General features: G+C 37.9%; 4 protein-coding genes across 11 annotated transcripts in view; 3 read left to right on the top strand and 1 right to left on the bottom strand.

Annotated features, from left to right (window-relative positions):
- Positions 1-1,324: 1,324 nt before the first annotated feature.
- LOC127439621 (keratin, type I cytoskeletal 18-like) lies at positions 1,325-15,406 on the top strand. Its single transcript, XM_051695824.1, has 9 exons — positions 1,325-1,720; positions 1,846-1,928; positions 2,051-2,207; positions 5,748-5,912; positions 6,090-6,215; positions 8,098-8,315; positions 8,448-8,473; positions 14,713-14,824; positions 15,157-15,406. Exons 1-9 carry the CDS (start codon positions 1,325-1,327, stop codon positions 15,197-15,199), a joined length of 1,326 nt encoding a protein of 441 aa, XP_051551784.1. The 3' UTR covers positions 15,200-15,406.
- A 1,942-nt stretch (positions 15,407-17,348) lies between these two features.
- LOC127439144 (zinc finger and BTB domain-containing protein 26-like) lies at positions 17,349-22,564 on the top strand. 7 transcript variants are annotated; one of them, XM_051695263.1, is made up of 3 exons: positions 17,354-17,448; positions 20,884-20,927; positions 21,015-22,564. In XM_051695263.1, exon 3 carries the CDS (start codon positions 21,021-21,023, stop codon positions 22,251-22,253), a length of 1,233 nt encoding a protein of 410 aa, XP_051551223.1. In that variant the 5' UTR covers positions 17,354-17,448; positions 20,884-20,927; positions 21,015-21,020; the 3' UTR covers positions 22,254-22,564. The 7 variants fall into 7 exon arrangements, with proteins under 7 accessions (XP_051551247.1, XP_051551223.1, XP_051551213.1 ...); XM_051695253.1 differs by having other exon boundaries at positions 17,355-17,475; XM_051695270.1 differs by having other exon boundaries at positions 17,356-17,437.
- Positions 22,565-34,633: 12,069 nt separating this feature from the next.
- On the bottom strand, positions 34,634-45,061 carry LOC127439126 (volume-regulated anion channel subunit LRRC8A-like). Of its 2 annotated transcripts, XR_007896855.1 has the most exons (6): positions 44,067-45,061; positions 43,767-43,891; positions 43,189-43,588; positions 39,038-41,159; positions 37,789-38,225; positions 34,634-35,384 (listed from the first exon to the last, which is right to left on the bottom strand). XR_007896855.1 is itself a non-coding variant. In XM_051695220.1 (4 exons), exons 3-4 carry the CDS (start codon positions 41,150-41,152, stop codon positions 37,950-37,952), a joined length of 2,391 nt encoding a protein of 796 aa, XP_051551180.1. In that variant the 5' UTR covers positions 41,153-41,159; positions 43,189-43,588; positions 43,767-45,061; the 3' UTR covers positions 34,634-37,949. The 2 variants fall into 2 exon arrangements, 1 of the variants encoding a protein (XP_051551180.1); XM_051695220.1 differs by having other exon boundaries at positions 34,634-38,225; positions 43,767-45,061.
- Positions 45,062-52,339: 7,278 nt separating this feature from the next.
- LOC127439175 (protein limb expression 1-like) overlaps positions 52,340-60,948 on the top strand; it is a 9,336-nt gene continuing 727 nt past the window's right edge. Inside the window, exons 1-6 of the mRNA XM_051695307.1 lie at positions 52,340-52,678; positions 55,031-55,194; positions 56,866-57,006; positions 58,169-58,264; positions 58,518-58,595; positions 60,421-60,948. The exon at positions 60,421-60,948 is cut by the window's right edge and continues 727 nt beyond it. Of these exons, the coding sequence (XP_051551267.1) occupies positions 52,636-52,678; positions 55,031-55,194; positions 56,866-57,006; positions 58,169-58,264; positions 58,518-58,595; positions 60,421-60,798 (900 nt within the window). The 5' untranslated portion in view covers positions 52,340-52,635 and the 3' untranslated portion in view covers positions 60,799-60,948. The remainder of the gene's footprint in view (positions 52,679-55,030; positions 55,195-56,865; positions 57,007-58,168; positions 58,265-58,517; positions 58,596-60,420) is intronic.

Here is a 60,948-nt window from a genome sequence, read left to right as displayed (position 1 = left end):
AATACAATATATTGATATCACATCAAGCTAAGACTTTTCTAAATCGAATTATTCATGGCTGTATAATATTACAGGTTGATAAATAGTTGTCTAGGCACATGCAAAATAATTGCAGAAATCCCATAACTGATACTTGGTAATTTATTGAGAGTATATTATCAGAATATTCAGGCCTTAAATCAGACTCTAACAATATGGACTTTCTATGGCACGTGAAATAAATATATATGTATATATATATATATATATATATATATATATATATATATATATATATATATACAGGGTTGGGAGGGTTACTTTTGAAATGTATTCCACTACAGATTACAGAATACATGCTGTAAAATGTAATTTGTAACGTATTCTGTTAGATTACTCAAGGTCAGTAACGTATTCTAAATACTTTGGATTACTTCTTCAGCACTGGTAGATTTTTTCACTTGTTTTGACTATAAAAACTCTGTCAGTACAGTAAGAAAAAATACACATGTTAAAAATACATTCTCTGAAAAACCTAAATATCTTATGCAGTGTTGTTTCTAAAACAAGATAAATCAAATTGATCTTGTTTTAAGGATTTTTAGATATTTTTACAGGAAAACAATTAAAAAAATTATAATCAAGTATAAGATTTGTGCCATAATATCAAAGGTCTTACTAGAAAAAAAGAAATTATGATCTAACCTGAATTTTCTTGATAAAAAAATATGATTGTTTCTGGTAACGTGCATGTAAAATGGCTAGAAATAGCATTTTATCTTAGCGTAAAGCTGACAATTTACACAAGGTTTATTTCTATTTCTTCTGCTCCAAAACTACTTCAAACTTACTTCTCTGTCTGCTCGTATGAATGTAACACATCATAAGAAAGTGTTTCACCGCTGTTCAAATGCACTTTGGATCGCATCATTTATATGAATAAATGTTTTCCATCTGAAAGGACAAAATATTAAATGAAACAAATGACAATAAAATGCAAAGTAATCTCTTTAGTAATCAAAATACTTTTTGAATGGAACTGTATTCTAATTACCAATTATTTAAATTGTAACTGTAGTGGAATACAGTTACTTATATTTTGTATTTTAAATACGTAATCCCGTTACATGTATTTCGTTACTCCCCAACACTGTATACACACACACACACACACACACACACACACACACACACACACACACACACACTATATATATATATATATATATTACATATATTCAGGTCTTTTTGTCTGTGTAACTACTTTGTACATTAAGCTACAAACTATGAACCTCTGTCAATATTTCTTCACCATCATTGCACACACAGAATCTCTGTCAGCATCATGACCTCCAGTTTCTCTACGCATAGCTACTCTCTGGGGCGGCAACCCTCATTTTCCAGCATGACCTTGCGTGACGGTGGGTTTCGGGGGCGCTCTAGAGTCCCAGTGTCCCTCTCCTCAGCCAATACTTTGTCCCTGTCTCGTTCCACCTCTCTTGGAAATGGCCTAAACATCCTGAGCAACCTCTCACTGAATGGTTTGGGAGTTGGTGTCAGTGAGAAAGAGACCATGCAAGGTCTAAATGACCGACTGGCCAGCTACCTGGAAAAGGTGCGTTCACTTGAGAAGTCCAGTGCTAACCTGGAGATGAAGATTAAGCAGCTGATGATTGAGCGTGCACCCAAGGGTCATGACATCGAGGGACTGATGGCTCAAGCACATGCAATTGGACAAGAGGTTTGTGATTTTACCTCAATGTCAGGTGATCTAGTGCAACTAAGAGTTCCATTCAGAGCTAAGTGATGTCATTACATAGGAGCATTTAGATTTTATACACTGTTGTCATCACTTCTGCTCTCTAGGTGAGGAAAAAGACCTTAGAGAACGCTCGTATAATGCTGGAGATTGACAATGCCAAGCTTGCGGCAGATGACTTTAGGGTCAAGTGAGTTTTGCGCTTTTTGTTACTTCTTTTTATAATCCCTGAGAAAGAACTACAATGAAATGTTTTGTCTTTTGTACTAATGTGTAAGTAAGTTTTGGTATATTTTATTTCTTTATGAACAGATGGGAGGCAGAAGCTACTCTTTGCCAGTCAGTTGAGAGAGATTGTCATGCCTTGAGAAGGGCTAAATCTGATCATGATCAGATCATCACAACCCTCCGAGGAGACCTGGACAGTCTGAAAGAGGAGCTCTACTTCCTGAAGAAGAATCATGATGAGGTTAAATTCTTAACCGGCACATAAAAATGCATTATAATACATATTTATTTAACAGGATATATCACGCATTTGTCCCCCAGGATAGTAGTTTGATCTTAGAAATGACTGTATAGTCATGTAAGAAACCATCCAATTTTTTTAAAATAATCAGTACAACATTTTCTAAATGTTTTTATTTATTTATTTATTTATTTTATTCTTTAGTGGGCAAAGATGTTACACTTTCCTTATCTCCCACAGTAGTCATTCTGACAGATGGAAAGCCTCTGTGCTGTAAACAGTAACACCCATTTCAAGCTACTTTTTTTTTAGACAGATATATAGAATAAACAGTGTTTAGGAACACACTCTTACATACCCACATCCACAAAAATATCAGTTCTGACCTATAGTGTTGGTGAACTAGTGTTTGGACAGACAGGTGTGTTTCCACTGAAATGTTGCATTTAACTCTAAACAGATTAATTACTAAGTAGTCACATAGGCAGGCATATATTCCTATATTCTACAGCAAAATATGTTTTCATGTAGAACAGAGCTGTAAGCCTTGATTCACCATTTAATCAATGTACTGCAACACAATATTTATGTGCCACATACTGTGCAGTACCTCCAAAAAAGTATTTGGACACTTAAGCTACACTTAAAACTGTATGAATGTCAATGCATTAAATAACAAGAATACCTAATTAGTATTTATTTTGAGGAAAGATAGTCCAAGCACACTATGTTTTAAATGAAAACAATAGATTTAATGTTCAAAATTAAGACAAAAGAATTTGGGACACTTTCTGATTGTTGAACATAGTGGAACATGTTCACAGATATTGTGATGAACTAAACCTGTGGTCAGGGGTGGATTTAGTGATCTGGGGGCCCTAGGCAAAGTACAAGAATGGGGCCCTCTTCGATGACACACATTTAGGTTGATTATCTCTTAAAGGTGCTGTAAGCCTTATTATTATTATTATTATTAAAATTTTTTATGGAATGGTATGGAGAAAACATTCCTACGCCCTGAAAGATATCACTGACTATGGTTACATGGACACCAGAAAGCGGCTTATTGCAAGAAAGCGTGTTACTGCGAGAAAACAGCGTTCCCATTTACATGCACTGTATAAGTGGCATACATTACTCCCGTATACACGTGACTCGGTCAGTAAGCAGCTTTTTCCACAGCAACGTAATTTTCCTGCAACGCTTGTGCAAACAACACACGTGGCATCCAAGGAAAACTTCACTATTTAACTCTCTGTTGATTCCCTTTATTTCCAGATATTCCAGAGTTGTTAATAATGTCTGACAACACATTATAAAAACACAATCTGGCTACTATGAACTACAATACAGTATATACCACTTCAATACCTTTTTTCTTTCTCACTCTCTCTCTTTCTTAATGCACTTTTCCTTGACCTTGAGTTAACTATATCCAGATTATTAGACTAAAAGTTGACTTTGCACGTTTCCAGGAGGCTTTGATCAACATTTAAATTTGAAAACATAAAAAAGTTTGTTAAATTTATGCTGCTAAATAGGGCGAAAACGTGTCAACAGTCAGATAAGTGTCAATGGCCAGATCATAATTATATTCAACACTGTGTATTGGTGACTATAGTGAGTGCTGTGCTTGTGGAAGCAGCAGCAGGTGGTGGTGCAGGCTGTGCAGCAAACTGATCTGTTTGGAAAGACAGTGTTACCTTAGGACAGGGCAGATTATCCAGGTGAACTAGTGGGGGCCAAAATATTGTTCAGTATTCATCTTATCTAACACTTTCATTGCAAGTAACATTTTACTTTCAAAAAAATACTGTGCATTTATTCATATTGAAATAGTCACAGGGTACACTGTATATTGAATTATACATTTTTAAGGTCTGGCCATAAATTCCTTCATAAGATCTGGCTGAAGAACAAACAGGCCTTATGGTCTTAAATAACAAATAATTTTTGATAAACTTTACTATAAAAAACAAGACATAATATAATTGTAACATTTTAGGGCTATTGTTTACAAATGATTAAAACTGAGGAGAAACATTTAGATCTGCTAAAGCCCTCTCACATTATCAACCCACATATGAAAACAATGGCCATATAGAAATGTCATGTTTACTTAAGAATGCATTTAAATTGAATTTACTTTTTGGAGAAAAAAAAAAGTGAGAAAATGTCTATACTTCCATTTTATCTATAAAGATAATTTTATTTATTTATTCCTGTTCAGTGAGGAAAAAATTTGTCCTACAAATATTGTGAATTTGCTAACAATAGCCAGTGCAGGAGCCAGATTTTTGTGTAGGTAATCATTGCCAAAAGAACAACAAACTGATGCTGTTCGTGATTGAGAGTGCTGACTCACAGCTGTATAGAACAAAATATAATCAGGATATTTGCAGGTTCAATTTCACATTATCATTTTTTTCCAAGCCCTACAGGCCCTGAACAGATGAGACACGATCATTAGGTACTTCAAGAATAGTGAATAAAAGCAAACTTTTCAGTGCATTTACTTTGAACAGTCGGTTTTCAAAACCAATTTCTCTTTTGTTGCCTAAGATGTGCATTTATGTTGACACCATTTCTATTACAACTGCGGTGATAATTTTTCCATCTGTAGATTTGACCGCACTCCACACAACAAAGCAATTTTATATAAATAAATTTGATTGAAAAAGACATGATCAAATGCTCACCTAAACAGTGCATTCCATCTTTAGCAAAGCAGTATAACTAAACTATCGCCAGAAAAGCTTAAACGCTTGCTCCGGTCCGCAAAACTGATCATAGCCGAGTGCTGTCGCATGCGCCATTGAGCGTTGTTAAACTCACTGCTGATTGCTGTGGCTCGCACCTATGAACGCTGAGTTTTGCACAGAGAGCGCTATGGTATTTCAGATCAGAGGGCCAGACAAAGATGATTGGGTGGCCACATTTTGCCCGCAGGCCGCCAGCTGACTAGCCCTGCCTTAGGAAGTCTCGATTCTGTTCAAATTTTCTCTCCACAAATTCATACCAAACTGAACTAGAAACAATGTAGTTTAACTAATAACTTGCAACAGAGTATACGGTGAAATCACACAAAACTGTCTGAGCATTTTAGCATTAATGATAATAACAAAGCAGATTATTTGTATTTTTAGGGGGCCCTTGGCTTCTGGGGGCCCTAGGCGGATGCCTACCTTTGCCTAATGATAAGTCCGCCACTGCCTGTGGTTAATGGGCTAGGACACCTGTTTGATCTTGATGGTAACTGACTTCATACATCCATTAACAATGGCCTTGACATTACCCTAACCATAACCTATCCCTAACCCATACACCACGGTTTAAAGTACTTGCTAAAATGGCAAATAATGGCTAAGTGAAGTTAGTTCTAAATTGGGTCTAGTATAATTTGCTTGCAGATGCCATTAAATTCATACATTTCAAGTATGGCTTAAGAGTCCAAATACTTTTCGGGGTACTTATTAAGAAAACAAACTTTTAAAACCACTGTATTAAATCAACGATTCCATCACCTCTGTCTCCATGAAGGAGATGAGCTCTCTGAAGACCCGTCTAGCCAATGAGCAAGTGAATGTGGAGGTGGATGCAGCCCAGGGCCCAGACCTAGGAGCCATTATGGCTGAGCTAAGGGCCCAGTACGAGGCGATTGCACAGAAGAACAAAGAGGACGCTGAGATGTGGTACCTGAAGAAGGTAATTATTAAATCCAGAATATAATCCACAACCTGCGCACCTGAATTATCTATTTTTAGATTCTTGATTTAAATGCAAACACAGGTGTTTGAATGAATATGTGTTCTGTAATACAATAAGCACACCTTGGGTGCGTGTGTGTGTGTGTGTGTGTGTGTGTGTGTGTGTGTGTGACAGCTGGAGACCGTGCAGTCAGAGGTGAAGGAGAGTAATGAGGCTTTGCGTTGCGCTCAAAGTGAGCTGAATGAAAGACGACGCTTCCTGCAAGCTTTAGAGGTGGAACTGGACAGTTTGCGCAAACAGGTGACATGAACGATGCTAAAATGATGAAACATTCTTTATCAGCAAAATCCTCATTCCAGACCTTCATTATTTTCTTATGAACACAAAAGGAAAAATTTTAATGAATATCCCAGTCTGTCTTTTCAATACAATGGCAGTTGATGGTGCCTCACTTTAATGTTTAAAAAAGGACCCAAAGTATCATAAAAGTAGTCCATGAGGCTCATGCATCATATTCCAAGTTTTCTAAAAGCATATGATAGGCTTTGATGAGAAATAAAGCACTATAAAAGAAGTTCGTTCACAGTAGCTATGTTTCCATCCAAGTTGCAAATTTAATTTATGCGAAAAACCATTATATCACAAAAACAATGTAAGAATAAAGCCGCGTTTCCATTCCATGTGTTCAAAACAACAAAATCGTCACTTCTGGAGAAATTGTAGCCACAGTGACTCTTTTATTACTAAAGTACTCAAGGTTTAGAGCACACAGACAAAAACCGTAAAGAACTTTGTCTCATGTCTGGGAGTGACAGCATGCCACACAGTTTTGGGAGCGCTATATCTGTGCGTTCCTCCATCCTTATGAATTTACTGTGCAGATCTCTAAGATATTTTTCAAAAGTGTTAATAAACCTGCTCCTCGGCACAGTTCAAGTTTGCATTCAACAAACAGTACAGCTTATTTGCTCTACAAACTCTATGCAGGCTTTGGATTTTCAGGACAGCAGTATTTCAGGATGACCAGAACAACATTTCAGATGCATTGATTGGTCCACTGGTTAGCCCAGATATGAACAAGTTATTCAGTCACATTAATTTTTTTAACGCACATCTTGTATTCCTAATAAATAGGGGATCATACAATAAATGTGTTTCCATCATAGTTTATGTGCATTTCTTCTTATTGAATAAAAGATTTATCTACCTCAAGCGAGCATATATATTTCTCATGCATATTTTGGAGATTTTATTCACGTTTTAGTGTTTACATCCAGCAGTTTTTAAGCAATATCTCAAAATGCGCATAAAAATATGTGGATATAAACCCAGCAAGTGGCACACTTGCTTTGTTGATAGGGCAAAAACAATTCAAGTTCTCAACCCGCTTGCCACTTTGAAATAGATTATCTTATAGTACTCATAAACGTACAACACATTTTAATTTTTGGGTGAACTACTCCTTTAAAGGCCACTGATTGTCTCAGTGAGCTCTTTGAGCCATCGTGTTCTTCTTTTGTGTTTTTTTGCATTGCTTTGCGACATGCAGTGGTTTGGCTTGGTTTGGAACTATTTTCATTAGCGGAGCAAAAATAGAAAAATAACTGGCCAAACTGTTTCTAAAAATAAATTACTGCAGAACTTTTGCATAAAAGCAACATCACTCTCTCAATCGTGCTGTTGTACTGAATATCAGCACAGCTGTGACTACCTGCAGCACTCGGGTGGGTTATATATAAGCACTAATATACAGTATTGCTTCAATTTCACAATTGTAATTGTGTATTCATTAGTTTTTCTACAAAATGGTCAGAGAACATGTCAAGGCTATCTCTTCAGCACAGGAAACCACAATCTGCTCCATCTGCTGCTCTTTCTGATACAAACAAACATCATATTTCAACACTTTTACACATGTATAATAAATCATTCTATAACGCATGTGATGCCTCAAGTGATGACAGTCTGAAACCACATCAGAAAACATATACTTCACATGGCCTGAACAGGTGATAAGGGCTTTTCAGCAGGCTTAATTGTTCACACATACCATTTATAGATCAGGCAATTCATTCTTGTTGACACTCATGTCTAATAATCTCAACCTTAAGCAATTCATCAATCATTTTTACCTTGCACATTTACTATCTCATTACTGACTGAACATTTTGGCTCACCTCAGGTTGGTGTTCTTGAGGGGAACCTTGGAGAGACGAATCAAAAGTACACTATTGAGATTGAACGACTTCAGGGTGCACTTACACAGTTGGAGGATGAACTTTCACAGCTGCATTTGGATATGCAAAGAATTAAAACTGATTATGAACAGTTGCTGCGAATCAAACAGAATTTGGAGCTGGAGATCGCCACATACAGGAGACTGCTGGATGGAGAGGAAGTGTAAGAAGATTCTTATTTTTTGTCAAGTTGAAAAATGCTGTCTTCTAGTGTCACAATACAGGCAATTCTAAGGGAAGATTGTCTCTTACATACCCAATAATTTGTGTCATTTGTTTCATTTCTGATTTTCAGGATAAAAGAACCACCTCCACCTAAAAGTAAGTCTGTTCTGAATGGACAATTGTAATACAATACTATTTACCTTTTTCCTGAATGCGGAATATTTCCACGATTAGCCTGTTTTCAATTTCCAGTCTCCAGTCAGTGTTTCACTCACATCGGCATATATTCTTAGTGGGTAATGTGATGTTTAAGGGACAACAGGGCTAAAGGCACACCTTAAGGAAATTAGCTTTTTTCTGTTCAAAAAGTGTATCAAGATTCAAGAAATAAATTTCCTTTTATCGAATATCAAAGTAATAATTTGTGTGAAAAGAAATAACAGCAGAAGGCTTTATATATATATATATATATATATATATATATATATATATATATATATATATATTCCTTTAAATAAAAAATAAAATAAAGCATTCGGAAGACCCCCGGGGGGTTTATATTAATAGGGCAATAGTTATAGGGCACAATTTATCAATATCAACTTGTGCAAATACTTTTGAGCCAACAAGACGCTTTTATTAGTAACAGATTAAGATCATGTTGATTCAAAATAACCACTTCAGAAAAGGGTGTGCAATTTCTTGTTTATTTCAATCACATTTGACATTCCATTACATCTTAAGTATTCTATAAACAAATTCATCTCTGTTGTTATTGGATCAGTCAATGTGAGCCCACTTTGAACATTCTTCATAACAAATATATTCGCCCCACTTAAGAAAAACAATGTGTTTAATAGGGGCCTTTAGCCCCTTTACCCCAAATACTATCCTTTCACTGATTGGACATTTATTGAATATAATGAATTATATATATATATATATATATATATATATATATATATATATATATATATATATATATATATAATTCAATAACTGCATAACGATGGGCTGCTGGCACTTGCAATGACAAAGATAATGAAGACGTGATAAAGATGAACCCAAGTGCAATTTATTTACATACGTGAAATCCAACATGAAGTGGCACAAAACAAAACAACAATAACATAAACATAAACTTGACTTGACTTGACTTTACTTGACATGGTATGATGATGAACCAACCTACATCAACATTCAATACTTGAAAAAGGACAATGGAAAACATGAGGGTATAAATACATGGACATGGGAGAACAAACCAATAAACAAACAGAACTCTAAACAAGACAATCAACCAATGAACATGGAGGGAAAACATGAAATCACATGACAAGGGAACACATGACATGAAACAGGAACAAACTTTTCAAAATAAAAGACGTGAAAAACATGAATCAACAAAATACACGACATATCCCCCCCCAATAAGGGGCGGCTCCCAACGCCCCAACACATGAACAAAAACACATAAAACATGACATAATATTCAAAGTTCAATAGGGAGATGGGGGATGGTCTTGAGGCATGGCTTGGCAGGTCATGGAGCATGGCATCAGGGCGGAGCCCATGGGGGGGTGGAGCCATGGAAAGCGGAGCTGTGAGAAGCTCGAGGGGCGGAGCCATGGAGAACTGTATACCCGGAGAGTAGCCGAAGACTCAAAGGGCCAGGGTGGAGCCGGAGGCAGGGAGGACCAAGGCGGCGCCGGAGGAGCTGGGGGATCGGAAGACTGAGGCAGAGCCGGTGGGACTGAGGACCAAGGCAGAGCCGTAGGGAAGGAGGTCCCCGGTGGAGCTGACGGATCAGAGGGACGAGGCGCAGCCAGAGGATTGGAGAGCCAAGGTGGAGCCAGGTGACCGACAGATCAAGGAGGAGCCGGAGGGACGAGGGACCCGGCAAAGCCAACAGGCTGAAGGACTGCAGTGGAGCTGAGGGAACGCAGAACTGAGGCAATGTTGAGGGACCGACAGGCCAAGGCGGAGTCCAGGGCTCGGAGGGTCCAGGGGGGGTCAGAGGGTTAATAGTTCCCCTTGCCTGCTCAGGAGAACTAAGGGTGGGTACAAGGGCGGGAACCATCTCCAGGTCCAACTGCTCAGATGTGGCCATGACAAGGCGTGGAACAGATTCAGGCGTGGCTGTGACGTGGCATGGAGCAGGCTCAGGCGTGGCTGTGACGTGGCATGGAGCAGGCTCAGGCGTGGCTGTGACGTGGCATGGAGCAGGCTCAGGCGTGGCTGTGACGTGGCATGGAGCAGGCTCAGGTGTGGCTGTGACGTGGCATGGAGCAGGCTCAGGCTTGGCTGTGACGTGGCATGGAGCAGCCTGAGGCGTTGCTGTGATGTGGCATGGAGCAGGCTGAGGCGTTGCTGTGATGTGGCATGGAGCAGGCTGAGGATCCGGGGCAAAAGATGGTGCTAGCTCAGCGGCCATGACGGGAAACTCTGGTTCGGCGGCCATGACGGGAAACTCTGGCTCAGCGGCTATGACGGGAAATTCTGGCTCGGCATCCGCCTCCCCCACAGTGAACGTGGAACCAATAATCTGCAGGTCGATGTCGATAAACAGAGCCAGGCTGAGGGAACTGCGACTGCTAGGCATTAAAGAGGAGATTGGCTCACTCAGTCCAAATCGGAAACAGTCTTTCAGGGCAACCTCACTGAAGTCCACCCGGCAGGCCAGAGTGCAGAAGTCCTCCACATAGTCCTCCAGGGGATGATTCCCCTGATGTAGGCGGAGGAGCTGAATTGCTGGGTTCATTTAGTCAGTCAAGTATTCTGTAAAGATGTGCTGCTGGCACTTGCAATGACGAAGACGATGAAGACTTGATAAAGATGAACCCAAGTGCAATTTATTTACATACGTGAAATCCAATGTGAAGTGGCACAAAACATAAACATAAACATAAACATTGACTTGACTTGACTTGACTTGACTTGACTTGACTTGACTTGACTTGACTTGGTACGACGATGAACCAACCTACGTCAACATTCAATACTTGACAAAGGACAATGGAAAACACGAGGGTATAAATACATGGACATGGGAGAACAAACCAATGAAAAAACAGAACTCTAAACAAGATAACAAGACAATGAACCAATGAAAACAAGACACATGAACATGGAGGGAAAACATGAAATCACATGACAAGGGAACACATGACATGAAACAGGAACTAAACTTTTCAAAATAAAAGACATGAAAAACATGAATCAACAAAATACACATGACAAACTGTCCAATAACTGTCCACCTTAAAACTGAAAATGAAAATAAGTATTTTGTCTCAAAATAAGGGTGATAATTTCCAGGATAATCATTAGCTACATAAATATGCAATATTTACAACAAAAAAATCAAACTGCATCAAAATCAACCTTTAGACATTGCATGCACTGATCTCATGGATCAGGAATATTTTGCAGTGTGTAGTGACAAATAGGTGTTTAGGAAAGTCCTGTGGAAGTTTTTGTTGCTATTTAGTGTTTTGGGAGGAAATAAAATCAAAGGAGACTTTTACCCCAGGAAGCCTTTACCCCCGTTGTTCCCTAAAGTATTACATTTGTAAAAATGGTCAAAACAACACATGTGGCGATACTTCCCAGAGTCAAGATGACCGTTTTTATTGATAGTGCCTCACCTGAGTGGGTAGGTAGGAAATGAGGACGCGATGGTCTGAGGTTAGTTACGTTGATATCATTAACTACTTTAAGTTGTTATGATGACAGCCAAAACCTGCACAAGTTGAGCCTGAAATAAATTTTGACTCCAAATAACACTTAAATGGTTGTTGTTCTCCGTATGGATCACTTGTTTCGGTAGTTTTTAAATTGTGTCTCGAGACCAGAAACAGAAAACAGGCAACTAGAATCATCATGTTACGCCCAGCGGTTGCTCAGGAAAACCGTGGATAACACTCAAGATAATGGCTGCATCTGAATCCTAAGGTAGCTGCCTTGTCGCCTCGCTGACCTATCAGTCAATGACTTTGTTTGCTTATGAAGGTACCTCCGGAAACTGGTTTCGGACAGGCTACTGAGGCAGCATAAAGTCACATCGTTGCAGGGGTGTAAAGTAATTGAGTAAAAATAATTAAGTATTGTACTTAAGTATATTTTTTGGGGATTTGAACTTTACTCGAGTGCAATTTAAACTAATACTTGTACTTTTACTTAATTACATTTCCAAAGAAAAAATAGTACTTTTAACTCCTTACAATTATTTAAACTTGAGAAGTCACTACATTTTTGCAGATCATTTTATTTTGTCTTACTGGATTGAAGCCACCTTTTCACTGCATCTGACAAACGACAGATGACAGACCAGAGGTCAGCCAATTCAAATGGAGTGTCGCACGTCGGCTGTGTGGAGTTCTGACCGTATGCAAAGGTGGAATTTTGGATCTGATTTGAGCTTCGGATATGTTGAAATATTAGTGCCACTAGACTGTATGTGACCGCCTGACTGAATGTGATGTATTCATTCAAAACTATGAGCACGAAGTGAGAAACACTGATGGTTTTTGAAATAAACTTTATTCTACGCCTGCTACTTCTACAGATTGGACAGTTATGAGCTCAAAAATGATCATTCATGTTGAAATATATATAAAAACAAAATGCCTTTGTAATTAAATGTGTACATGTCATTTATTTCTGCACTTGCCTTCATATTTAAATAACATCTATGAATTTCTACTCCCTATTTGCTGAATTATTATAGTTGATGTTATTGTTGTTGTTAGGCAACTATTAATTATAATAATAACTATAAAACCAGCAATGATAATGATAACAATACAAATAATGAAAACTGAGTAAATATTAATTATGAATTTTATTGAATTCATCCATCTGCTCAACAGCAAGGTTTGATAGCAAACTTCAGAAAACCATTCACAAAATCAACAACATTACTAACTTTCTTCAAAGCTTATTTTGAAAAAAAATTCATAAGGGGCTGGGTGCTCTGACATCGCATTTCATGAGTGCCTTCTCTCATGCAACAAATATTGCGTGACTGTGGCAATGTTTTTGCAAGTGGTTCATTACACGTCTCAGGGTAGTTCCAAAGTGAAATGTCCACTGAGTGAAATGGTCTCCTGAACAAAACCGATAGTGTCATAAAAAGCAAATTTTGTGGTGCTTCTATGACACTTTCGGCTCATGTTTCAACTCACGTGCTCTTCAGGACTCATACCCCGGTCCTTTGTATCGCACATGCACCGCTATCAGTTGAGCAACTGCACAATTTGATCACACTTAAACCAGCTTGAAACTGTAGATGGTTATGTAATGCAAATGTTAAAATGAGTCATGCTCTATAGTAAATGTGTTTATGTCATAAGATAGCTCTGTGTGAGGAACAGAGTGAAAAGTCATTGTTGTTTTAGTGCCTCTAGTGTTCATTCCACCAGGAAATTGGCGTGTTACATACAACAGGCCACATAAAAATCATTATGCAAAATTTTTTTAATTGTAACATGATTCTATGACCAGGTTGCAAATGCCACTGGGAGAGAAATATGACAGTCGTCAGAGAGAGTAATATGGCCACTTAACAAACCAGTCTAATTTAACAACATCCTCTCTCACACAATCTCCTCTCTTGATTTCATTCTAGCTAGGAAAAACTTTACTTTGTACTTTTTTAATACTTAAGTACAATTTATTGTAAATACTTTTTACTTTCACTCAAGTATGTTTTTGGCTAGATACTTGGACTTTTAATTGAGTAAAATTTCCACTCAGTATCCATACTTTCACTTAAGTATAATTGTATGTACTTTATTACACCCCGTGTTCTGAATTTTAAACAACATTCTGTAGTGTGTTTCACTCCAAACACTTCAACAATCCCAAATAACCATTTATTCAAACAGCTGCAAAAACAGCTTGTAACATTATAAGTGGACCACAAGGGAAATAAAATTAGAGACAGAAAAAAAGTATGATGTGATCCCATTAAGTTTAGTTATACCGTAATTGTCTCTTGACTCTTTGACCCTGTGACTCTAGTAGCAACTTTATAATAGTTACATTTGTTAACATGCATTAGGTATCATGAACTATCAATGAACAATATATTTTTAAGAAGTATTTATTCATCTTTGTCAATGTTACCTAATAAAAATTCAATTGTTCATTGTTAGTTCATAGTGCATTAACTTTTGATTTAAATAATATGTTAGTATATGTTCAACTTAACATTAGCCAAGAAGATTAATAAATGCTGTAGAAGTAGTCATTGTTAGTTCATGTTAACTAATGTTAACAAATGTAACCTTATTTTAAAGTGTTACAAAGTTAATCATATGGAAATGATTAGACCACGCTAATTGCCAAATAATTAAAAGACTTTAAAAGTGTTGTTTTTCTTGCCCTTGAAGAAGAGCCTGAAGTGAGAACCAGGAAGATTGTCAAGGTGGTCACCCAGACCATGGTAAATGGAAAGGTGGTGGATGAATCAAGTGAAGTGGAGCAGATAGAGGAACGAAAAAAGTGAGTCTGGCTCACAAGTGACACTGATCACAGTCCATGTTTGTGTACTTTGTAATCAGTGGTTAATTAGATAAATCACAAGAACAGTGTTCTGTTCATAATGTTTTGATAGAAACTAAATAAACATTCCCATTAATAAGTAAGTGATGTGTCAGTTGTCTTGATTTTTTACTATCAGTTAGTTTCCTTCAGGTATGCTACATAAAAATGTAAAGGGCTTTAGAAAATTAACAAACACTCTTTCATATATGTCTTTGTTCTTTTACACTTTTTACATTTACATTCACTATGGAACCTGTACACTGATATCTTTTTTTTCTTCACTTCTCTAGGTCTGATTCTATGCGGCGAGTTGCAATAGAGCGGGTCATTTAAGAGTAATACAAAATCAGACAGTGAAACAAAATACATGCGAAACTAGCTGATATCCTGAATGAGGTACTAACTGACTGGTAGAAAAATGATATGTATAGCTGTGGTTTGGGATTTAAACCTGTCTGGCTACAGTGATTGTGCATGGTACTGTGTGGGAAACTGAGCCAAAGGACTAAATGAAGAGAGACTCAGTTTGAGAACCACCAACCGAAAAAGCCCTGACACCAAAACTCTGTGGTTTCAAATATCATGCTTTTGTGAGGGTTTCTATACGTGGCAAACAAGTGCCTTGACTTTGGTTGGACAGATGATAACTGCACTAATAATCTCATCTATTTTGAGGTTGTAAGATCGAAGATTTATGTGGTTAACAAAAAGTAAATAAAAATTCCTATTTTTTTTTTTCCTCCATTAAATGCTACAGTGCCAGGTTTACAGTATGTTATTGCATTATATCTTTATGGACACAGACCAGTTTCATATATCCGTGACCTGAAAACTAGAATCTGTTATTCCTTTTAAATGATAACTGAAATTTTTTTCTATTCATCATTTGAATTTACAGCCTTAAAACAATATATATCTTGAGTATTTGGGATAACCATTTTGTGCATATATGATGAGAAATGTAACATAACACTCAAAAACAATAATATGGGGCAGATAAAAAAATAAAATAAAAAAAAAACGCATTAGTGAAAAACAATCTGTATTTTTTATATTTTATTGATATAGAGGGCACATATGACAAACAGAGGTGTGTGAAATGTTCAGAGTCTGGAGCGCAGCTCCTTTAACACCCTATGTGGTATATCCCATATGCAAACCAATGTACAATATGATGGGAAAACATGCTAATCTATCTAATACAAAGGAGTTTTGACAATAAACTTTAGACTGATCAGCCAGAGTGTATGAGTGCATTCAGTGATTCTAAATGTATTGTTTGGTCTCTTATGAAACATTAGATCATATTTTGCTATCTGAACCTGTAGGTCCACCTTGCCATTGTTTGTGAACGATTGTTATTGTAAGAAAAAAATACACAAAGGAAGCAGGAAGGACATCTTGGTCTTGAGTTGAAGATGCTGAAGTCTTTATTGCAGTGCAGCAGTGTAGCAGTGACAAAGTACATGATGGATAAAGTGGAGTCAGACTAAACAATGAACATCTTAAACTCATACCTTTATGTAGTTTGTAAAAACATTTGCCAACAATAATGTAAATTAGGCTTTCGATGTAAGTAAAGTTACGCTCCTGATGTAAATTGATTTGACAAAAGTTTTGGTGCCTATTTTTCCAGGGTGGTTCTTGACAGACCATTGCCACTCCCATCCTATGCTATAATACTTTGATGTCTCTGAGAGGAAGTGATAACCCATGTGCTGTGACACAAAGGTGTGGATGTGTGCTCGTCTCTATGATAATTAAGCCGTCTGGGTTGAAGTGGTGTATCTGCACAAATTGGGTTGAGTGGAATTCACATAGAGGCAGACTGCATTTTCTTCCAGCATAATAATTGTAACAAATGCCATTACAAGGTACTACTTTAGGCTATATTACTGACAGTAAAGTTTACACACTGGTTACAACTGCATTCAAAATAGTGAAATCAGTGCCAAACCAGTGCCTTCGGCAAATAGAACAGGTTTCTTTTGTTCCTATTGTAATGTATTTCAATATAGTGATTGGTGATACTTCCTGTGATTATTATATATATATATATATATAAAACAACTCTATGGCTCTAAAATATTTGCTTTATTTTCTAAATGCAATATATAATTTAATATTATTATTTGTTGGAGTTAAATCGTACCAGGACATTGTCTTGTTAGGTTTCGTGAGAAATATCCTTAAGATGTAAAAATACTATCACCTCTTTACAGTACCTCCTCTCCCCACTGATTTGTTTTGTTGCTCTTTTACTGTATAAGGCAGTGTTGATTTATGGACTTTCTAGTTAATTACTATGGTATTTTTTTAACTATACTCTTTGTTGTCTTTTGAAAAGTGAGCTTCAGATCATGGAAAGCTCTACATAAACAAAACATATTATTTACACCGAGTCACCTTTATTTGTCTCCTGCCCCTTTAAATTTCGCCAACCAATCGGGAAGTTCCTCTGGCTCACTGCTCTTCCTTTTCCGTCTCATGCCACACATGAAAAACACAGGCGTTTCATCTCCAGGACAACGTATTGTTAAAGGCTCAGACCGAGAAAAACAATTGTCACAGGTATTCTTTAAGTAAGCACCTGCCATTGTTTCTTCGCAGTAAGTTTTCCGCTACTGATTACTGTCCTTTATCTACTGTTTGTACTCTAGCTCTATAGTGTTTCCAGGCCTGAAGACCCTATTCACAGGAGCGTAATCATTGATCTTTAACGTGAATGAAAATGAGGCTGTGAGGGATAGACTTACCTAATGGCACCTACGGATACAACTCCTGTTAATTAATAAAGGTCCTAGATCTCATCTAATTTTCCACAACTCATGTTGTCTGGAGTTTGTTTTGTCTACAAATCAATAATTGTAACGTATTCCATTAGATTACTCAAGGTCAGTAACGTATTCTAAATACTTTGGATTACTTCTTCAGCACTGGTAGATTTTTTCACTTGTTTTGACTATAAAAACTCTGCCAGTACAGTAAGACAAAATACACATGTTAAAAATACATTCTCTGAAAAAACTAAATATTAGATATTTTTACAGGAAAACAATATAAAAATTATTATCAAGAATATGATTTTTGCACTTATATCAAAGGTCTTACTAGAAAAAAAAAAATTATGATCCAAAGTGAATTTTCTTGATAAAAAAATATGATCATGCTTTGTAACGTGCATGTAAAATGGCTAGAAATAGCATTTTAACTTAGCGTAAAGCTGACAATTTACACAAGGTTTATTTCTATTTCTTGTGCTCCAAACTTACTTCAAACGTACTTCTCTGTCTGCTCGTATGAATGTAACACATTATAAGAAAGTGTTTCACCGCTGTTCAAACGCACTTTGGATCGCATCATTTATATGTATAAATGTTTTCCATCTGAAAGGACAAAATATTAAATGAAACAAATTACAATAAAATGCAAAATAATCTCTTCAGTAATCAAAATACTTTTTGAATGTAACTGTATTCTAAATACCAATGATTACAGTTACTTATATTTTGTATTTTAAATATGTAATCCGATTACATGTATTTCATTACTCCCCAACCCTGTATATATATATAAATACCGTATATACCGATCAGCCACAACATTAAAACCACCTGCCTAATATTGTATAGGTCCCCCTCGTCCTGCCAAAACAGCGCCAACCCGCATCTCAGAATAGTATAATCTGAGATGATATTCTTCTCACTACAATTGTACAGAGTGGTTATCTGAGTTACCGTAGACTTTGTCAGTTCAAAACAGTCTGGCCATTCTCTGTTGACCTGGCGCTCACTGGATGTTTTTGTTTTTGGCACCATTCGGAGTAAATTCTAGAGACTGTTGTATGTGAAAATCCCAGGAGATCAGCAGTTACAGAAATACTCAAACCAGCCCATCTGGCACCAACAATCATTCATGCAATTATCTAATCAGCCAATCGTGTGGCAGCAGTGCAGTGCATGAAATCATGCAGATACGGGTCAGGAGCTTCAGTTAATGTTCACATCAACCATCAGAATGGGGAAAAAATGTGATCTCAATGATTTGGACAGTGGCATGATGGTGGTGCCAAATGGGCTGGTTTGAGTATTTCTGTAACTGCTGATCTCCTGGGATTTTCACGCACAACAGTCTCTAGAATTTACTCAGAATGGTGCCAGAAACAAAAAACACCAAGTGAGGGGCAGTTTTGCAGATGGAAACACCTTGTTGATGAGAGAGGTCAACAGAGAATGACCAGACTGGTTCGAATTTACAAAGTCTACGGTAACTCAGATAACCGCTCTGTACAATTGTGGTGAGAAGAATATCATCTACGAATGCTATTCTGAGATGTGGGTTGGCGCTGTTTTGGCAGCACGAGGGGGACCTACACAATAATAGGCAGGTGGTTTTAATGTTGTGGCTGATTGGTGTGTGTGTGTGTGTGTGTGTGTGTATATATCTCTTGCTGCAAGAAGTACAACAAGACAACAGAACTGTCCCATTTTAACAACCCCCCCAAAAAAAAGAACTTTCAAAAAGGGTATATCGACAGTTTCAAGCATAAGTAGGTCTAGAAGGCTGTATACACAGATCAGCCACAACATTAAAACCACCTGCCTAATATCGTGTAGGTCCCCCTCGTGCCACCAAAACAGCTCTGAGCTGTCGAGGAATGGACTCCACAAGACCTCTGAAGGTGTCCTGTGGTATCTGTCACCAAGACCTTAGCAGCAGATCCTTTAAGTCCTGTAATTGCGAGGTGGGCCTCCATGGATTGCACTTGTTGGTCCAGCACATCCCATAGATGCTTAGTCGGATTGAGATCTGGGGAATTTGGAGGCCAATTCACACCTTGAACTCTTTGTCATCTTCCTCAAACCATTCCTGAACAATTTTTGCAGTGTGGCAGGGCGCATTATCCTGCTGAAAGAGGCCACTGCCATCAGGGAATACCGTTGCCATGAAGGGGTGTACGTGGTCTGCAAAAATCTTTAGGTAGGTGGTACGTGTCAAAGTAACATCCACATGAATGCCATGACCCAACGTTACCCAGCAGAACATTGCCCAGAGCATCACACTGCCTCCACCGGCCTGCCTTCTTCTCATGGTGCATCCTGCTGCCATCTCTTCCCCAGGTAAATGACACGCACGCACCCGGCCGTCCACATGATCTAAAAGAAAACGTGATTCGTCAGACCAGGCCACCTTCTTCCATTGCTCCATGGTCTAGTTCTGACGCTTTTGGCAGTGGACAGGGGTAAACATGGGCACTCTTCTGTGGGATTGGACCATGCAGGCTAGCCTTCACTCCCCACACACATCATTGAGCCTTGGGCACCCATGACCCTGTCGACAGTTCACCGGTTGTCCATCCTTGGACCACTTTTGGTAGGTACTAGCCACTGCATACTGAGAACACCCCACAAGACCTGCTGTTTTGGAGATGCTCTGACCCAGTCGTCTAGCCATCACAATTTGGCCTTTGTCAAAGTCGCTCAGATCCTTACGCTTTCCCATTTTTCCTGCTTCTAACACATGAATTTCAAGAACTGACTATTCACTTGCTGCCTAACATATTCCACCCCTTGACAGATGTCATTGTAACGAGATAATAAATGTTATTCACTTCAACTGTCAGTGGTTTTAATGTTGTGGATGATATATATATATTTACACAAGGCATATAATAAGAATCAAAAAGGAAGATACAAGTCTTAAAAATTCACACCTCGCCTTACTGTTAATTAAAATAATGTCTTATTTCTATTTTAAGGTGAGTAAAATTTGGTTTATGTGATAATTTTTTATAAAAAACATTTTTAAAAAGATTCCATAAATTAGCAATACATTTATGATATGCCTCGTTTTCATTCCCATCAAAAATCAAATATGGCGCTGTTGTGAAAAAGGTTTATACTAACATCATTGTGACAACTCAAACCGATCATGTTATCAGATAATATAAGCCAGCATCTCATAACTAAAAAAAAAAAAGAAAAACTAAACCTTTATGCATCTCATATGTCGTTTAGGTAAATACGTGCGTCTTAAAGTGGAATAACGGAGCGAGGCACGGGTAAGAGATTTGATTGAATAACCTTTTAGTTATAATATGGGTAAAACGTGTTACTTGTATTCAATTGTGCATTCCGCTTATTTGCAGTGTACAATGGCTCAGGACGGGGTGATCCTGCAATTCACCTTTCCAACGTTTGGGGACTCCATGCTTCAAAAGATGGATGCTCTTCGTAGAGACAGACGCTTCTGCGATGTAATTGTCCGCATTAATCACTTAGAAGTGCCTGGACACAAAGTGGTATTTGCTGCCGGCTCCCCATTCCTCAGAGACCAGTTTTTCCTTCAGGACTCGCACGAAGTACAAATATCTACACAGCAGGACGCAGATGTTGGACAGAGACTTCTTCACTCCTGCTACACTGGGACACTTGAGTTTCCTGAGCTGGAATTAGTACACTATTTAACTGTTGCTAGCTTCCTACAGATGGGTCATATTGTAGAGCAGTGCACTGAAGCTCTAAATAAATTTATAAAACCTAATGAGGTCAAAGATGAGCGTGCATCATCTCGGCAGCCATCGGCTTTTAACGCACAGCATGCCCAACCTGTTGTGGAGACATTATGTGATGAAGAAGATGAGGTGAACAATGATGGGGAAGATGACTTTGAGGAGGATGATGATATTATCATAGAGTCAAAATCTCCACCTATGTTCAGAAACTCTCAGAACAGGAGCAGAGAAGACAGTCCCATTAGCATTGTTAAGGTGGAATCAATAGATAACCGACTGCAAGACATCCCCGATAACTTCCAGAATTGCTCAACTCGTTCTCCAACACTCCGCTCACCAGAGCCACAACACTCCCTGATAAACTCCACAGTGGAAACCCGCTCTTCTGGGATTTCGGCTAACCCTGCTGCTGAATATTCACTCTCCTCACCAGGGCCCAGTGGGTCTGGGAAGGGGAACCTTTGGGGATGCTCAAGGAATGTCGACAAAGGCATGCAGTGGTACCACCAGTGCCCAAAATGTGCTCGTGTGTTTCGTCAACTGGAGAACTACGCCAATCATTTGAAGATGCACAAGCTGTTTATGTGCCTCTTGTGTGGAAAGACGTTTACTCAGAAAGGAAACCTGCACCGGCACATGCGTGTGCATGCTGGCATCAAGCCCTTCCAATGTAAAATATGTGGAAAGACTTTCACTCAGAAGTGCTCACTGCTAGACCATTTGAACCTACACAGTGGGGACAAACCCCACCGTTGTAATTACTGTGACATGGTGTTTGCACATAAACCAGTTCTCCGCAAACACCTGAAGCAAATCCATGGCAAGAACAGTTTTGACAATGCCAATGAAGGGAGTTTGCTGGAAGGGCTATAAATTCATAGAAAAATCTAAAACTATTACATTGATATACACAAGACACATGTTTGTCTTGCAGATACAGGCAATTCTGTAAATACATATTCCAAAAAGGGCTGCACGATCATGACAAAAATCATTGTCAATTATTTAATTTCAATTTACATTAAAATATGTGGATCAACTGCATGCCATATTTTTTTATGTAGGCTACACATTCAAAACAAGCAGAGAAATGATTCTGAATTACTCCACAGTCATTTTGTCAATAAATGAAACAGGGCCTAAATGGTAAACTTCACTAAGGCCCCCTTTGAATAAAAAACATATGTATTTTTTTTTACCAGTTTAAATTATACACAGAAAAAGCAAGCAACAGACCTGTCTGTGATTGGTTACAATGGTCAACTGCTGCAAAAACACACATTAAATAGAAAATTAAATACAAAACTTTGATACAGCACGAGTAGACCTACATGGACCCTTTTCATACTTTAGGGTTTTGGAAGGCGGAAGCAAACGACTGCAGGGTAAACTTTGATAAAGGTGAATGGGAGACCACGGCAGATATAATTTTTGCTTAACCCATTTGCTCCAACATCAAAAGAAAAATGCCATGATTATGTTTCCACAACTTTCCAAATTAAGAAAAATATGGATAGTGGTGGATTACGACAGTCAGAAGAGAGATGGCAAATTTACTGTCTCTCAGTGGTTATCGCACCTGTGGGAACTTGTTTTTTAAAACTAATTGCAGGGTGATAGTACAAGTATATGGTTATAAATGTACACAAAATAATTAAAAACAATTGCTTATATAAAAAGTTTGCCAGATTTACGATGTTAAATAAGGTGGAAACACGTCATCACACTCTGTGAAAAGGGTCCATTGAAACTTTTCACGATTAGTTCATTGTGGCAGCTGTAATTGTAATCTCAATTATTTATTTGAATAATCATGCAGCCCTAATTATTAAAAAGAGTTTTCGAAATTTAACAAAATCACTTGTGTGCTAATTGGGCAGTATGTGTACATTCATAGTCAGGTTTCTTTAATTATTTTCACATTGCAGTGAAAGTGAGGAAAAACAATATGTACTGTAGTATTGAATGCTGTTATGGCATTATTTGACAGGGTCATATCTTTTGTAAAGATTACAATATACTGTTACAGTATATCTAACAGACCATATTTAATTTTTGACCAAGTCAACAGTGTAATGCTAGCTATGTGGAGGAGTGCTAATGTATTACTTATTTGGAAACAGCTGTATTTGGGCACTGTGTGTAACTCTTTGTCTATATTGAATGTTTCCATACTTCCGTTGGTGTAAAAATGTGATACCTTTGAGAACATTGCTGTGACTCATTAACAAAAAATAGCAGATACTGAATGAAATGTGCATTCATGTGGGTGTTGGAAACTATATGATGCTATATATATATATATATATATATATATATATATGAAATAAAGGAGGATATGTATAGCTTTATTCTAGATTAAAGCATTTAAAAGTCCAGACTGGGTCCAACTGTGTTTATTTCTTTACTATTTTATGACAACTGTGTCATGGTCCGCATACCGCGGACACATTGCGTGTCGACCTCCGTCTACTGCAAGGTTGACACCTGCTACAAAGGTTGCAGCATCAGATGCCAGGAAGGCAATAGGCATGAGCTACTTCCTCAACTTCACCTGTTCTGCTGAGAGTGTGGGTCACCTTGCACTTCTCCAGGAACTGGAGCAATGCAGAGAAGACATAATTAATGGTAGTTTCTATTTATCTTAAACATGCATCATAGTGTACTAGAGAGTTTCTCTCATTAGACAAAGCATTCGATTTTCACTCAGTACCTGAGCATACTGGTCATCATCCAGTCCTGCTCACTTGTGAACTTCTGTTATAATTACCCTTGGACTGTAAAGACAAGTAATTTTAAGTTATTTCATGTCACATGTAGCTGTAGGCTATGTAAAAAAACATAAAAACAAAATGAAACCTAACATACTGAGTTAACACGTACTTTGACACCAACTTTAAAATCAAAATGATTCGGTGTGAAAATTAATACCTGCACATTTCCCAAAAGTCAGAATTTGTCCTTTGCACTGATTACAACTAGAAAAAAATAAATAAATCTAGATTCTTGAGATGCCACCTCACCAAGAGCAACACAGTGTGTGAACTGGTCGATTGTTGATTTGGACATACAATAGGCAAGTACACCAGGAAACTTTAACAGAGAGAAAAATCATATATGCAGATAAACCAAAGCCAACAGCATTGAAACATTAAACATCTGGGTGATTCTCATAACCAAATGTCTTGGTATTATTTTACACTAAAATCAAAAGAAAGAATTAAGAAATGACGTTTTGCACATACGTATAATATTGAAGCCTATTTTAAAGAGCCATTAAGATTACACGTTGTGACAAGGTATGTACAAAACTACCAATTTTCATAATCGACTAGTTGGTCGATGTTTAGGATAATAATGAATAAAGTCTCCGTTATGTGCACGAGACCGTGATCAGACATGTTTCAGAGGTATATACGACTCTAATGCAGCACTTCAACAAGGTAACTAATGGACAGTCAACAAAAATATATGCTAAATAACATCTTATTGCACAAAACTATGAAAGTAAGGGTGTGTTCACATTTGGCAGGTTTGGTTCAATTAAAACGAACTCTGGTGCGATTGCTCTGTTAGTGCGGTTCATTTGAACAAGTGTGAACGCTGCCATCCGAACCTTGGTGCGCACTAAACAAGTGGTCCACTTCCAAATGAACTCTGGTGCGGTTCGATTGATATATGAACGCAACCTGGACCAAAGATGTCTAAACGGACCAATAACCGGAAGTAATTTGCCTAATACTGACCTCAAGCATACCTGGTTCTTCTCATCATAGGAGCTATGTTGCCCATTACAGTTTGGTACAGGCGTCGGAACCGCCGTCAGCCATCATTTCTTCATTTGTGTCTGCAACGGAGGAATTCCTGGCGCTGTTTTGACTCCTTTGCACATTTTATTAGCTCTTCGTTTGTTCTCAGCTGGTAAAAATACCACCATATATACATATATAAATCTAACGAGCACATTTTTCCCAGCAGCCAGCATTGTTTTGGATGTTCGGCAAGTTCCGTCGCAAAATATACATCATAAAAGCTGTCCAGTCAGGTTGTGACTTTTTCCTGATGCCTTTTGTTTTCTATCTTTAGGTTCGGTGTTAAAAATGCCAGTGTGAACGCTAAGCGAACCAGGACTAAATGTATCATTTTCATTTTTGGTCTGGACCAAGAGAACCAAGAGAACTGAACTACAAGTGTGAACACACCCTAAGAGAAGAAATAAGAAAGGCTCCAATACAGAGCAGCACAAAACCGTATGTGGGCATCCTGACCATAGAATGAGGTGCTTTAAAGGGGACCTATTATGCAAAATTCACTTTTACATGGTGTTTGAACATAAATGTGAGTTGGCAGTGTGTGTACACAACCACCCTACAATGTTAAAAGTCCACCCACTCCTCTTCCTTATATTTCTATTAATCAAAAACAGTGTCTCAAAATGACTGGTTTTCGTATCCGCTCTGAAGTGACGTCACTTTAGAGCAGGCCACACCCACGACTGGTGACGGACTCCACCCTATTATCATAGATCCTCCCCTGAGTGATCGACACACAGTCCGCCATTTTTTTCCACGCTGGAGCAGCTACAGTGAGAAGAATAATGTCTCAACTTCGTAAGTGTCATAAGTGTTCTGTTGTTGGCTGTAAAAGTGAACATAAGAGTCTTCATGTACTCCCGGCATCGGAGCCACTGAAGACGCAGTGGACAAGTTTTGTTTTTGAAGAAAATGTGCCCCAAAACATACCAAAATTAATGTATGTTTGTGCAAATAATTTTACACCGGACTGCTTTGTGAATGAGGGTCAATATAAAGCAGGATTTTCCAAAAATTTGACTCTCAAGCATGGATCAGTATCAACTGTTCGTGTTCCAGCTTTATAACCTGAAGATGTATCGCACTTTATATTTTGTGAATGTTTGCAAATTGCCTTTCCGAATGTGCTTGTTAGCTGATTCCACGGCTAATCCAGCTAAAGTTACCATTGTCTCTGATTGTATTCACGGAGACCAGAGCTATGTTGTTATAGCTTGTTTGCACATGACGTCATGTCACTGCGTTGCTGTGGCGTGAAATGCAGATGGAGGGCAGGAAGTGATTTTCTACATAAGAAGCACTATCAAAAACTCAAAATGCCTATGTTTTGCGTCGTTTACGGTTGCTCATACATATATGGCTGAACTCCGGTATTTACGGTGTCAGTCGTATTGGTTCTGATTTGTTATTGCTATAGTATCTGAAGCACGAGCTGTAAAGGCACAGCCCTCTTCCGGAAAGGGGGCGGGGAGCAGCAGCTCATTTGCATTTAAAGAGACACACGCGAAAACAGCGTGTTTTTGATTCCACCCAAAAAGAGGCATTTACAACATGGTATAATAAATGATCCGTGGGTTATTTTGAGCTGAAACTTCACAGACACATTCTGGGGACACCTGAGACTTATATTACATCTTGTAAAAAGGGGCATAATAGGTCTCCTTTAATGTAACCAGAGCATTTGGGAGATGATACCTTGCTGTGTATTCAAAAGCGCAGAACTGCAAGATAATGATGCATGTACACAACATGACTTTCATGGCACTTGCACACATTTTACCTCCAATACTCACTAACACGATGCGAAAATGTTTAAGTATTTAAAGTATAGTATATATAAATCAGCGGGCAATGGAGGTGTGTTTGTAGACAGGTGTATGCATTGCGGTAGTCAGGTGCAGATCGTAGGAAGAGTCCGTACGAAGGATGAGACACTTTCACTGCAGCTCCATCCAGCAGCGCTCATGATGTCTCTGAACATGTTTACTGAAACAATCCGACTGACTGTTCACCTTCACATATGTTTCAAGGGTCAGCAGGTCAAAGAAATGCATGACCGCAATAGCTATAGGTCTGTTTGCGTGGTTATCAGTGGGCAGCACTGCTTTACATTACTTACATGTGAGAGCAAGAGAGAAACATGGAGTAATGTGAGAATACACCAAGCCATACCGTTACCGTGAAACCAAATCTGTCATACCCCGTGAAGGGTTGAGAAGCACCTGAAAGTGTGGACAGTTGAAGCAGAGTGTCCACGTCACAGTGCTAATGTGTTTTGCTGGTACATTAACCATCAGGCTTGTGTTTGTCGGCATGCATCCATACGGGCCTGAACTGTGCTTTGCACTTCTCAGTCCTGACGGCTCTGTGACGGTGCCCTCTGTGAGGGGATGGGGGTGACACACCCTCAATAGTGCTCATGGACGATCATGGTGGCAGTATTCCCGACACGCAGGCAGAGATGAGGAATCCTCCACTGGTGATTAGTGGGGGGCGAGGACAGGTGTACAGCAAACTGGAGGGCAACCACACACCTGACACGCGGGCAACCAACAGATACACGAGACAGGATCAACTAGGCAGAGAGAGTGAGGTTAATTACTACACACCAAACAACAAGCTCTACGACATTCAGTCAACACGGAACTACATTAAACATTCAACAACATGTTGACGAACGATCCAGCCTCGTACATGACACACAAGGGGATTTAAATAGGTAGGAAACAAACAAGGGGCAGGTACTGCTCACAGCTGACAGATGTCATGATCAGCATTCCCATGGAAACAATCAAGGTTCCCATGGAAACACTGAATCCGCGTGCCAGCGGCACCTGAAACACATGAGGGCAAAACATAAACACGCCTTGACCAAAACAAACAGGGAACAATGATGGCACAGTCCTCATCAGACAAAAACTCAACCTGACAAGGTGACAGGACCGTGACATCACTGAAGAGCACACGGCGGTAACTCGTGCATGGCGGTCACTAACAACCGGACCCATGTGCCCACGCAAAGCACATACACGAAACACAAGACAGTCAGGGGACAATGATGCCACGGTCCTCGTCAGACAAAACCCAACCTGACAAGGTGACTGGGCCGTGACATCACCAGAGAGTGCACGGCGGTCACTAACAACCGGACCTGTGCACCCACACAAAGCACAAAAAACAAGACAGACAGGGGACGATGATGCCATGGTCCTGTCAGACAGAAACCCAACCTGACAAGGTGACAGGACCGTGACCAGAGGTGGGTAGTAACGCGCTACATTTACTCCATTACATTTACTTGACTAACTTTTTCAAAAATGTTTTACTTTCAGAGTAGGTTTAAAAGTGGGTACTTTTTACTCTCACTCAAGTAAATTTCTAATGAAATGTTTTTACTTTTACTTCTTTACAATGGGTGGTATTCCTGTCATTACATTACTGGGTTTAATTTTAATTTGAATGTGCAATTTATTGAGAGATTATTGAATGGGACTTTTACAGGAGCGGAAGTTCACAAAGCTGCGCGTGCTGAGCCTCTGTCACAGACTGTCACTCAATCACTGCTGCAGCATCAGACTCTTCAAAATGAAACACTTTCTTCGCTCCGCACAGTGAAAAAAATTATAGTTTTGTTACGCAATGCCTTCATTTAACACCAAGACAAGCTGATAATTCAAGATTCAAATCACAGCTACAACATAAGGCAGCACGCTGAGGTAAGTTTTGGCTCTAATGATAACACGGGCTTTTCTGTGTGATGTGATGGCTCTTATGAAATTTTTAAATCAGTGCAGCAATATATCAGTGCGCTTTGTCCCACGTCCCACATGTCATGAACAGTATTTACGCATTTACGCCGTGCCCTCACGGGGGTACTAGAAACTGTTGAAGCTACTTCAGGCAGATTAACTGTATAAATCCATGTAAACATCCAAGTTAAGTGTAAATCACTGCCATTCACGTGATCGACAACTGGAGCATGAACAGACAGCATTTCTGCGCATGCACAGCGAGAGGCGAGAGGTGATCATATGGCGAAAGAGTGGCTGTGTCCGAAATCGTTCACTCAATCACTATTTCCTATATAGTGAATGGCAGTGAGTGCATTATATCTCAGCAGTGAGTGAATGAAATAAGTGAGTGAATTCGGACGCTGACGTGAACACCGAGTGTTGGAGCTCTGGGGCTGTCGCAGAAACAACGTCACATATGAACTTTTAAAATGCTTGGGCCTTACTTGTTATTCTTATTAAATAATATATTAATACAATAAATCTTCATTCTGTTTGTCATTTTTAATATATACTGTGTTAATATAAAGAGTAAACACATTTGATCAAATAAAGAGTACATTTTAAAATGTATCTGTATGTTTTGCCTCTCTATATGTTATTATGTTATTTTAATCATGTAATGATTTGTCAAAAAGTAATTTACTACATTCAGCATGAAATAAAACATTGCAGGAGTGAAGGAAGCAGTAAACTACCAGCTCGTACATCTTCCCCGTGGTGGATTGTGGCAATTAACCATTGTCGACTATACATCAAATGTACTCTCAAAATTAGAGTGCACTGTGGATAAGAATGAGTGAACAAAAGTAGGGAACGAGTGGCTCACTCAGAATTCAGACACTCCTACAAAATGGTAGACACCCGAAATAGTGCACTATATAGTGGATTGGGGGCGGTTTCAGACACAGCGCGTGTTCCATGAACGGGGTTGGTGCCCTACGCACTAGGCTGCATACTCTGCATTTAGAGAAAGGTGGTACTGCTGTACAGAACTAATGATCTAAATTCTTTTGACACTGAAAACTGTAACTACACTGAAATAAGAATCCATGCAGGACTTTAAAAGCTATGAAATAGCAAAAGAAGGCATTAATAAAGCATGATCATGCTTTGGTTTATATTTCAGCATTATATATAATGTCCTTGTGGGACATTTTCACGTTTTCACTGTAATAATTACTAGAAATGTTTCCAAACCTCTCTTCTTATTGACAAATTCATCCAGATCTGACAAGAGCCCTTAAAGGGATAGTTCACCCAAAAATTGAAATTCTCATTATTTACTCACCCTCATGCCACCCCAGATGTGTATGACTTTCTTTCATCTGCTGAACTCAAATTAAGATTTTTAGAAGAATTTCTCAGCTCTGTAGGTCCATACAATGCAAGTGAATGGGTGGCAACATTTTAAAGCTAAACAAAATCACATAAGTCAGCATAAAAGTAATCCATAAGACTCCAGTGGTTAAATCAGTATCTTCAGAAGTGATGTGATAGGTGTGTATGAGAAACAGAAAAACAGATCACCTTCACCTTCTTCTTCTTGTGTTTTTGGTGATTCACATTCTTCTCTGCATATCGCCCCCTGCAGTCTAGCAAAAAATGACAAATATTGATCTGTTTCTCACCCACACCTATCATATGACTTCTGAAGATATGGATTTAACCACTGGAGTCTTATGGATTACTTTTCTGCTGCCTTTATGTGCTTTTTGGAGCATTACAATTTTGGCCTACAGAGATAAAATATTCTTCTAAAAATATTAATTTGTATTCTGCAGAAGAAAGGAAGTCATACATATCTGGGATGGCATGAGTGTGAGTAACTGATGAGAGAATTTTCATTATTGGGTTAACTATCTCTTTAAAGTGATAGCTCAGCCATAATTTAATATTCTGTAATAATTTCCCTACCCTCATGTTGTTCCAAACCAGTGTGACACTTTGTATCATGTGGAACACAAAATATGTTAGACAGAATGTTAGGGACTGACAGTCTCGGTCACCATTCACTTTCAAAATATGGAGAGAAAAAACATTCACTGAAAGTAAATAGTGACTCAGGCAAACATTCTTATTGTGTAGCTTGGAAGAAAGAAAGTCATACGGGTTTGGAACAACATGATGGTGAATGATGACAGAATTTCCATTAATAATAATAATAATAATTCTGTAATACATGTTAATGTGTATTATGTAATGGAATATAGGGGAGTAAACGTCTATTATGTCATTTGTGAAAGTAACGAGTTACTCACTACTTCAGTACTCTTTTAATTGGATACTTTCTTACTCTTACTCAAGTAATTATTTATGTTAGTACTTTTACTTCTACTTGAGTAATTATTTTTGGTAAGTAATTGTACTTTTACTTTAGTACAGTTTTTGGCTACTCTACCCACCTCTGACCGTCACATCACCGGAGAGCGCACGGCGTTAACTCGCACAAAGAAGGTACACAAAACACGTACACGAAACACAAGACAGACAGAAGACGATAATGCCATGGCCCTGTCAGACAGAAACCCAACCTGACCAGGTGACAGGACCGTGGCAGTCATTCACAATTGAGCCTTTAGTTTTGATGAGATGTGGAACACAGAGGTGAGTCAGATGATATACTGATCTGAAAGAAAAAACTCAAATAAAATAAATGCTGTGCTTATAGGGATAATTTACCCAAAAATGAAAATTCTCTCATCATTTTCTCACCCTCATGCCATCCCAAATGTGTATGACTTTCTTTCTTCTGCAGAACACAAATCAAGATGTTTAGAAGAATATTTCAGCACTGTATGTCCATTCAATGCAAGTGAATGGTGGTCAGAATTTAGAAGCTTCACAAAAGCACATAAATGCAGCATAAAAGTAATCAATTTGACTCTAGTGGTTTAATCCATGTCTTCTAAAGCGATCCAATCGGTTTTGGATGAGAACAGACCAAAATATAAATCCTTTTTCACTAAATCTTGGCATCAGCAGTCTCCTTGGAGATTGTGATTTCAAGCTCGATAACACTTCCTTTAGCGCCATCTAGCGCTCTGCACTTGTGTCCAGCATTAGGAGGTTTAGGCGAATTATTCCTTTAAGACCATCCGGAAATGGGGATATTCCATTTTTTTGTTTGCACAAACTACATGGTGTGTACATGGCATAGACTGCTTCGATTTTTCACACACAGCGCCAAGCAGAGGCAGAAGCTGTAGCTTTAGCTCAAATTAGTCTTTAAATTAGTTTATGAACACAGTCAGTTCAAGTCAAGTTATAATTAACTGTCAAATTTCACCTTCATGTAGTCTTATATGTCAAAGTCATTAATCCATTAATAAAAGTCTCAAGTTCATAAACCTTGTAAAAAAATAAAAAAATAAATAATAATAATATGTAAAAAAAAAAATAAAAAAAAATAAAAAAACTGTATAATAACAGCCTGTACATCATTACATACTTTCAGATGTTCACTGAATTCATCTTCAAACTTTCTTCCCCAAATACTGGTCCCTCCTTTTCCTGTACCTGGGGGATGCAAAAAAAAAAAAAAAAAAAAAAAGAAAAGAAAAGAAGTCACACACATTTACATACATATATTTATAAATACACACATACATACAGGTATATACAGTGCATACCACTCATTCATTTCACAAACAGTATAATGTAAAAAGTTAAAACTAATTAAAAGTTGTATGACTGGGGTAGGAACAGTGAAAATACCTGTTGGGTCTCCAGTCTCAACCATAAAGCCCTTTATCTTTCGATGAAAAAATACATCCATTGTAAAACCCACTTGCGCACAATGCAATATAATTCTGTGGAAAAAATAAATATCAAATAATTTATGAGCAAAATTATACAGCAACAACAGGTGGAGAAGACCGTTAGCATAATTATTATAGTTTATAGAGTATAAAAAACAGACGAATGAATGAATGAATTACAGAAAGCATGCAAACATTTAAGCTTGTGTCAACAACTTAGTTACAACAACCTAGTGCCGCCAAAACAGCGCCAACCTGCATCTCAGAATAGCATTCTGAGATTATATTCTTCTCACCACAATTGTACAGAGCGGTTAACTGAGTTACCATTGACATTGTCAGTTTGAGCCAGGTGTGATATCAGTACTCATGGAACATCTCACGTCCAGTCAGATTCAAGGACCGGAACTAACTGTTGTATACATATATACATACATACACACACACACACAGCTTAAGTCAGAAATTTACATATGCCTTAGCCAAATACATTTAAACTCAATTCACAATTCCTGACATTTAATCATAGAAAACATTCCCCGTCTTATGTCAGTTAGGATCAATACTTTATTTTAAATATGTGAAATAGTAGAGAGAATTATTTATTTCAGCCTTTATTTCTTTCATCACATTCCCAGTGGGTCAGAAGTTTGCATACACTTTGTTAGTATTTGGTAGCATTGCCTTTAAATTGTTTAAATTGGGTTAAAATTCCACTCCAATACCTTGACTTTGTTGTCCTTAAGCCATTTTGCCACAACTTTGGAGGTATGCTTGGGGTCATTGTCCATTTGGAAGACCCATTTGCGACTGAGCTTTAACTTCTTGGCTGATGTCTCGAGATGTTGATTCAATATATCTACATAATTTTCCTTCCTCGTGATGCCATCTATTTTGTGAAGTGCACCAGTCCCTCCTGCAGCAAAGCACCCCCACAACATGATGCTGCCACACCCATGCTTCACGGTTGGGATGGTGTTCTTTGGCTTGCAAGCCTCACCCTTTTTCCTCCAAACATAACGATGGTCATTATGGCCAAACAGTTCAATTTTTGTTTCATTAGACCAGAGGACATTTCTCCACAAAGTAAGATCTTTGTACCCATGTGCACTTGCAAACTGTAGTCGTTTTTATGGCAGTTTTGGAGCAGTGGCTTCTTCCTTGCTGAGTAGCCTTTCAGGTTATGTCGATACAGGACTCATTTTACTGTGGATATAGATACTTGTCTACCTGTTTCCTCCAGAATCTTCACAAGGTCCTTTGCTGTTGTTCTGGGATTGATTTGCACTTTTCGCACCAAACTACGTTCATCTCTAGGAGACAGAATGTGTACATGAAACTGGTGTTGAGCAGGTAGAATTCAATGAAGCTGTCAGCTGAAACAGCAAAATCTGTACATTACTCCAAACTTTTGGCTGCCAGTGAATATTGCTGTTGTTTCCTTTCAATGCATGTCTATATCTAAATACTGTTTATACTTTTAAATTGTCTATTCAAAAATAAGATTGAAAAATATTGTATTCAATTGTGATGTGGGATATGGGTTTACTTTTTTATAGATAGGCCTGTAACTCAAATACAACTGTTCACCAAAAAAGAAACCAGAAAGGAGAATAATTCCTAACAAATCATGCAGATCCAGAAAAGAAGCAAAATATATTTTAAAATACAGATAATGCCTCTGGCTATACTTAACTATAAAAATAATAAAACCCCTGATATTTTCTGTAAATACTTCAAAAGCAGTTGTTGCTGCATGCTACACATGTAGTGTTTATAACAGCTGATAAACCTGACAAAATAAATTCAGTTGTTCAGTGTAATTGTAAAAATAATCAGCACAAATAATAATAATAAAAAAAATACTTTTAGTGAATTTTATTGACACTAGAGAAAACTAATTGTTTATTCACTCAGTATGCTTCATACACTTTGTGGCATTTAATTAAATTATAATTAATTAATATTTTACATAATATACTTTTGGAAAAAAAAAAAAAAAAAAGAGTGGGCTTACAGAATACATGTACTCAACCATCATCAACCATAAATATAACAAATGGGTACAAACATGTTAACACTGGAAGAAACACTGTAACATTGTTTTAAATACAATAATAATAAAAAAATACATTGACTTTAAAAAAGTCAAACTAAGCTGCAAATGTTTAATAAAAGTTGAATGGCACTTACCTGAGTAATAATTAATTCTGAAATGCTATTAGCTTCAGCTTCTAATGTGTACATAGTGAAAAAATAAAATAAAACCTAAAAAGTTTCATACCTGAGGTAATACACAACATGTAACAAGCTATATTCAATAACATATCAACAGTAACAAGTTTGTCAGATTGAATATGGCCGTTATAGTGGCATGACAAAACAGCCAGGTAAATCTTACGAGACACATACTGCCATACAGTATTAACCTGCATTTAAAATGCAAGCTTTAATTCAGTCAACGTCTCACATATTAAAAATGCATTGCATACATACACAACGCTTCCTGAAATACTGATTATCTTCTTAACAGTGCGTTGTTCCAAAATATCATGAGAATAACATGACATGATTATAAGCTGAACAAGGTTTAGTGCAAAGTTGAGGGTACTAGCCTTTTCCATGTGAATGCTTGCTTGCCTATCAACAGAATACAAATAGAAAATTTCCCATTACAACAAATTGTAAACTGTTTGTTAGAATTTCTTAATTGACAATTCAAGGCATTTCAAAGTGAGCAGACTGGTGAAAATAAGGTGCTGTATTTGTAAGGTGTAATGTAATCTAGGTCAAACTTGTTCGCTTTCTTGAAAGGCAAACGTCTGAAAAAACAACATTTGTAAACTAATTTGCCTAAGCCTAGTACAAATAACAACATGTAGATATTGTATGCATCAGTATCTCACTTTTTCAGTGTTAACTGATGTTTTTACATCAGGTACTTAATACAACAAAAATGCATCTCCATCAAAATCCATTCACGCAACCAAACTGTATTCAGTTAACACACATTACTTAACTTTCAATACAGAGATTAACAAGTTTATTTTTATTTTTTTACAGAGTACAGTAGACATTAACACACTCCCTATTATTGATTGAAAGATCCAATGAAAACTGAATTATGTATTTCTCCAAACCTTTGACATTTAAGGAATATAATTCATGCAGCAGAGGACTTTTTGACTTTAATAAATAATTTGGCATTATAAATAATAAGTATGTCAAAAAGGCTGTACAGCATAATATTGTGCTGGGTAATGTGCATTAGTGATGGGTCGTTCATTATGAACGAATCTTTTATGTGACTCAGAAGAACGAGTAATTTCAGAGAGTGATTCGTTAATTTTGTGTTGGCCGCGCATGTGCATTGCGCAACCTCTGTTCGTTTGTTACATGAAAACCGCATAGGTGCTGTACAGGAAACAGAAATGATTAGTTCACCTCTCGAGTCTTCTGGTCTGAGTCGTTCGTTCTTTTGTCACGTGACAGCCGTATACGCTATGCATTGCTCACACGGGAAACAGAAATGATTAGTTCACCTCTCGAGTCTTCTGGGGGCGATTGCATTTACGCACTACTAAATATTTGAGCGTTGCACCATTACATTTATGGGACGTAACCCTACGTATGAACTAAATATTTATGGTAGCCTCCGAATGATATTTTATGACATCAATGAGCTCATGATTTGCGTGACAGGCATCAATCATTTTGACATACATTTGTTGACATTTACACTCGTTTACATTTACAAGAGAGCGAAAATTACTTTTATTCGGCTCTTTAGCATGAAACCGTTCTAACGGTGCAGTTTTCAGGGTGCGTCGCCTGATGTCAAGTTTCAACACATTCAAAATATATATAGGATATTAAAATGAATAAATGTCTATTTTTACAGTCTGTTGTATTAGTATTTATTTACCACCTCTTATTTATTTTAAATACAGTTCCTATATATTGTTAGGTCAAATATACTATTTATTCATTCTAATTTTATTACGTATCGTATTTTAATGGGGATATAATTACAGCTCACAGTTACGTGAGCAGACAAGGTTTGAACATCAACCGTAACAAGATCAAATTGAAGTTCATGGCTTTTTAACACTTGTACTGTATACAAAACGTCATATTATGCGACTACGCATTACTTTACGGAGAACTTAAGACCTACTAGTTAAGTCTTGCATTAAGAACAGGTGGTGCAACCAAATTAAGCACTGACTTAGTTACAAACTAACCAGTAACTACTAAGCCCTTAGTGTGAACTTTACGTCCCAACTTACGTGAGAATTAACGCACAGCTGGTGCAACCCTACCCTGGTCCGAGTCGTTAGTTCTTTTGTCATGCGAACGACTCGGACAAGAAGATTCCAGAGGTGAACTAATCATTTCTGTTTCTCATCATTTGTCCTTGGCTGCATTATCAATTTTTACTTATTGGGACTATAATTAAAGTTTGCGTAAGTAGACGAGTTGGTGGGGGGGTGGGGGGATTTGGCTATTGAAAATGTAACATTTTAAATTAATTCTGCTTAAATGAACGAAATTACTTGAATAAAGATTCGTTTATTTTGCTGAACGAGACTCAAAGATTCAAGTCAGTAAAATGATCCGATCTTCCCTTCACTATTGCGCATGTATGAAAAACAGTAAGTAGATACATAGCGCTCTCTATGCTTTTAAAATATGTTAACCCTAACAGATCAATGAGGAGCTTTTTGAACAGCTTTGCCCAACAATTTCAGATTGAGATATTATAGCAGTAAACAGTCAATCCTGATGGGTTTAAATGGGGAGTACATGTACATAGATTAACAACAAGAAATAAGTTGTACAAGTTCAAATACACAGTTAAAACTTTTAGAATAAAATTGTGTTGTCTATTTTAATTAAGGCAAAAATGAACAGCACTTCAATCCAGATGTAATATTTGGTCTGCTCACTCCCCCTAAATGTCTAACAGCAGAAATACCATTACTGTCTGGGTTACTTAATATTACTTCTGATCACTAAAACATGACAAATGCCCAATACTTACTTGAAGCAATTTTTCCTTTGTCTTCCAGGAAACAACATCCTCAACCCTGAAAAATGTGACAAATCTAATTCTAGAGTATTGCTTGGTTAAAATTCCCCTCCACACAGCATTTCATAAAATCTTCACACAGGGAAGTGCTTCCAGGTTTCTGCATCTCGTTTTCAAGCAGCCTCTTTTTCATTTCTCCAAAGCTGCTCTTTGACCTCTGATGGTAAAGTGTTGAAAATATTGTCCTCCACAATTATACCACTCCTCTTCAGTGACCTGCACTCTCCGAGTTCTACAGGCAGGCACTCCAGCCTGTTGCCCCTAAGCTCCAGCTGTGTCAGACTGGTGAGCTCCCCAAATCGAGAGGGCAGGGACAGCAGGCAGTTGTTTCCGAGGTTCAGTGTACGCAATTTCTTACACTGAAACAACTCAGAGGGAAGAGCCTCAATCTATGGTCAAAATGCAATTAGAAAAAAGGGTAGAGATCAGAAAATGCACAGAAAGATAAAAGTGCAATTGTTTTTAATAACTGAACAACAAAATCATATTAACCCATTAAGAATCCTCTTTCCTCTACTTACTGTATATAAAGGAATTTATAAAAATCTACTACTTACATTTCAGCATCAGAAATCTAGGCAGAGTTGGGGGGGGATTCACTAATAATGAATTGCTGCACATGATGTCTGTGCTGGTTTGGCACTTGATTTACTAAAGGATTTATGCAGATTACTCATTGGTGCAAATGCGGCAATAAAATCTGTGCCACACTTGATTCACATGCCTCAATTCTGGTTTTGCTGGCCAGTTCTGACTCACTATGCTGGGACTGTACAGGATCACTCAACTTCTGTGATCTAGACACCTGAATCATCTCTTAACATCCAAAAGTGGGCTTGACAACATCTGCGGTATAACACTCTTCTCCATCATTTGGTCATTATTAGATGAATTACTGCCACCATAATCGATAGAAAATGTACACAAACGTCTCTTTTAAATACATTTCAGTTTATCACCTGCTTTCCTTGGGCAGGAATAGTGTGTCATTAATTGCATCGAGTAAATAGTTTTGTGAATACAATTATAATGCATAGAAAGAAGGCATGTTTGCACAGACAAGAATGACAATGACTTAATTTTAACACTCAAGAAGCAGCACTATTTCAGCGCTGATCGCGCCTCCTTAAACTGGATTTCAGGTGGCTGGTGAATAAGACAGGTTTTTTGTGCAAACATTTTTGTTAATTCCCAAACTTACCTTATTGGCAGTTACAGCAAGGTACTGAAGGTTCAGCAAAGTTCCAATTTCAGATGGGATGTCTGTTAGATTGTTATGGCTTAGATCAAGAAACCTAAGCTTCCGGCAGAAGAAGAGCTGATTTGGCATCTTCTCAATCTTGTTGCGGTTCAAATAGAGGCGCTCCAGATTGGTCAGTGTACCTATCTGGATAGGTATATAAGCAATCTGATTGTACCACAGTTTCAGACAAACAAGTCGATGAAGATGCTGAAAACTGATGATCTCCTCAATGGTTTTGAGGTTATTGTCTTTAAGATCAATCTCCTGTAAGTTGTGCAGGCTGAAGATGGAATGTGGTATTTGTTCCAAATCACAGCGGATGAGTTCCAGCTCTGTCAGGTTCACCATCTTCTTCAAGCTGTTGAGCACCATCAACCTGGTGCCTTCATTGTTGATGGACAGCTTTTGAAGGTGCATTCCAACATCGGTGACCACCTGCGGCAGCTTTGTAAGGTTGCTTTTAAGTCTCAAAACCTTTAGTCTCTTCAGCTCTCGTAAACCATCAATGACAATGAAGCGATTGTTTTCAGAACTAAGGTTCCCCGTCAGATGCAGCTCGCTTAGGTTCTTCAAGCTGTAGATCCACAGAGGGATCTCCTTTATGTCAGTGAATTTGATGTGCAATGATTTCAAGTTCTCTCTCAGAAACGCTAGAGCTGGAGCTTCTATTTTGGCTGGTGTGTGGTAGAGCCACATCTCTCGGAGGTTAGTAAGTTGGGCAATGATAGGTGGTAAAGTGACATCAGGGATGAGCTCAAGTTTCAGAACCTCCAGCTCTACCAGGTCAAAGACTGTGTCTGGAATTCCACTGAGCATGAAGAGGTGCAGCTCTAACTTCTCTTGCGAGTTTTTGGTGATCCTCTGCCGAAGCTTGTCCAAAGTCCACTCGTTGTTAAGGTTCATCTGGCGAAGTTTGTTCTCACTCACCTCTGAGAGGAAAACGGCAAATCGTTTGGAATAGAGGGGGTCGTACTGGTCAATCATATGCAACATGAAGGCAAAGTCATTTTTCACATCTGGGATGTCACTGTAGCTACTCTCCTCCCTGATAGACTCAAAAGAGTACTTCTTGAGCGAACGTCGTAGCATCCAGCTGAGGGTGTACATGCAGATCATCCCATACACAACTACTAGGCTGATGTAGAAGCAAGCTAAGATTTTAAAGAGAGTGGCCAAGGGATGGGCACAATTGTACATCCGATAACCTGTGAGATTCTCAATATCCACACTGCAGTCAACACTGAATTGAATATTGTGGACATAGTAACCTGAATAGCAGATTATAAGGATAAACTTAACTACTTTGATGATAGTTTGTCGGATGTAGAGTCTGTACACTATGTCCCCCTCTTCGACATGAATTCGAAACTTCTTCACCTTTTCAAACAATGCCTTAGCCTGTTCACCTTCCTTTTTGTCCAGGACACCAGTTTCAGAGTGGTCCACAATTCCTTGTTCAAAACGAGACCTGGTTGTTGACAGCATAGGAACACTCGCCTCAACATCCTCGCTGACACATGAAGCCTTCTTATCGAAGGAACCATTCATTTTCACCAGAGCTTTGGGGTCACTTTCCTCCACTACTGTTTCAGACAGAGCTCGTGTGGTCCATGGCGAGTCAAAACATTTCAAAAGAATAGACACAAAATGTTCCAATTTAGAGCTTGTCCAAGGGAATTTGAACCAGAAGTTGCTGCAAGCCAGAAAGATGAGAGTATGCAGCAGCACCAAATATGGGAAATACTTTGCAAACCAGTGAAGCTTGTTTTCATAGCACACAGCATCGACATAGTTGTACTGGTGACGATCAAGATCATACTGGATTCCTTGAGGTTCAAGGGTCAAGGGCACAGAAAAAGTTGAATTGAAATACTTTCTACAAGTCTTGTTAACCACCCATTTGCAGGGTAGGCATATCATCTTGTCCTGTGTGACCTGAAGCGTGCCACCAAATACGGCAATCATCAGCATAATTACTGATAAGTAGTCTGTGAACACGTCCCACCATGGCTTTAGTATGCGATATGCAGGTTGCGTATCCACAAAATAGCGCAGCTCAGTTATGGGGATCATGATTTATCTGTAAGGAGATCAATTTAGAAAAAAAAAACAAATAAGCTGCAGCACATGATCTAATTTTGGCATGCACCTACATCTGAATCATAATTCAAATCATATGATCTATATTTACTAATTCAATGCAGGAAACAATAAAGTGGAGTTCTTAAAGGGATGGCTCACCCAAAAATAAAAATTGTGTCATCATTCACCCACTATTATATTGTTTCAAACCTGTATGACTTTCTTCTGTGAAACACAACAGGAGATGTTAGGCAGAATATTCAGTCACAGTCACCATTCTCTTTCACTGTATGGAAAAAGACACAATAAAAGCTAAGGGTGACTGAGGTTAACATTAGGGACTAAAAACGGTTCAATTTTTGCAGAGCGTGAAAACGTTATTTTAAAATGCTGTAAACGGGAACAAAGTGATTTCAATTGTTCTGGAGTGAAAATGTTATTTTAAAATGCTGTTAACCAGTTATAACCAGTTAATTTTCTGCAAAATTTTCTGGTGTATCATACATTTTTGTTCATGTTGCCTGAAAAAATGAAACGTGCTTTGATCCTGTAGGAAACTGCTGCATCACACATTTCTTTGCCTAACAGCCTTTTGCCCATGGATCTAACATTCTGTGAATTACCACCTTTTTAACAACTATGTATAATTACTACATATACATATACAAGCACGGCTAATCCAGATACAAGGAAAACATTATTAGAGGTAAAAACTATATTTAACAGTTGTTTCCAAGTCTTCACTGAATTATTGTTAGATATGATGCTTTAATACAGATTTGATGCTGCCGTTTTGACTGAGAAGCAGATCTGTAATTAAAATTATACTTATCTGTTAATTAATTGTGTGCTGGTTATGATTTCTATGCTGATAAATCCACCACACAGGAAAAAACATAATTGCTTATTTTCACTTATTTTGGTGAGGCAAGTGGCTTATTTTAGGCTTCTTTTTCCAGACCAGGCTGCTTGTTTCTCTTGCCAGAACTGGCAACACTGCAATTAGTATTTCAACAACCCCTTAGTGCAGAGTACTGTCATTTTAAAAAGAATGTTATTAACCATTCTTTTATTTTGTTCTAATCAGTTACCATTTGGAAAGGAGGCTGCAGAACTTATGGACCGGAATGAAAAAATACAGTTTTTGCTCAGAATGAATCAAAATGAAAAAACATTTCGTTTTTAGTCCCTGGTTAACATCCTGCGTAATATCTCATTTTGTGTCCTACAGAAGAAGGAAAGTCATACAAGTTTGAAACAACATGATAGTGGGTAAATAATGACAGAATTTTCATTTTTTAGGTGAACTATCTAGGGCTGCTCAATTATGACAAAAATCATATCTGTTGATTGTCATAACCACTGACATTATTATTAATTTCAAATAAATAGTTGACGTTGATACAACATTTTGTTTAAAGCAACTTACATGACGTATTCTTTATTTCGGCCACACATCTGAAACAAGCTGAGAACTGTTTTCATGTGAAACATAAAACACTGCGCTAAACTCTGATGGCCATAATTTCCTAAGAATTGGGTCTCAAATTTCCACACATTCCCTTTGTATGTTTGTTTATATATTTTTTGTTTTTTGCTAATTTGATATGTTGTACCATCAGCAGCCATTAAGACTTTAATGTAGTACTCTCAACTCTGCAAATTCTGCAAAATTTCTTAGATTTTCCAACAAAATCAACACACAACAAATGCCTAAAAAGTCAGATTCTGTCTGGGCCTAGACTAATATAAATACTTTGATTCATTATTGCAATGATGCACATGTCTTTCATTGGTTGCAATGATCAATGTTGCAAAAAATAACACTGTATTTAGAAAATATATAAACGACTAGAGTAAACCTAAAGAGAATTCTGTAATTAATTGCGGCAGCTGTAATTGTAATCTCGATTATTTTTTCGATTAATTGTGCAGCCCTAGGATTATCCTTTTAACACTGTCCAACTCTCATAAACTAACCATATAATATTAAATCTCCCAACATAAACAGTTGAAAACTATTTTACCAAAATCGAGGACAGCGGTCTTCTCTGGCTGAGGCTGCTACAAAAGAAGACTCTGCTGAAAGAACACTTTGGCTTTCTTGTCATCTATTATTAGCCATTTCCTATAATAACACTGAAGAAATGTCTCCTTTGGCAATGGAGAGTCCGTGACCCCAGGGTTCAGATCCTGTTTGTCTTGGGCAGGGCCGTGTCTGAAGCAGTGTCTCCTCAGTTGGATCTTACCTAACAGTCCACATGTCCAGTCAGGAACTGGCACTCATCACGGTCCAATTTTTTGTCAGGATGGGACACAGATTTCCTGCCGTGATAAAGCAGCATGCAATACAATGTCCAATACTTGAACTTTGTATTTTCTGAGAACCATTTTCAAAGCTGTTTCAATGGCGGTCTTTGATTTTTCCTGAGGAAAAAGGGAGCATGTTTAATACTTATTTCTCCCCATTTATTTGTAACATTATGATTACTTGAAATAACTGATATACAATTATATTACACACAAAACTTAATGGTTCGCTAATATGTCTTAATAACAGAGTTTTGAAAGACAAATTTAAATGGGAAGATGATAATGATGTTACCAGACTACTTAGAAACTAGACAACTGGATTAAACCAGTTCAATTCTGAATCCTCTCAGCTAGATATGGCGAGTCCACCAGCACCGACAAGCACTGACACCAGTCACCAATACTGCCAATGTTTGTCTGAAAACAACAACTAGTAAATTAGTCAATAAAAAGGCCCACTGCCGACTGTTCATGTTGATCTGATTATAATCACACTCGCAGCTCAGTACAGCATATCTTGTTATTAGTTTTCTGGATGTCTTTGTATAACGGGTCGGTGTAAGTCAGATATTTGACAGTAGCATATACTCACCCAGCAGCGTGCTGCCACTTCTTCTCCACTGCGTTGATAGCAAGAAAGGAAACAAGACAAAACAAGACAAACAGCGCAAAACAACAATCTCTGCTACATGGATCAAATGCAGTTTTAATATTCAATTTAATACACTAGATGGCAGTGCTTACTGAGTTTTGGATTGTGCTTTTCACGTCTCATTAGCGCCACCCACTGGACTGGATCGCGCTCAATTACAATTATCTCGTGCTGTATTCCTCACCAAGTGATTCTGGTTTCAAATTTAAGCATCTTTATTTCTTGTAATTTATATTTCTGTCATTATTGTTCTTTTCCACCATGAATGAATCTGGCAATAAAGAGATGGAATATATGCTACTTTAAAAATGTACATTTTCAAACACATTTTTAAAACGTGTGCAGCTGACTTTATCTTACTGTTATCTTTATTAGAAAATGTTCTACATTAAAATAGTTGTGAATGTCCCATATAAACATATTGGTTTGTAAAGATTGTGTTATTTTCTCTTTTTGTCTTAGAGGAATAGTTCACCCAAAAATTTAAATTCTCCCATCATTTACTCACACTCATGCCATCCTAGATGTATATGTCTTCTTTTTCTTCTTCTTCTTCTTCTTCTTCTTTTTCTTCTTTTTTATTTATTTTTTATTTTTATTTTTTTTATTCCTGCTGAACACAAACAGATTTTCAGAAGAATATCTCAGCTCTGTTGGTCCAGGGCTGGCAATGCAAGTGAAGGGTGAACAAAACTTTGAAGCACCAAAAGCACATAAAGGCAGCATAAAAGTAATCCACGAGACTCCAGAGGTTAAATCTATGCCTTCTGAAGCAATATGATAGATGTGGGTGAGAAACTGATCAATATTTGAGTCCTTTTTGTACTATAAATTCTCCTCCCTCAGTAGATGGGTGCAGAGCATATAATATGTATAATTATAGTAATATATAATTACAATAAAGTATTATAGACTAAAAGTACACCTGTAAAATCTTTTTCTCTCTACATAATTATAACTCTCCTAAAATTTACCACATACATTCCCTTCCAAATGGACTTTGTTCCCTTCTCACTCAAAGTGCTTTCATAGCAACCATGATAAGTTCTGTTTCTGTTTGTCCTATGAAGGCCATCTCATTTAAATGAGGCTTGTTTAAAGGAGGATGCTCGGTATACCGCTGCCTTCAAAGGACACATCCTAGCTAGCACGCAGCCTTCGAAACAAGACACAGCAAATGCATGTTCTCATGTCTCTAACCAGCACACATGCGCAACACGAGGAGTACTGAAAAGCAGGTGTGGCAAAACTTCAATTTATGACTAGAGTTAAATTACATTAAATTTCTCCACTTGGCTACATTCTCCCCTGCTAAAAGTCATTGTCCCCGATGACTTACATTTACATTTATGCATTTGGCAGACGCTTTTATCCAAAGCAACTTACAGTGCCCTTATTACAGGGACAATCCCCCTGGAGCAACCTGGAGTTAAGTGCCTTGCTCAAGGACACAATAGTGGTGGCTGTGGGGATTGAACCAACAACCTTCTGCTTATCAGTTCAGTGCTTTAGTAAACTATGACACCACCACTCACAGCCTCTCTAAGAACACACTACCCAGGCTTGTTAACCCTTTTGCATGTATGATCAAACCGGTGTGATTACACTTGTCTGGGCTCAGACGCGTGGGATCAAACTGGTGTGATCTGCATTCGTGCTGCTGTTTACAAGCAAAAGAGGGACTGAAGCAGTTGTCATAATGAACCAGATGCTCAAATAGTCTTTTCAGCATCACAATACCTTTATTTTTATGTTACAATCTTTCAAACGATCACTTAATAAAAGTATAAAGCCGTTACCGTCAGAGCGCACTGTTTTGATGCAGCACTGCGGCCATGTTTTCTGACATCAAACTAAGAATACTATATATAAACTAGTCAGTCCACTTGAGCCTTCTCCCATTCTGTCTGTCACAGCCACTTCTGAGGCTAGGAAAGTGGAAGGGCTAGATTTTTAGAACCTTCTATGCTCCTCCTTTTGTATGGTTATGTGATGAGACGAACTCCAAATCACATCTTGCATTGCAAAGAAAATATGGCGGCACGCATAGCCGGCAAGGGAGTTCGTGATCACGTTATCTTTCATAATCAATCTTAATAAACATCTAAAAACCACATCACATGTTTAATAATATATAATCTGACCTTCGGTGCACCTGCTGTGAAGTGTAAGGTAAGATTTGTTTGTGACGCAAGTATACCTGCTGACCCACATCAGTAACTGGGCAATAAACCTTGTCATTCAAAGGGGCAAGTCTCTCAGCAGCTTTATGTTCAGCATATTCCATGGCTTTTTCATGAGCTTCTCTCAATCTGTCTTGGTGAATCACTAACCAATTATGTTTTCTGTCCACAGTTTGCTCTTGACCTAGTAGTGCATCTACTGGAAGGTGCAGGTTGACTCCAAACATGCAAGTAATGTGGTGAGTATCCAGTGGTTGCATGTGGTGTTACATTATAAGCATAAACCAACTCAGGAAGGTGTTCTGGCCAACGCTTTTTTTTTTCAGGGGGAAGTGTATGTAATAGATCATGGAGAGTTCTGTTAAAGCGCTCGCACTGAGCGTTGCCCTGAGGCCGATAGGGTGAGGTGCGGGTATTCTTTACACCATACATTCTACACACCTCAGCAATTACCTCGCTTTAAAAATGTTTGCCCTGATCAGAATACAATAGTTCAGGCACACCATATTTCATGAACCTCTCTTTCAGAAGGATCTTGGCAGTGGAATCAGCCATCTGATCCTTGGTTGGAAATGCCTGTGTGAACTTTGTGAAAACATCATTCACAATTAACACGTTCTCACAGCCATCAGAGGCAGGTTCATGCACAGTAAAATCTACTGCCACTACTTCAAGGGGCCATGAAGCCAGAAATGGCTTCATAGAAGGATGTATCCTTGGCTGTGGCATCTAGGTTAAGATACACCTTTGAAACTTTTTGATCCACCTCTCCACATCATTATACATGCCAACCCAGAAGTATCGTTGCCTCAAAAGGTTTAGCATGCACTCAATGTCCTGATGTCCCATACTGTCATGAACAAGGACCTGTTCTTTTAGACATGAGGGTATGAGCAGCTGTTGAAATTCACTATGATGTTGGTCATTCACAATGCGATAAAGCAAGCCATCCTTCAGTAGCTCAAACGCTGATTGGAACTCTGATGACTACAAAGCAGTAAAACATTTCTTTGTAATGCCAGACTGCTTGATACACGTTCACTAAATCATGGAGGGGGCTGGCAATTCTAGAAAAACCCTCAATGAACTTTCTGTAGTAACTACAGAACCCTAAGAACGAGCGTAATTCCTTAACTTTACTAGGAATTTTCCATTGCTTGACCGCTTCAACTTTACCTGGATCAGTACCAATACCAGATCTGATGACCTAAGAAAGTTACTTCTTGCTACAAGAAATTACATCTTTCAGGCTTAACTTTGAGACCTGTTACTTTTAGTCTGTTAAAGACTACTTCTAGTCTCTGCAAGTGCTCAGGGAAAGTGGGCGAGCAGACTAATATGTCATCAAGGTACACTAGCATGACCTGAAAAGTTAGATCACCCATGGAAGCCTGCATAAGACATTGAAACATTGAAGGTCCATTACAAACGCCAAAGGGCATCTGAGAACACTCAAAGATCCCAAATGGAGTTGTTAATGCAGCAACCTGATGATATCCACTAGCTAAATCAATGGAAGAAAATAACTTTTCTCCTTGAAGTGCATCAAATCTTTAATCTATCCTAGGCAGAGGAAACGCATCTCGCTTGGTCTTTGAGTTCAGCTGCCTGTAATCGACACAAAGCCAGAGACTGCCATTAGTTTTCTTAACTAGCATGATAGGTGAAGCATAAGCACTAGTGCTTTCTTGGATCACTCCTTTCTTGAGGAGCTTGGTGATATGTTCTCTGACTTCACTATACTGAGTAGGTGGGATTCGCCTGTAAGGCTGGGCCACCAGTTCATCATCCACCACATGAATCTCATATCGTACTTTGTCAGTAAAACCGAGGTCCTCATCATCGAGAGCAAAAACATCAGAGAACTTCATCAAAAAATCACTCAGCTCTGCCTGCTGTTCATGAGTACCACCAATATGTAGCTTGTTGAGAAACTCTTTGGAGCTGTCCTCCAATAACTAACTGTCTTTTGTGTTTACATTGATCTCTTCAATATCAGCAGAAATTCTCTCAAATTTAAACTCACATGTCTCATTTAACTTCACACTCTCAACACAAGACAGAGTACCAAGTCTGGTTCTTGCCTGTAACCAGATATCTTCTAGGGAGAGATTCACAACCTGTACAGGAAACAAGAGTTTATCTGAAGACACAAGAGAGGGAACAACATTCAGAATGCCAGGGTGTGTTCACTGGTTCAACAGGAAGTCCCTTGAACCATCATTTAACATACTCTTTGCTTCCTTGACCATTACCATTGTAATTGATGAAGCAGGTACTGTATGTGTACCATGTCTTATCCAGCTACTCGGACTATGCTTCGTTTCTATAGGCTGCTGGCACTCTGCATCTGCTGAAATGCCTCCCTGCAATCAGACTGCAACTCTCCACCTAGGGTAGTATCAAACTCTGCATGAACCAGTTGTCTACATCTGCTAATGATGTTCATGTCAATGAGGGCTGGTACAGAAGAAGAGTTTTGTGAGTATCTGACTACTAGAAAACCACACTCTGGTAGGATAATACCCATGGTTTCAAACTCCAACTCAAGATAACCTAGGTAAGGTATGTCTAAACCGTTGGCAGCTGTAATCTTCAGCAAACCTGCTGTGGACAGCATATCTTCATCCTCCCCAGACATTTGTTCTCTTCAGAAATAGTACTCACTTGGCTTCCTGTATCAAGTATTTCTTCACACACCATTACACCGGAAACATATTGGCTGGCCATCATCTGTAAACCTTGGCGGCATCTTGGCTTTACTATGAGCCATATGTTCTGACTTAGTGCACTGCAAAGTGAGTTTCTCGGCAGCTTGTGTAAGCTCCCCTATAGCTTTTCCTTGTTCTGCTACAATTTTTAAAACTTCTTCAATAGTAGCATGTTTTTTTCACAGCTACACCAACAGCAACTCAATGAGCTTCTACTTTCTCAGACACAACACTTCTGTTGCTGAATACTTTTGTGACATGAGATTTAGGACTTCTAGAGACCACATAGGGGCTTCATCCCGCACCTCAATTAGTGCTGACTGTGGCTTGTCTCTCACAAGCTTACGAAGTTCCCTTCTTAGGCCTGCATCCTTGATCCACTCAATGAATTGATTTCATATTGCCAAATTCACATTTGATATTGTATTTGATGATTGTTTCAAGATAGAACTCAGAATTTAAGACAAAGCATGAGAGTAAGTACGAACATCCTCACCTTCCATTTGTTTACGGCTATAGAATGTTTGCAATAACTGAATCACACTGCACTTTTCTCGAAAAGCTTCTTTTAGGTACACAAAGAGGTCACATGTTTACTTTAGTTCATTCCCCATCCATAATCTGACCTCTTCTAAGGTTGCACCATTTAGGAGGGAAAGTATGAGGTCTAACTGGTCCACTGTGGTCTGATTTCTAGCATGTAGTACCCTGTCTATTTCATCAATGAACTCATAAACATGTCTCCCATCTTTGCTGAAATCACCACTGAATGGTTGGATGTGACGCTCTCTTGGCATATATACATAAGACCTGGTTGGCTCTCTACTCAAATTGGTGATGGCTGCCATAATCTCATCATGCTTTCTGTTGAGTTTTTGAATCTGTCCCTGAACATCCTGCATACTACTACCTGCACCATGCTTATTGTCAGTGTTTTTTTAAAACTGGACTATCATCATCAGATTGTGACATTTTGAAATGTTCAAATTATCTCAGTTCAATAGTGTCAGTTCACTTGTGGGCAAATCAAAAAGTCTCTTAATCATTCTGTAACATTGAAACCAAAGGATATGTTGCTGAATGTCTGTATAATATACTTCTTTTCTTGCTTGTAGAAAGTCACTGGATAGGTGACACATGCACACAAACACAGCGGCCACGTGTGTCTCTCTCTCTCGAACTGACATCTCCGGCTCCCCTTTATATCTGCACCCTCACGGCCTGGCCACGCCCCCCTCCTCGTCACAGCTATGTCTATAACAGGCAAGACCTGCATACAGCTGTGCCTGTGTGTTCTTCATGAACATTTTTCCTATGGTTAAGGGCCAGGATTTTTTCCCAAACCTTAACTCCACACATTACAAGTGAAATCACACAGCTGTTCTCAGATCAGCAATAAAAACTGATACCCACAAACGCTATTATCAAGGACCAGTGCCAGCGAAGGCAGCCTTCCATATGTCACCATTTACATTTCCCACAGCAGGAGGCATAAACAAGGGCCTCTTCATCCAGAAAGGCTGCAGGTTATGTCAACAGAGCCCCAAAATGTGCTTTGCTTAATTTGAATGGGGGACTGGAACTTTGTTTAATGTACGATATGTGTATATTTTGGCCAACAAACTAATCCTCTGTTTTCTCTACATTATCCTGGTTGCTTTATCCTGTTAATGGAATGAAACCTACACAGTGAGGAAAAACTAAACAGAATCTACATTTCTATGTGTCTGTGTTGCTGTTATGAGATTTCTGAATCAACAGGCTACAGCACATTGCATTTCCATTGTAGATGTAGGTATACTATATATACATATAGTCTTGCTGGTAAAACTAGTAAAAAAGACCAGCATTCAAACATAAAATATGCTTCAGCAGGGAAACTATAGCTAAGTATGTGCACACACACACACACACACACACACAATCTTTTTTTTTATTTTTTTTTTTTCGGCCTTTAAGTTCCTAGTTAGTTTTGATCTGACAGCTGCAAACTTGAAGCTTTTCAGTGACCTCAGTGGTTCCCCACACCAGGTGGCCTTTTCATTCCGGTGAAATCCTTACAGATATTTAACATCAGATGTGAGAGAGAATATTTTAAATGCAGTTTAATATATTTAATTATTTATTTATTTATTTATTATTATTTATTTTTTTAAAAATCATCATCAAGCCAATAAAACCATGGAAAATTCTTGCATACAGATACATTTATTGGTCTTTTTTGTCCATTTCAGCTCCCAATCTGTTTCTCTCAGTGTTGAAGCCCCCATTCGCAGTATCTGTGATACTGTGATTGTCATTTATGCTAAAACCTCTCTCTATTCCCAAGGCAGTCTCATAATAGAGCTTGACTCTGAATGGACTCATTATTCCCAAGAACGAAAGACACAAGAAAGTTGAAAAAGGGGCATTAGGCTTGTGAAAAATTTTGTTTAGGCAATGGTGTAAACTGAATTGAGCTTCAAACATTGAGAAAGTAGGTTCATGGCTGCTAAGAGGAGAAGAGGGAATAATGTGAGCTTTTAGTTCACCAGACTGAGTGAGCCATTCACAGGAATGCCATCCACCACTTGGATTTGTTCACAGAACAATAACCATTCAAGCATTCAGAGCAGCTAAACCGAAATGTTTTCTCATAGAGTAAGACTGCATAGTGCCATCTGAGCAGAAACATTACTTGAGCTGTATCACAGCCTCAATAAATAAATAAATAAATAAATAAATAAATAAACATAAGCATTGAGTTTGACAATTAATACAGTTCCATATAGAGAGCAGCTAGCTAGCACAGGGTCTGGGTACAGTATGAAGTCATTTTTACTGATAAATACACAATTTGGTCACATACAGTTGCCCCAAAAAGTAAAGTTTGTACACTTAAGCCACATTTAAAAATGTATGAATTTTCTTTCGATAGATAACACCTGTGCATCTGCAAACAAATTATACTGGGCCTTTTATCAGAGCTAACTTGGTTTATCTAGACACTTCTGCAATAACGTTTAACCGACTAGTCCTAAGTAATTTTTCGCTCATACAGGTGTCCTGGCAGAGTATCAGGTGTAATTCATAAATTTCAGAATTCTGTTTTAAAAGTTTTAAAAAGCCATTTGAATGGTAAATAAAACAGTTAGACGTTTTCTGCTGTCCATCTTGGTAGTTTCTTCAGGGAGTTGGCCAGTGCATATGTAAACTGTGTTGTGAGGGAGGGCTGAGGCATGCTGTGAATGAATTGAGAAGGGGGCTGCATTCCTGGGCTGGGGCTTAGTCGACTCAGTTGAGTGGGTGCGTGCAACATGTTGTGAGAGTGTGTATGTGGTGTGGGTATTTGAATATAAAGGAGTGCAGTGCAACACCCAATCTCACAGCTAATTAGTTCAACCCTTGACAAAAGGTTGGCCAGCCACTGAAGAGAACACCTGGGACAGGCGTAACAGGGCTTCATGGACTGCTTTAGAGGCTTGAGTGGAGAAGGGTAATAGGGGACCTCCTCATGTTCACCCTTTCTGGAACTTAACTGATGTTTGTCACATTTTCACTTATCCAGAGCATGTAAGAGCTGGAAACAGAGTAGGAGAATTGTTTAAGGACTTGTGGTTCAAGGAATTGGAGATAATGTCTGTACCAGTCTCAGATGATGACAGAACCTTCAAAGACTGTGAGTAAGACCGATCAAAATTATTTAATAAAGTGTGTATCTTTTGGCCTATCAACTTGTCAAAGAGACCTGATTTTGGCCATATATTATTGCATTTTGCCTTTGCAGGACAGCATATGTGGTATGCTATGGAATATGTATTGTAATATTGTAGTATGCTGGACTATATAAAGTATGTATATATATATATATATATACACACACACACACTATGTTGTGGGAAATTATCTTAGCTATTACATATACATTTATAAATTATTTATATTCTTTTGAAATAAACAATGTGTCTAGCATTTGTTGAGACTAATTCACAGACACAACTTTTGTTTCTGTTGCACTATGGCTCAAGTAAGGCAGCTCAAATGCAAACAGTGTGAAATTTTATGCTCACACAATCTGTGTTCAACCACGTAGCCATAGACTGGGTGGTGCTCACAGCAGTTGACTCTTTCAAACAAACAAAAAGTATATATATAAATATTTATGCTTTAACTACAAGCCTGTGTTCCCATATACTGTATATGGTCTTTTTACAAAAATATATCTTTGGCTCACCTTCTCAATGTTATTGCTAACCCCTTTCAGAGGGGGTGTGTTTTACATGTCATGCCTGAGCTGATTAGAGCAAGACTGCACAAACAGTGCCATTACTGTGGGTGTGAAACACTGATATCAAACCACAGCTTCCTGATGCTTGAAACTAGCCCACCTCACAGTGGAGGGGACGGAGCTCACGAGCACCTGTTTGTTTTGCTAGGAAAGCAATTCTATGTGCTGATGTTGGAATGTTATCATACTGCTTTTACAGTGGATGTTGTTGTAAATGGAAATCAAATTGAGGTTGAGGTAAATAATAGTGACATCAGCTATGTGCTATGTGTATCAGCTATTGTAAAATGGGGGTGTAATTATTTACTGAGGAAAGTAAATTTACAATGAACTAATATATATATATATATATATATACACACCGTATATTTATCATTGGTCATAAAGCAGACAATTTACACAAGGTTCATTTCTATTTCTTGTGCTCCAAACTTACTTCAAACTTACTTCTCTGTCTGCTCGTATGAATGTAACACATCATAAGAAAATGTTTCACCGCTGTTCAAATGCACTTTGGATCACATCATTTATATGTATAAATGTTTTCCATCTGAAAGGACTAAATATTAAATGAAACAAATGACAATAAAATGCAAAGTAATCTCTTCAGTAATCAAAATACTTTTTGAATGTAATTGTATTCTAATTACCAATGATTTAAACTGTAACTGTAGTGGAATAGTTACTTATATTTTGTATTTTAAATACATAATTCCATTACATGTATTTCGTTACTCCCCAACACTGCCTATCTGATGGTATTCAGCTTTCACATCAGAGATCACTAACAACACTAACAATGTCTGTTTTTGTTCAGTCGTTGATCATGTCTAAGAGTCTAAGTGGTTACAGAAGAGATTTTTAACTGCTGTGTTTATTGAAATTGTGCCCATTCATCAAATGAAATCCAGGTCACAGAGTGTCACCATCAAACTCTCAAGATGAAAGTTACGCTTTCACAATACATCACTCTCGGTCAACCTGCCAGTTAATCTTAATCATTGCAGCTGGCAAATCAAACAGTGTAATATACTAATAATGTTGAGAGATGAGGGTAAACTGCGGTCCCGTTTCTTTTTTAAGCATTAGAAACCCAACAGTCTCAAGAAGAGTTCCTTTGTCTATCAAATTTCTGAAGAACCAAAAAAGGAATGATTGGCAACACGAGGGCAAATTTTTTATCTTCAAAAATCGGTCAGTGCCTTCCAAATTTCTTAGTGGATTTTCTCAAGTGGCTGAAGTTGGAAGTACAGTCTTGACTTTAACTATATTGCAGGACGCACTGCTCAAGCACAACACATGAGCAAACACTATACAAATAAAACATTTGAATGGTGACGTGAAAGGCACTTTTCCAAGTCTGAATTTCTGAAACATTTGAGTAGTAATAACATGAATATACTCCTATAACCGTAACCCTAATAGCACTGAGACCGAAACCGCATTCTTTTATTTACTTCTGAATGTGACGTGAATGGCACAGCACGTCCGATTTTCTGAAACACCTTAGTATTAATCAGGGCCGGTTCTGAGCATATGGGGGTCCTATAAGCTAAATCCTATTTGGAGGCTTCACAGCACGACCAACCGACCAGCCATCCATGCCCATCCAATTTCACCATTAGACGCTTGCTCGGAATTCAGCCTATTAGGTCCAAATGTTGGTGGGAAAATTTTAAACTAACACACAAATTTCCCATATATGATCCTGTTGCAAATTCTCTAGAGTCTTTCTGCTTATAGTGAACGTTGTGGGGATGCTTCACAAGTTCTGGGAGCAGAAACAAGTGAAAGGCGTGATGATGGAGACAGAGAATCTGGTACTCTATGAGTCCATTCCCTCACCCAGCCCTCCGTACATATGCTATGTCACCTTACCAGGTGGAAGCTGCTTTGGAAATTTTAAGGTAAGGGAAGTGAATTTCAATATTCAAAATTACTGTAAAAGATATATTAATACTGATGCCCTGATAATTAAGTGATTTTTTTTAAATCAATCAGCAAGTCTCACCTTAATACTTTCATTCTGAAACAATCCAGGCTTTATTTAACCATTAATGAGTAAGTGGACTGAGGTCCAGTGTCTTTATTAAGAGTGTCTCAACAGTACTATTCATTCTTGCCATAAAAAGAGGCTCTTGTGTGAAAATGAGGAGGGCCACCAGGTGGTTCTTATTTGCTAAATTACTCCTGCCAACCACAAATCAGTATGTGGATTTTCCCTTCAGTTTAAATGGAATGTTCTATTATATGGAATGAAGCCTGAAAAAAGAGTTTATTTGTTCATAATGTTCTAGTATTGTTTTTTATGGAAAGCATATATTTTCAAAATTATTGAGAGTAAAGGTTTAAGTCTACCTGCATTCAAAATGTATCTGAAGTGGTAGGCTGCATGTTAGAGATAATTACAAAAGTTCAAACTGAGAAGACGTTTTTGAAAATTGACAAAACTGGAAAACTGGATTTTTTTATTTAATTAAAAAAAAATTAATAGATTAATTAAGATTAAGGGTTTTCATTGCACTATATTGTATTTAAATGACTTTTTTGTATATAGAATTATAGTTGTAAGCCTCAGTGCATTTTTTTTATGTAACTGTTGTGCCTTTATGCTATAGCTTAAAGTGTATTTTATTTATTTTTTATTTTATTTACTTATTTTTTATTATTATATTGGAAGAAAGAAAAGCTGTATGAATAGTGGTCTAAGAATTATATAGATTGTGAGTGTGTTTGTGTTTGTAATTTGTTGTTGGGTCATATTTATTTTTTGTTTTCTACTGTATTTTTTGTGATATTGTTTATAAAATATGTCATTTTTGTTGTATGTGCAATAAAAAAAAATACAAAAATAAAAAAAATATGCAAAGTGCCCATTTAAAACTTTTTTTTAGATTTTGTCTCTAAGAATCTCTGATATATAGCTGAATATTTTTCTCTCTATGGGATCAGTTACCATGGTTTCTGTTGGAGATGACTGTTTCAAGGCTAGCTGTTGCCCTTTGGAGAGACTGAAGCACACCAGGGAATTACCACTGAAGTGACACCACTGTTTGAAATAGATTGTAGTCTTTGATCAGCATTTGGGCACGAGGCATACACTCACTATTTATAATGATTACTCAATCCACAGTGAAGCTCAACTCCATAGAGAGAAATTCTTCAGTATTTTTTTAAATTTTTTTTAGGATCAAAGACATGCCAAAACGTCTATATATTCATCTTCATTTCAGCAGTGCTTGTAAATGTAATCCTGGCATTGCATAGAAAGGGTTTTCCGCAACATTACAGATCAAGAAACCAATTTCAGCACTTCAGCTACTAATTTAACCTCAAATTGCTCTCTGAGCATGTTTGGGGTGCACAGACATAATTTACAACATAATCCTGTGATGTGGTTTATGTGCATTATGTGGCTTTGTGTTTAAGACATGCTTTTGAGGACTTTAACTTAAAGCCAATCTGAGAGTTTGTTAACAAGTAAAATTCCTAATGATTGTTCAATCAGTGTAGATCATCATATTTCATCAACATTTCACGATTATGAGAAATTGATACACTCTCTGTCTCACACACAGTTTTGCTACAGTAAAGCAGAGGCCAGACGTGATGCAGCTCGAATCGCTCTGATGAACTCCACGTTTAATGAGTTGCCCTGTCGCCGTATCACTCCTGAATTCATAGCATGCAGCGTTAAAGAGGCCGTCGGCACCACCAGTGTGAGTCACATTACTAACTAATTAGAAACAAACCATTGAACAATTTAAAGGTGCACAGTATATTTGTCCTTGTTAAAAAAAGGTTTCCGACATTTTGAGATCACATGACTATCTGAATGCTATTTATTTTATCTCGGCACCCCCTCCTCCCATTATCAAACACTTTTGCTTGTGAAATAAACTAATCATGGCTGAATGCTGAGTGCATTTCTACAATGGCATCAATAAACGAAAACTCTTGCTTATGCTTGCTGCATCAATGCTGCTAATTGTCAATATAGATGACTGCCCTGCTGAAAAGACCAGAATTGCTGGTCACCAGCTTATGTTATGTTTTGGATTCTGGTCTCCCAGCATGAGATGCTGGTGTGCTAGTGTCTCATCCAGGCTTTTAAACTAGCTTAACCATGTAGCTTCATCAGAAACACCATGCTGGTTTTACTGGTGAAAAGCATGGCTACCAGCTAGAACTGCACCAAAGCAGTACTTACCAGCATAAGCAGGCTAGACCAGCATGGCAATTGCATGCTGGTTAAGCTGATCTTTTTACCAGACATGTAATTCAATGCAACAAAAACAAATTACTGGGTGCACCTTTATGAAGACAAATGTTGTTTAGGACTTGTTTGTCTGGCCAATACCTAATTAAAAATAGCAAGAAATGTCAAACTGTACAGGCTGTGTGGGAACACGGAAGGCCACCCACTGTAGTTATACATCCATGTCCATGCACTAGCTCCATCCTCCTTGCTTTACAATATATCACCCATACATAAAGAGTCAAGAGGCAAATCCAATGAAAAATTGGCTTTGTACCAACAAAAAAGTCTGCATAGAAAGTAATGTCACCCTCTCTCACTCCAAACTGAATATAGCTGCCAAGATTTTCACATTCTGTAGGTGTGTGTGTGTGTGTGTGTGTGTGTGTGTGTGTGTGTGTGTATACGTACATGTGGGTGTGCATGTGTGGTCTCCCTTCACTCCCATGTCATTTATCCTCTGCAGTCTTGGCCTTTTTCTCCTCCAACAGTAAAGACAAGCCTCTCTCACTGGATAACAAAGCAAAGGGGTGTCTAATGAAACCCAGACCTCCCCCTGTATTTGTCTCTGCCCAGAATAAGTGATGACATGTCTGTAAGTCATTGTGTCCCACTGTTCACAGGGCAACATTGCAGATGCCTCTGACCCCAGTACTAGTATAGGAGCCTATTGTCTCATGCTGGAGCTGAACACTGGGAGAACCATGCTGGAATTCCAGGTTAGGAAAAACACAGCCAAGATTTTATGTAACCCTGTTGAAAAATCAGCATTCATTTCCATGATGGTCAAAGCAATACAACATCTGTTTAGACAGTACAATGTGTTAAAATATGACCAAAACAGCAAGCTTAAAAAATAACCATGGTATGAATTCATTAATTTATAGACACCAACACAAATTTAGTTATGGTGAATGTTGGATGACTTGAGTGTGACAAAACAAATTCTTCTCTCTATCTCTTTTTCTCAAGGAAATAATGACGGTTTTTCAGCTTTTGCACTGGAATGGGACCCTTAAGGCTTTTCGGGAGATGAGATGTAGCCGTCAGGTAAGAATTTAAAAAAATGTGGTGCTTGCCCAAAACGCAAAACCCAGCTCCTTGATGCTAGAGGGTTGTCAAGGCATTGTTATGAGGTTGCTAGAGTGTTCTAGGTTGCTCACTAGCCCAAGTCAAATGAGCCGACTCTCAAAGTCTCTGTGATATTCTGGTTCATAAATGTGACTCTGGTCTCTTCTTCAATGTAAGTGTATAAGATGTTTTTATTTTATTTTATTTGTCTGCCAGGAACAAACCTTTCCTAAACAAGCCACATGATTTGAAGTATAATTTATGTTTGTTGCACAGATAGTGTGGGATGAGTAACATGCCAAATTTAAATACTTAGTTATGGGTTTGTTCAAATCCCAAACTAAAAGTGTAAACAATAGTAACAGAGATCACTTTTACATAACATATAGGGGCCTAATTATGTTAAAACCACTGTATACGGATCATTGACAAATGAGGTGATGATCAAAATGAGAAATCTTTTAAAAATCTAGTTTAAAACACATGTATAAGGTTCGTAGTAATTTTTTGTGTCCATGTTGGTTTCATAAATGTAAAAAAACAAACAAAATCTATTTTCTTGTTTTTGCATTTTCTACAAAAAAAAAAAAAGGATTCATTGATTTTAAAAAATGTCAATTGTGTAACCATCGAGATGAAAAATCTATTAAAATACTTCCCTTGCTCCTTGAAGACACATGAGTGTACCTGATTATTACTTTCAAAAAAGTTTCAAAACAGATTTTTCCAAGGTAAAAAATAAAATGTCTTTTTTTTGTTTGATTTAAAAAAACATTTTTTAGTTTTTTTTTTTTTATATACAAATCTCATTAATTTTTGAGTCACGAATATCAAGAAGTTTTCATGTGCCTTTCTATAAAAAGTTTAAAATATATGATATTTTTGTAAAAACTTAACATGAGGGTCTAGGGGTCTTCTCTTTTCTTTCTTGGTCTTTTTTTTTTTTTTTAAATAAAAAAAAGAAATTGATTTGAACTTGATTTGGTGGACAAAATAATAATAATAATAATAATAATAATAATAATAATAATAATAATAATAATAATAATATATTATTATTATTTATTATTATCTGGGTCATTTTTGACCCAGAAAAATATCTCATTCAGAAATTGAAAATGTGTTTATCATAGTAGAGGTGTATTCAAGTCATTGTTTTGTGTGAAGAGCATGTTTTGTTTTTAACTTAAAAGGGTCATGACGCCTTTTATTCACTTATAATGTTAGTAAAGTTTTTTTGCACAAAAAAACAGTCATATATTTGTAAAACATAATCATTTTCCACCTGACCTTCTGTCAGAAACACTCTGTTTTGTTGCTGCTTATCCTTTAAAACTTGACAGTATACGGCCACTGTTATGATTGGCTTTCTGTTCTTGAATGACCTGCTCTATACTTGCCATCTCACTGCTCACCACTACTGGGCGGGGCTACGAAAGTGCTAAGGCAAAGCAGTATTTGATGTGTTGCTGTGGAGGTGGTAAGATGCAAATGTCTACCATAGTGTGACATCACAATTAGAGAATGAGTCATTTTGAAGCTTGGTTTCAACAAATGCTCTTTTTGCTGTGAAGAGTAAGACATTTTTTTGTATATAATAGACAGTGACCTCTTAAATGTCAAAAATCAAGGAACATTTGATTCCTCATGTCATGACATGACCCCTTTAATACATCCAGACCAAGAAATTAGCTTCATGTGACACCATTGACTGAAACACTTTTAACATTTTTAATCAACAGCAATTTTTGTTGCTCATTAATTAGTTTTTACCTAATTGTTTACTTTTTTATTTTCTTTGCAGGAAGTGATCGATTACTATTCACAACAGCGTCTGGATGAGCGCACACGCAGCCACATGGCTTTGGACTGGCTACAGAAGGAGCGGCAATCCCCCGGTCTGCTCTCCCAAGAGCTGCAGCTAGCCATGAAGGAGCTGGGAGAGGCCCAACGGTCCGGGAGGGAACTCCGCTTCTACAAGGAGAAGAAAGAAATCCTGAGCTTGGCTCTCTATCACGCTAATGCCGAGGATCTGGAGGGATACCACAGTGAGGAGGTGTCTTGGAGAGAAGACACTGAGTTTGAGTATTACACTCAGGAGGGCCACTGTCTGGAGGATTCTTCAAAACACTGCCACTTTCACTCTCAGGGCAGTGTGAGTGATAGAGAATCTGTAGAATGAGCTGTGTAAGACAGGACGTCTTATGTGCTATGGACAAATTGTACATACTTTACAGTAAAGTCTGTTTTTTTTAAGACTTTCATATGTTATTTCTTTTTCTATGTGTTTTAGAATTTGAAATTATGAGATATCGTTGATTTGTTGTTTTGG

This window comes from Myxocyprinus asiaticus, chromosome 4 (assembly GCF_019703515.2).
Source record: "Myxocyprinus asiaticus isolate MX2 ecotype Aquarium Trade chromosome 4, UBuf_Myxa_2, whole genome shotgun sequence".
In the NCBI taxonomy this organism is placed as follows: Eukaryota; Metazoa; Chordata; class Actinopteri; order Cypriniformes; family Catostomidae; genus Myxocyprinus; species Myxocyprinus asiaticus.
Note: the sequence above shows the minus strand (reverse complement) of the source record. Positions and strands in the feature narration are given on the sequence as shown.

What these genes read in the sequence shown, in the direction of transcription:
- LOC127439621 (XM_051695824.1), top strand. Translation starts at nt 1,325, where the DNA reads ATGACCTCCAGTTTCTCTACGCATAGCTACTCTCTGGGGCGGCAACCC. An exon ending in AGATGTGGTACCTGAAGAAG is followed by an intron (nt 5,913 to 6,089) that starts GTAATTATTAAA and finishes TGTGTGTGACAG; the next exon opens with CTGGAGACCGTGCAGTCAGA. An exon ending in CAGATAGAGGAACGAAAAAA is followed by an intron (nt 14,825 to 15,156) that starts GTGAGTCTGGCT and finishes TCACTTCTCTAG; the next exon opens with GTCTGATTCTATGCGGCGAG.
- LOC127439144 (XM_051695287.1), top strand. Translation starts at nt 21,021, where the DNA reads ATGGCTCAGGACGGGGTGATCCTGCAATTCACCTTTCCAACGTTTGGG.
- LOC127439126 (XM_051695220.1), bottom strand. Translation starts at nt 41,152, where the DNA reads ATGATCCCCATAACTGAGCTGCGCTATTTTGTGGATACGCAACCTGCA. An exon ending in TTGCTGTAACTGCCAATAAG is followed by an intron (nt 38,226 to 39,037) that starts GTAAGTTTGGGA and finishes TTTTGACCATAG; the next exon opens with ATTGAGGCTCTTCCCTCTGA.